We start from the raw sequence: 72089 nt of genomic DNA, 5'->3' as shown, positions 1-72089 counted from the left end.
TTATTCATCCATATTCATATCTATTTAATATGATTTTCATCAGTCCATATCTATATCCAACAGGGCTAATCGATATCCATTGGATATTTTAAAAATGCTATAATATTTCTTAATACGCGATGAAAACAAAAATGTATTATAGCAAAACCAAATATAACATGAAAATATTAAAATATATCCATTTAATTTTTATTCATCCATATTCATGTCTATTTAGATTGACGTGTTTTATTGTAATATATCGTAGTTATATCATTATAAGAAATCAATCTTTCCAATTTTAAAGGAATTGTAGGAGAAAAAATTAGCCATAATTTTCTTTTCAATTCTTTCATTTTTCCTCCTTAAAAAACTCAAGAACACCAATTTTAAAATTTTCTTTTCAATTCCTTTCTTTTTCTTGTAAATAAAAACTCTAGAACATGTTGAGGATTCAAATCCTTATTCAAATAGGGGTTTTTTTTTAGAACGATAATTTTGGCATTGAATCCTCTCATTTGCCACTCACACACCCGTTAGGAAGAAACTCTCCGCATCCATCACGCAAAGCGTACCCGGTATGCTTTAGATTACCTGTTTGACCCGCACAGAATGAAGGATACCAGAGGCACAACCTTGGAGAAAACTCCCATCCCCATGATTTGAACTGTAACTACCCAACCCGTTATCCAACCGAAAACTTATTTTTTTTTTTATAACCAGTCCATCTGGACGGCGTCCAGTTGTGAAGGCCAGGACAGCGTCCAAGCAATCTGGACGGCGTCCAAATGGTCTTCCAGCTGCTGTCCAAAATGCCCATTTTACGCGAACGGAAAACACGTTTCCCGACACTTTTAAACGAAATGAAATATCACAACACTTCATATTAAGTAAAACTAAGAAGTTTTCACTATTAAGCAAGTTTTACGACATCGGGCCCACATCGGCCGCTTTACGAAATACATACAAAAATACGAGTTTCGACCATACGAGTTTAATTTCCAAACAAATTACGAGCATGATGTTTGGGGATAAACTACCCAATTCTAGGCCGAATCCAAAAGTAATCCAAGCAAGCACAACAAGGATAACCATCAAAATCCCTAGCATACTCTTGCCAAATCCGCTTCCGAACCTAAAAATGTAAACAACGAGAGGGTAAGTTAATTGCTTAGTGAGTAAAACATTTATACACGTACATATATGTAACAGACTGAAACCCGGGCTAATTGTAAGTTGTCTATTTTGCCCTAAGAGTTTGTGCTTAGTCTTAAGTGCTTTTATTTTAATTATTTAATTAGTGTTTTATTATATTTGTGTTGTGTCCAGTTTGTGATAAGGGTCCCAGAACATGTTTGTTTATTTTAATTGGACCTCGTTTGGGTTACCTAATCTTGTGCGAAAGATATCAGATAAGTGGTAAATACCCGTGTGTGATGGGGTATTGTGTTTTAACACAAATATAAGCTAGTGACCAGCTCTTTTCTTGAGGTTTCCTGAACTTTCCTCTCACTCACACATTCACCTAACCTAAACTTCACCATCTTCATCTCAACCCTAAATCATTTGATCTCGAATTGAAGCTTGATTTTAGTGTCAAATCATTCCTTGTGTTGTTGTGATTCTAACAAGGTAAAGTTTGTTTAATTTCGTGATCAAATCAGTGTCAAAATGGGTGTTTTAAGTTAGTTTTTGTTAAAATGGGGTTTTGTGTAAAATTGGTTCAATTTGTTGTTGTTTGTGCATAAAAGTTGTGGGTTTATGTTTCTAAATGTCTAGTGTAAAAGATGTAACCAGTTTTGAGGTCAAAAACGTGTCCAAAGTCGAGATTTGGTGATTTTGGGTTGAAACCCGTCACTTTGCTGCTGTTGCAGCTGATGAACTACCTTCGGCCGATGGTCGTTGACCATCGACCGATGGTGAGGACGATCGGCCGATGGACGAGACCATCGACTGATGGTGTATGATTTCTGACCAGCGGATGTAATTTTGACGATCGACCGATTGGGGGAGACCATCAACCGATGGTGTGTTGACGATCGGCCGATGGATGGGACCATCGACCGATGGTCTTAGGCAGTGAAATTCTTACTAAGTGTGGAATTCTAGCAGTTATGCTGCCCGTTTGTATTTTAGTGTTCATGATGTAAATTTTGAAAGTGCATAAGTGTTAAGCATGAAAATTTTAGCGGACGCAAATTTTTACTAATTTGCTATAATTCGCTGTCAGTGTGTCTAATCTTGATGGGAACACTATTCTAACTTGGTTGTTGCTGTTCTCAGGAGAAAAGGACAAGGAGGAAGCTCAGAAATAATAACTGAGCAGTTGCTGGTAATTGGTGAGTGGGTCTATCTACGGATAGAGTTTAAGTAGCATATCATGCTACTGTGGTTGACTCTTTTACCATGCATAGTGTAGGAATTGCCATGATAGAATAATATCGTTTGCCTGATGTTGTATGTGAATTATGTGTACACTGTGTGAATGGCACCAGTCGGGCCTAGGGAGACTGGGACTCGAGACCGTGCCTAGGAGAGGTTAGAGTCCGTATGAGGTCAACCGTGCCTAGGGGAGGTTGGGTCCATAGGCTACTGATTGTAGAGTATAGTGTGAATGATGCATCCCCTGCATCTGGATAACTATACTGTGAATTGAGTAGCAGGGACTATCGGTAGACTCAGGCCCGATCAGCTGGGAGTCGTGTGCTCGTACAAGCCGCCGATCCTCGTATTGTCTTTTGTATGCTAGTTGGTAGTTAGCAGGTATTGTTGATGTATATAGCTTGTGTGTGACTTAAGCTATATCTGTTAGATAGATTCCATTCACTTAGCGGTGCGCTAATCCTCCACATGTTTCCCCCCTTGCAGGTTTAGGTACTGCTAGTCGGGATGGGTGATACAGCAGATGACATGTTTGACAACCCAACTCTGATGAGGACTTTTGTATAAATAATGTTTTGTGATAACGTAACACCGTTGTGTAAACTTAAACGTAATGACGTGACTTATATTGTGTTTGTTAATAAAGTCTTCCGCTGTGTATATATAAAAAAAAAAAAATTGGCCGGTGTTACAATATATTATTTACCTACACGCATACCCCAACACATAACACGTATAGGAGCGTATAAGCAATCTAGCAATACCACATACAACTATCAACAACGTTAGTATATAACTCAACACAATGATATACTAAATCAATACAATGCATAAACATACCAGCCATTCCCGCTATAGCACTACCGCCTTGTAGTCGGCCAATAATGTCGAGTCACACTCGTGTGATGTCACCGACTTGTGAATCATCATAAGGTGTCACCGACTTGTGAATCACCAAAGGGTGTCACCGACTTATGAACTACCCACCAATACCTATGGGTCACCGACTTGTGAACGCCATGTGGTGTCACCGACTTGTGAAGCACCACTAAGTGTCATCGACTTGTGAAACACTATGAAGTGTCACCGACTTGTGAATCACTTCCCGACATATGGTGTTACCGACTAGTGAATCACCATTAGGTGTCACCGACTTGTGAATAACCAATCGAGACACTAACGACTTGTAGTTCTCATCCCATCATACCAACAAATAAGTCACCGTCTCGTGACACATACCAACATGATACTCACGATGTGGCACCAAAGACCCACATCGCACACGAGTAGATAAACTACATACATACATGTATAAAATATTCCACTCACCTCGATTACAAGAAAGGCAACTCCCGCTTGAGCTCCTAATCGTCCAAATGTGAATCACCTAGATAATTCACAAACAAATAAGCTAAACACTCTAGCTTATGCCCAAAACACCATAAGTGCAATTTCGACCCATTTGCACATACTTCACTTTGACCAAGTCAAAACTAGCCCAAATCACTCATAATCACAATTAACTAGCGATTATGTTCTAACACCATATTTTACTCAATCTCAAGTGTTAAACATTTATCCTACCCAAATTGACACCAAACCCTAATTTCGACCCATTTCAAAATTAGTCAACCAAAATACACCCAAATGTGTTTCAACACATCCAAAGTCACTAAACCAAGTGATTAGCCCGTTTATAAGTCTTGAACTTGACCAAAACATCAACCAACCCAAAAACCCGATTACTAACATCACTAAACTCACTTCATGAGTTTAAATGGGTTTATCAACAATTTAAGTTCAAACCCTAACTTTGAATATCAAATCAAACAATGAAATTCGGAGTTAGAACTTACCACAACAACCAAAACGTAGCTAGGAGCGAGATGAACAACTTTAAAATCCGAGCTTTGGTGAGAATCCAACTCCTTCTTCTCCAAATCAATCTCTCTCTCTCTCTCTCTCTCTCTCTCAATTCTCTCTCTCTCTAGAATTGGATGAGAGTGTTTGTGTGGATGAAATGTGTTTCACAAATGGGATGTAGATCAGTTTTGAGGGCTCCAAATCGACACCCAAGTGAATTTACCAAAATTTCCCTTTTTAAAACAAAATAAAACAGCTGGCCCGTCAGCACATTTGGACGGCGTCCAGTTTCAAAGGGTATGACGTCGTCCGGATTGTGGGACGGCGTCCCATTGCACTGGAACAGAAACAGGGTCTTACATGAACATGCGCCTATTATTTCAAGGATACATGTTCAAAACTAACTGAAGCTTTTTACCATTTAACTAATAGTTCGGTTGTAATTCAAATAGGGTTTGAAGTATCATAATTTGGTAGCATGTAAAATCCAATTTCATGATTTTCGACATGTTTTATAAATTACTTACAATAGTAGTTTTTGATATCGCAAAACTGATCTTCTAGCTGATCGGTCTAACCGGTTAACATAACAAAAAAAAAATCGTGTAATTCATTGTTATCGGAACATGCATAGTCACATAGAGCTCTGTAATTTAATCCATAACCACACTTTTTCATTACAAACAGGCACAGACACATTATATAAGCCCATAATTTATATTGTAGCATGTGAAATGTAATTATCACAAAAATGACTAATATTGTTTATAACAGGACCAACAATGTTGCTTTATGAAGAATTAAAATCAGAACTTGAACTAGACTACACAATGATATAAACATGCATTAAACTACCGGTCGTAATTATGGTACTATGAAACTTAGTTTTATTGACAAAAACTGTGCGTAATACGGAGTAGTAATTATCAACATTTAATCACTTTTATACTTTGTGACGTGTTAATTTTCGTAGATTAGAACATGCATTTGCAACTTCTTTAAAAATAAAGATCGTTAGTGCAATAATAGAATAATTAGTTAAAAGATAACGATCATTATCTCGTGTGTCGGTTTATCAATACGATTGATAATTTGGTTTTCGTTAATTTTCAAAGAGTACTCGTAAGCGAGTAAACCTTATGTATAGAGTTGTCCAGTAGTGCATATGTCACTCTTATAACACTGTTTTGGTTCACGATAGATAAAATATAAAATGTGAATATAGAGGTCCCGTTACGTGTGTCGATTATATTATTAGATTCTGTTGCAAAATTAAATTAAATGATTAGGAAGGTCAGATTATAATTTCGTTTCAGCGTATCTTTTTGTACTTTAGAGTAAAAAATTGATCAATATTAATAGGAAAGGCAAGAATGTCGTTTTACCATTTGAGAATTGAAGAATGTCGTTTTTCATTGTTTACTCGGATGCAATTATGTAATTATGATTTTATTTTATTATTATTATTATTATTTTTTGTAACAAGTATTTTAAATTAACTTGAGACATCACATAATGAATATTAGACAATATGACGAAACTATAAAAGAAAATTATTTTTTAAAAAGTAACGGATAAAGTTTTCAATGCTACAAAGTAATGGGGATGATAGTATTTTTATTCTGATGTACACGACCTAACTAAACCATCGTGCTACTGGCATTAGCTTTTTTTTTACCACCTCAAAATATGTTGCTAGTAAAATTTGTATATGTGATTATTATTGGATATGTAATAACCTACGGGAAAAGTGGAATTATATTTTTCACAAATCATCCAGATTACTCATTTCAAAGGACGGTACTTTTACAAGTTGATATACGGGAAAAACAATTTCACAACTTATCCTTAACTCATTAGAAAAGCCTTAATGTACAACTGAGCACATTATGAACACCAAAGATGTCTATGTTGTGACTTTTAAGATACCACCAAAATTTACAAAATGTTTCACTTTAATGTAAAATCATTAAATTGCTCGAAATTTTTTTTATATTATAAAAATGATATAGAACATAGGTACATGAATTGAGCTATTTGGTGTTTTTTATATCATAAGAAAAGAACTATCGCAAGACAACTTAGTTGTTTGCATCATGATATTCTCATAAAAAGTCTCAAATTTAATCATCACTGCTGGTACATATTGGAGTGACAAAGGAAGGGTAGAAGTGAATATGAGATAACTCGGTTAGGGACTTAGGGCCAGGGGCGGACTTAAGTGAGGGCAGGGTGGAGCGTCCGCCCCTAGTCGATTTTGAAATTTTAGTGGAAAATTTTTGTACTTTTCGACTTTGCCCCGTGTGAATATTTTTTTTGGACCCAAAATCTATATATTTTGCCTCAAAATCTTCAAATTTTGCTCAAAAATCTTTAAATTATACCTCAAAACATTCAAATTTTGCCCAAAAACCTCCATATTTTGCCTAAAAACCTCGATTTTTTCTCCCAAACCTCCATATTTTGCCCAAAAAAATTGCTACAGTTCTAAATATTTTTTCGCCCCAGTGAAAACGAATCCTTGTTCCGCCACTGCTTAGGGCGCACACATCTAAATAAAAAATAATCGTCATTCCCTAATAACTGAGCAAAAGAAAAACTTCATATGTTTATACGTTAATATTATTATATAAAAAGGGAAAATAGAAAATGATATGGATAATATTAAGGTGGAGCTGAAAACGGTCCAGTGGACAAGAAAAATCAAATAACGACATATTGTGGGGGAAACAAGAAACAATAGCCATCAAGGGGTAGTTATTAACATGGTGTGTATATTTGCAACTAACCAGAGACACATACAGCCCCACTTGAAGTTTTAATAAAGGTGCAACCTTCACATCAATGTTAGAGATGCTAGTGCTACTACTGTGTCATGTGCATTTATAATGGTTCAGTCTCAATGGACCATATCATGTGACTGAGCTAACATAGTCAATTAGGCCACCCTCTAGGTCCAGGTACATTGCCATATTATCTCTTATTTTTCTAAAACTTTTTTTTTATTAAACAGCAGTTTGGGATCACCCTGGACGACTAAATCACTCACGCGATCATCTTTCGCAGTTGCATAACCTGTCCCCAACTGCTGCCCTAGAGGAAACCCGTATCACTCCGAGCGCATGGCCGGTAAAACCCTCCTCCCCCGCATGCGAATGCGAAAGGCGATCTTGAGTATATTTCAAGGTCGGGGATAACCTTGTGTGCAATGTTGTTATGTTGTTTTCTAAAACTTATAGTTGGATCGCAACTGAACCCGCACATAACAGAAAACAAACAAAAAAATAACATAACAAACGATATGGAATTACAAACTGTATTGCAATTACCAGATATCTTTGTGATTAGTTGAAAAGATGAAATAATACACCATCAAGACAATAAAGAACAATCTTGGATTCCACAGAGGAAATTGTTAAAAATAAATAATTAAAAATAAAATGGTGTTTTAAGCACTAACAAGGTGTTGGTCTATGAACAATTAAAAGAATTTAAAGGAAAACAAATGTAGAAAACAATGGGAATCAAAATGTGCTGCTGCTTTCACTGGCTGAGATTGAAGGGCCTTCAGATTTAACAAGATGAGGATTAACTCTGTTACTTATATCAAGCCCCTGAAATCGGCCAAGTGGGTCCTGTTGTAGTGTTTCAAATTGATGGTGTTGGTGGTGGTTGTTTGACATATTGGACAGGTGCGTGTTTTGGTATTGCTGTTGCTCAGACTGTTGATGGTTCGCAAAGAAGTTTGATTGGTTGTAGGGAACTTGGTGCATCCCAAAATTGTAACCATCTGAACACCTTGCTATTTCTCCTGTTGCTATTCTTAGATTTTCAACTTCTTGTTTCAGTGCTTCATTTAGAGCTGTATTTACAAAGAGTTGGATCATTTTGTTGGATCGTTATTGGGAATTCAAATCTTCAAAAGTTTTACAATCAAAATTTGAGCATGGTAGTACACAAATCAAAGAAAAATAGGAATGTTTTTAGGAACTTTACCGTCACGTAAACGAGCTTGTTGTTCCATAGCTTGTAACCGAAGCTTAAGTTCTGTTTTTTCAGAAGACAAGCCAGTCGTATCTCTCTGTATAAAGAAATAAAAACTTCAAAACTAAAGGCCATACAACTGAGCATGTTTAAACGAGTGAATACAAAGTTACACGCATACTTATCAAGTTGAAGTTCGTTTAACTTTCATTATAGAAAGGCGTAATTAATGCGATGGAGAATTGAACAAATTTACATAAATGGAAGGTTTAAATATTGACCTGGAACAATGTCAGTTGTGCTGAAAGGGTGGTTGTTTCAGTTTGCAGGGTCTGAACTTTCCTCTCAAGTTCAGACATATAACGCGCCTTCCTCTCTTTCGAACGCGCGGCGGATTGTCGATTTGCCAAAATCCTGTATATTATAAGGAACTAGATAATCTAAATCTCTCAATACTCAATGTTTTAAATGAACTAAATCATGAAATGCACCATTTCTCTTAGGGAAGGTTTACTGATGACCCTTCACCACTTATCCTATCAATTGGACCATTTTTTATTAAGCTACCATAAGTTCTCTGTATCAATTTATGCTTTCACAACAAAACGGACTAACTTAATGCAATAAAGCTACTAATCCGTAGATTTGGGAAGGAAAAGCACTATATAATCGTCACAAAGTCTTCTGCTACATTTAAATAGATTCATTTAAATCTTAACTACACATATGTACCTATTAACAGATAAATTCAACGAATTATGATTCACCTAGTGGCTAATACAAAATTTCAAAAACCGAAATTCAAATGTAAGCTTAAGCTATCATAATTGAAGTAAGCTCAATTATATCAAATTAAGGCATTAATTTGTGTAAAGATCCACATCAAATTACTAATATTACCTCTTAGCTCGTTTCGGATCAAGTGTCCACAATTCAGCAAGTTTTTCAGGAGCCATTGCTTTCTTAGCTTCAATACTTTCATTTAAAAAACTTGAATTATCAACCGAATTACTATGCCTATGTCTAGGTCTACTATTACTCTTATCTCCGTCAACGCCGTCTCCGTCACCTCCACCAGCATTATTATTCAAAACGGCGTCGTCGTTCAAGCTAGATCCGAGCTTCTCAATATCCATATAAGTAGAAAACAGGTCTTCTTCAGCTCCGAATTCTTCGAAGCTTCCAGAAGGTCCGTCGTACGGATCTGAAGCTAGATCTAGATCGTCCGGTAACCGGAAGTTCATCTCGGAATGTGCTCGCCGGTGATGAGACGGCCTAAACGGAAACGGTGGCGCATTTTTCGGTTTTGAAGAATCTTGCATTTTGAATACAGTTGCGTATAGTTTTCTTCTTCTTCACTTTCTTATACTCTCTATAAAATCGTGAATGTATGTGTTTTTTCAGTTTGTTTGCTTGTCTGAAGCAGAATAAGGGGGACGTCCGGAATCTGGATCTCATTTGGTAATTCGGGTTGACTCTTTTATGACCCGATGGGTACTTTAAAAAACTTTTTGGGCTTTAAATGGTTATCGATACTACTCAAAATGGGCCATTTATGGGCTTCGTAGTTACGGATTGTTAACTATTAAATATTGAGTAATTTTCCAAAAATGTAGATTCCGTTTGTTATTTGGCTTGTCAGTTTGAGGTCATTTTTCCAGTTAAATTGCCATGTTATAACAAAACGTCTAAAAAAGCATTGTTTTTATGATTCCTCTACATACAAGCAACCGAGATTAAATTTCACGATAAGCGATGGCATGTTCCGGTGATCGTTACTCACTTAGCAAGTCTACTGCCCCTGCATTCGTCGACAAAGGCGAGGATTCAATTTCAGCACTTAACCGCTTTCATTCTCTCTCAAACCTTAACCTTGATTCTAAAATCCGGTATCCAAGAATGTATGCTGCGAAAGCAGTTATATCAGATCAATTTCCGTCTTCTATATCCATGATTGTCTGCATGAAAGAATTAACAATATTTGGTATTTGTATTCAGCTAAGTTCAGGAGTAGCTAATGTAATTGTATATATTACATCAGCTTTGTCTTGTTATATTTGTGCAGGAGTGCAGGAATGGTTTCTAGATGTCGATATATTGTGTACTGGTGTATGTGTTTTAGTTAGATATAACCCTGAAATAGAACATGGCCTTCATATATAATGCAAACTTTTTAGCCATAAAACTAAGCGTGTACGTTTGGTTTGTTTACGGTCTGGGCCGGGAGGCGATACTAGTTATCAGGTCAGAGAGAGGACCGACGCATAAGATTTGGTTTATATATTCGGTTCGGATAAATCGGTTTTTAAAAATATTTTTGTACACCAATAACCAAATCAAATTTGTCAAAATCAAACCAATTCAATTAACTAAGAAATCTATTTATGGGTCGTAGTCTAGCAAACAAAATTAACAACTCATAGATAATAAAGTGAATAGTGATCGTTTTATTTATCAACTACGGAGTGTAACCATGAGGGTGGTGGTGGCATGGTAAGACCCTGATCTTCTAATGTGGAGGTCAAGGGTTCGATTCCTTGCACGCACAAAGTTATTCTCCCTCAGGGCCACGGAGGTTCGCCTGCAATGACTCCGGGCTGCTCGCAAAGCGGGTAGTCGCCCTGGAATTAGTCAGTTGAAAAATGTTGGATACTCAGGTTACCAAAAAAAAAAAAAAAAACAACTACGGAGTGTAACAAAATTCATAAACATATAATTTTGACATGTGATTATTGGATGACATATTTATAGTGAAGAAATCATCAAATTAAGGAATTAATGTAGGAGAAATAGTTGATCAAATTAGGGATTAGCCTGATTGGTAGAGATTGTGTTTATTTATGTTATGATTCCACATTGACCGTGTTAAAATGTGGGTGATGATTCACACTTCTAGATGTTTATTCCTATTTGAAGCTAGATTTTAGGAGTGAATCATACATATGAACTTATAGCTAGTTAGGGCTCCCCTTTTAGTACGTCTCATGGTTAGTTTCGGATCTTCCTCCAGTAAATCCCAGGAAGATCATGACAAATTGTATTATAGCAACCCATCTTTCATGGTCTCGACAACTCGGAGTGGTCTTTGAAATGGTGGCTTGGGCTCGAAGAAAGTGTGTCAACCGTGACCAACATAGACGTGACCAACAAGGATGTTGGCCTTTTAAAGGTGGTATTGTTATAATCCCACAACGGCCGCATTAAAATGTGGGTGATGGCTTATAAGTCTAGGCGTTTCCTTGTCCTACAAGATTTTTTTTTAACCTGGGTATCAAACTTTTTCAACTGACTAATCTCAGGGCGACTACCAGCTTTGCGAGTAGCCCGGAGTCATTGCAGGCGAACCTCTGAGGCCACGAGGGAGAATAACTTTGTAGTTCCATGGATCGAACCCTTGGCCTCCACATTGGAAGGTTAGGGTCTTACCATGTCATCACCACCCACATGGTTCTACAAGATGACTTTTGAGAGTCACTTTTACATTTGAACTTATTGCTAGTCCGGACTTCCCCTCTAGTATGTCTCAAGGTTAGTTTCGGATCATCCTTCAGTAAGTAAGTCCAAGGAAGATCATGACTAGTTAGATATACTTTGTATTGCAAAACATTGGGTCCAAGATTAAGGTATAAAAGAGAGATTTTGCAAGAAATAAATTTCACCACTATACTTTTGCAAATCGCAATAGTTTGTAACTTTCCATATTATAAGCCATAACTTAATGTGCTCACATACATTTCGGATTTCAAATGAAGATCGAATCTTGATTACTCCGTAATATAGAACCAAATTCAAGTCCAAAAACCGTGTTATTTTTTTAAGTGCCATCGAAAATTCAAGACAAAATAATTTTCTCAAATCCACTTCACCCAATATAATTTGAATTGATTGATTTTTCGGGTGAAATTGCTTAGTGAACCCTACATAAATCGGTATCAATAAATAAGTAAAACATTATGATTTACGTTTTGTTGAATTTGACTGCCACAATCATATTGTTGAAATTGAAGAAAGTCAAAACCAAGCGTACGTATGTTTACGTGGTTTTAACAATGACGTTGGTTAAGGTTGTATTCTCGAGTTTTTCTTTTAACGGAAAAGAGTGGAGAAGAAAGGGATTGAGAGTGTTTTACTATCCTTCCCAATCCGTCCAAATATGGGCGGAGAGTTTTGGTGACAAAATCTAAAGGTACTATCCTTCCTAATCATCCCCTCTCCTCTCATTTCCGCTGAAATTCAAAACTCGAGAATCGCTGTTATTTTTTAATCCATCAATCTCCTCTCCTTTCAATCATAAATAAATCTCGAGAATACAGAAATAAGTTATGAAAAAGTAAAAACTATTCGATTGTTAAATTGAAAAAAACTTGGGGACCTATTAAAAACTTAACTTGGACACTTAGATATTGTTAAGAATATATCGCTAATAATTGTAGGATGATGTTCATTTTTCTAATCTGTAATTAATTAGCGATATACACTAGTACTATTTTAGCTTTTTTAAGGGGCAACACCCTTCTATATATGGAATAGTTGAGTAGTGGAACTTTTTCCTGTTAATATCCGATAGCTCGAGTCACTCAGTTCTATATTCATAGAATAGCATAGATCCTTTCGAGTAGCTTGTTTCGAGTATGCACATGTAATGGGCTCCTAGCCCCTCCTGTTTGTAATTTATTTATCATATATTTAAAAGACAAAACTGTTACACTATTCATCAATAGTACCCAAGTACTCAAGGGTATTTTCGTCATTTCACTTTCTTTTTTTTCCTTTTTTTTTCCCTCAACAATAAAAGATACAACTTTAATAAAAGGAACAACCCTTCAACGCTACTAAAACATGTCGAAAAAAATTCTTTTTACAAAATAGATCCAACTAACTTTAAAAAAAAAAAAACTAAAAGAAGCAACTTTCACAAAAGGAACAACCCTTCAATGTTAGATGTCGAAAAAAATTATTTTTTACAAAATAGATCAAGACTTTTTTTTTTAACTCGCATTCAAAAAGGAGCCTCCGACGGAAAGCGAGGGCTCCACAACTAGTTTTTTCTATAGTGATAAAACTGTCTGGCTTTTAAAAAAAAAAAAAAAAAAAACCCCTTTCTATACGTAGTTGATTTGCCTGAGCAACACGTGTAGATTACTACGGTAGTAATTATAAAGAGGGCTCGAAAATGAGTGCAAAACAACACCGTGCTTGTGATTTAGTCATAAGGACAGATAACAAAACGAGCTAAATAAACAGCGATCTAACAAGTCATTTCAGAAGTTGAGAAAGGGAAATTTAAAATTAAATATGGATACTGAAAATGATTGATTATTAGGTATAAGTGTATAACCAACACAGCATACAGCATACAGTGGCGAATTTACAGCTTAGGGAGTGGGGTCCCATGACCCCACTAGTGGAAAAAAAATTTATACGATGTATACTTAAAATTGTACAAGACACCACTAAATTTAACTATAAGACCCCATATATTTTTAAAATTTATACTATTTTTGGAGGTAAACAACTACTAAAGTAACCTTCAAATATAATTAGTCTTGAAAAAAAAATTGGAATCCCATTGAATTTTCATCCTAAATTCGCCACTGACCACATATACACAAAAATGTGCACATGGCTTGTTACATATCATTTATTAGAAGCTTATAATCGGATGTCATACAAATACGAACCACTCATTCTGAAAAAGGAAGGTTGATTTATTAAATATTTGTGTAAGATTACAACTTGTAAAACATAAGATATATTTTTAAAAAAAAATCATTATTAAAGTATATATTGTGATTTTTTTTTTTACACACCAACTATGCTACTAACACTAACTAGCCTGCCAACCACCTACCTAGTTGGTATTAGTTTTGCATTAACTAAGTACTTCGAAGTACTCCAAGTTTATTAGTTTTTAAAGCACTATTTATTATTTGGCATGTGCCAATATTATATAACTTTTTTTTTTTTGGCAAAAATATTAATATGTATATATATATATGATAGAACCGAGGTTCCGGTGAAGCAACATTGAGTAGGTCATAACGATCTATGGGAGTACTTGGTCACAGACGACCAAAACTCATTGAGTCTCATTCTGTTCGTTCTAAATAATATTAACGACTACTACAGAATGAGCAATAATGAAATTTCATTAGAAATGACAAACAAATAATAATCACCAAACCTAAGCCTAAAACATACACATAAACTCGAACCCGTATCCAACCCCGCATCATCACTCCTCAGAAACCGCCAATCCAAACCATTCACCGGGCAACTCAAGAACACCTAACCCGAGGCCTATTTGCCGAAGTCAACTAAGTCAACAACGCCGGCAACAACATCAAACCCACTAAAGACCCAACGACGGGAAAAATGGAATGAATGAACCAAACCAGCAGCAACAAAACTGCACTAAATGCAGAATCAAACCATATAGGGACCAGTCATCTCCGCCAAATTTTCTAAGGACATTTACAAACCCTCGGACCCAAGCACCACCAAACATCGCCAGCAGCCACTCGCAACTACCAAGAAACCGGCGGCAACTGCTACCCACCACCCAAGGCCGACAGCAGCCACCGACCGCCCTCGGTAGCCGCAGGCAGCGGTCCGGTCACCAGAATCCGCCGGATTTCAACAATAAACACATACAACCGCAAACCTGCAAGGAACCCACCAACCCCACCACAAAGCCCAAATCGACCAAAGTACCTGTAGAGTTCCAATGGAACTCGCCGCCTACAACTACCCAGGAAGAAAAAAGGCACTGCGATGAACCGTCAAGTGAGAGCAACAGCAAACCTCGTCATCCCCAACGAACCTAACCCTAAACCATACTCCAAAAACTCAAACAAACCCCAGATCCCGAGCATCAAGAGCACGAAATCGCCGCCTGGATGCCGTAAAAGTGACCGGAGAAGGAATCATGTCGATTGACGCTGGAGAAACAAGAGAATGAGCAGTTGTACCTTATTACGACGGAAAGCAAGTAAAGCCGAACCACCGGCGAGATGCCGGTGGTCGGAAACGGTACCAACTATAGATCTACAAAATAGTGATATGTTTGTTGAAGAAGGAAAAAAGAAGGGAGTTAAGGTTGTGGTTAGGTTACGATTGAAGAATGAAGTTTCAACAAATTAATGGGAAAAAGATAAGGTAGATGGAACAGAAAAATTCCGATGAGAATTCAAAATGAAATGAAAAAGAAGATAGTACAGTGAAGCGTGCAGTGGTGTGAACAGAAAAAGTGTAGCATTTGATTATTTGCTGTAGTGCCAATATTTTATAACTGAGATATATGATCCGTATGTTATTAATTTTAGCTATATTATATATTATTAAATATGGCTTAAATTATATGGTGATGTAGGATTAAATATGATAATGTACAGATCAACACCTTCTAAAAAACTAAATGTATCATTTATTTATGGTATAACTATTATAAGCACGAAAATTGGTTATTATATAGAAGCTACTAGCAATAAGGGAATAATATTGAATTTTTAAATGCAATAAAATCATAATTTTACGGTACATACATACATGTAACATATATATGTATGATATAATGATAAAAGTGCAAGAAGGAATAAAAGAGAACAAAGAGCAAGTGAGCTACTAGCAAACGAATTTTGTATTTGCACCTATAATGAGACATTACAAACTTTTATGACAAATACATATAAATATACCTTTTAATCCAAATAAGGTATAAGGTATATTTCCCTTTAACAGGGGCAAAACGGTAATAACACTAAATTTCAAATACAGTTCTAAGCGGGTGCTAACTGTCAACTAGCTACCTCAGCAATAGAGCCACAGTGCTCTCAATCACACCCCAAATCTCACAATATTACACATATACAATTTTTTTTTTTTAAATGTGAGTATAATTTTTAACTTTAAAGTTCAAATCTAACCCTTTATATCTTTTGTTTCAAACAAACAAAATTTAAAATTGTCCACCTTGAAACGTCTGACCAAATTGCCAATTAAAAGGTGCCACATCATAGCTAGTGATGGTTCTTCCGTCACTAGTTGTAACTTGAAACGAAAGGGTTTGTCCATTTAAATATGAGTTGCTTTGCCAGTTTTGCCCCCAGTTTCGCGACATGGGTTGCCACCCGGTTTTTGACCCTTTGATTGAAACCGAGTGCACATCCCCTGCACCTCCAACGTTGGTGATCAAAACCAAATTAAAATACGAATGACCGTTTATTGTAAACCTCACTTCCCCTTTCTTGTTACAAGGCACCCTATAACAAAATGTACAAAATTTATTACTATTAATATCACACGTTAAAATGTCACAATGCCACATGGGTAAAAGTAATAAACATGTTGTACATTTGGCTTGTACAATACCTTTGGAAGGAAACGGGTACAATTCCTGCTCGATATTGTGCAATTTGCAAGAAAGCTGGCTCAGCCAAATCAAAATGTTGGAGGGGTGGGTTGCACCATCCGCCATTATCGTTAGACTGGCTAGGATTAGGTGGGCAAAAATTAGTCGCGGTCACAACTATGGAACCGGGTAAGCACCATCTAGGGTCGTCGTTACATCTCATTTCGTAACAAGACCCACAACTTAGCCCATTGTTAAAAAGAGCGGTACTTAATGCAGCCGTGTTTGTTCCATATCCTTGACTATACAAATTGCCATATCCACAAGCACCACCTACAACACAAATAAAATAAGTCATTACAACATTTTAATTAATTTTATTCTCTGTTAATAATTTGTTTTTTTAACGTACCCATTGTTCCTGTAGCGTCTCCGCCGCCATAAAAGGTGGCATGGGCGTTTTCCCAACCTCCATAGACAAGATTGAAGGAGAATACAAGTATAGAAACAATGGTGGGAACAGAAAGTGCCATTATTGAGATTGAAAGATTTAGTGAAGAATATTGGTGCAATATGGAGGGGATGGAACTAACTAACTTATATAGGGAAGTTAGAAGGGGCAAAAAGAGAAGGGCCCGTTCCCACTAGAAAGTGACAATTTTAGCATATGTTGAATCAACTATAATACTATAATAATCACATAACTCACTAAAAAAAAACAACCCTCACATATTTCGGTGATGATAATGTGATATATTAAAAAAAAAAAGAAAAAAAAAAGAGTTTAGGTTCAAAACTTACGACACAACTTGGGTAGTTAAGAAAATGAATATAAACAGTTACTACGTATGAGATAACCATGTTAAACGGAAACATCTTAGCTTCCCGTTTACTCATATAAACAAATGTACAACTCTTTTGCTTTCTTTTTTTCTGGACACCGATTGGGATCACCCGAGAGGACTAAACCACCCGTTGCGACCATCTCTCGTTTCAACTATGCCGATGCAGCGATAATAATCCTGAAATGTCCCGTTCTTATTGGTTAAAAACGTTCCATATTAATTGATTTCGTTGCGAGGTTTTGACCTCTATATGAGACGTTTTTCAAAGACTGCATTCATTTTTAAAACAAACCATAACCTTTATTTCATAAATAAAGGTTTAAAAAGCTTTACGTAGATTATCAAATAATGATAATCTAAAATATCTTGTTTACACACAACCATTACATAATGGTTTACAATACAAATATGTTACATCGAAATCAGTTTCTTGAATGCAGTTTTTACACAATATCATACAAACATGGACTCCAAATCTTGTCCTTATTTTAGTATGCAACAGCGGAAGCTCTTAGTATTCATCTGAGAATAAACATGCTTTAAACGTCAACAAAAATGTTGGTGAGTTATAGGTTTAACCTATTTATATCAAATCGTAACAATAGACCACAAGATTTCATATTTCAATACACATCCCATACATAGAGATAAAAATCATTCATATGGTGAACACCTGGTAACCGACATTAACAAGATGCATATATAAGAATATCCCCATCATTCCGGGACACCCTTCGGATATGATATAAATTTCGAAGTACTAAAGCATCCGGTACTTTGGATGGGGTTTGTTAGGCCCAATAGATCTATCTTTAGGATTCACGTCAATTAGGGTGTCTGTTCCCTAATTCTTAGATTACCAGACTTAATAAAAGGGGCATATTCGATTTCGCTAATTCAACCATAGAATGTAGTTTCACGTACTTGTGTCTATTTTGTAAATCATTTATAAAACCTGCATGTATTCTCATCCCAAAAATATTAGATTTTAAAAGTGGGACTATAACTCATTTTCACAGATTTTTACTTCGTCGGGAAGTAAGACTTGGCCACTGGTTGATTCACGAACCTATAACAATATATACATATATATCAAAGTATGTTCAAAATATATTTACAACACTTTTAATATATTTTGGTGTTTTAAGTTTATTAAGTCAGCTGTCCTCGTTAGTAACCTACAACTAGTTGTCCACAGTTAGATGTACAGAAATAAATCGATAAATATTATCTTGAATCAATCCACGACCCAGTGTATACGTATCTCAGTATTGATCACAACTCAAACTATATATATTTTGGAATCAACCTCAACCCTGTATAGCTAACTCCAACATTCACATATAGAGTGTCTATGGTTGTTCCGAAATATATATAGATGTGTCGATATGATAGGTCGAAACATTGTATACGTGTCTATGGTATCTCAAGATTACATAATATACAATACAAGTTGATTAAATTATGGTTGTAATAGATTTGTTACCAATTTTCACGTAGCTAAAATGAGAAAAATTATCCAATCTTGTTTTACCCATAACTTCTTCATTTTAGATCCGTTTTGAGTGAATCAAATTGCTATGATTTCATATTGAACTCTATTTTATGAATCTAAACAGAAAAAGTATAGGTTTATAGTCGTAAAAATAAGTTACAAGTCGTTTTTGTAAAGGTAGTCATTTCAGTCGAAAGAACGACGTCTAGATGACCATTTTAGAAAACATACTTCCACTTTGAGTTTAACCATAATTTTTTGATATAGTTTCATGTTCATAATAAAAATCATTTTCTCAGAATAACAACTTTTAAATCAAAGTTTATCATAGTTTTTAATTAACTAACCCAAAACAGCCCGCGGTGTTACTACGACGGCGTAAATCCGGTTTTACGATGTTTTTCGTGTTTCCAGGTTTTAAATAATTAAGTTAGCATATCATATAGATATAGAACATGTGTTTAGTTTATTTTAAAAGTCAAGTTAGAAGGATTGACTTTTGTTTGCGAACAAGTTTAGAATTAACTAAACTATGTTCTAGTGATTACAAGTTTAAACCTTCGAATAAGATAGCTTTATATGTATGAATCGAATGATGTTATGAACATCATTACTACCTTAAGTTCCTTGGATAAACCTACTGGAAAAGAGAAAAATGGATCTAGCTTCAACGGATCCTTGGATGGCTCGAAGTTCTTGGAGCAGAATCATGACACGAAAACAAGTTCAAGTAAGATCATCACTTGAAATAAGATTGTTATAGTTATAGAAATTGAACTAAAGTTTGAATATGATTATTACCTTGTATTAGAATGATAACCTACTGTAAGAAACAAAGATTTATTGAGGTTGGATGATCACCTTACAAGATTTGGAAGTGAGCTAGCAAACTTGAAAGTATTCTTGATTTTATGTAACTAGAACTTGTAGAATTTATGAAGAACACTTAGAACTTGAAGATAGAACTTGAGAGAGATCAATTAGATGAAGAAAATTGAAGAATGAAAGTGTTTGTAGGTGTTTTTGGTCGTTGGTGTATGGATTAGATATAAAGGATATGTAATTTTGTTTTCATGTAAATAAGTCATGAATGATTACTCATATTTTTGTTATTTTATGAGATATTTCATGCTAGTTGTCAAATGATGGTTCCCACATGTGTTAGGTGACTCACATGGGCTGCTAAGAGCTGATCATTGGAGTGTATATACCAATAGTACATACATCTAAAAGCTGTGTATTGTACGAGTACGAATACGGGTGCATACGAGTAGAATTGTTGATGAAACTGAACGAGGATGTAATTGTAAGCATTTTTGTTAAGTAGAAGTATTTAGATAAGTGTATTGAAGTCTTTCAAAAGTGTATAAATACATATTAAAACACTGCATGTATATACATTTTAACTGAGTCGTTAAGTCATCGTTAGTCGTTACATGTAAGTGTTGTTTTGAAACCTTTAGGTTAACGATCTTGTTAAATGTTGTTAACCCAATGTTTATAATATCAAATGAGATTTTAAATTATTATATTATCATGATATTATCATGTATGAATATCTCTTAATATGATATATATACATTAAATGTCTTTACAACGATAATCGTTACATATATGTCTCGTTTAAAAATCATTAAGTTAGTAGTCTTATTTTTACATATGTAGTTCATTGTTAATATACTTAATGATATGTTTACTTATCATAGTATCATGTTAACTATATATATATCCATATATATGTCATCATATAGTTTTTACAAGTTTTAACGTTCGTGAATCACCGGTCAATTTGGGTGGTCAATTGTCTATATGAAACATATTTCAATTAATCAAGTCTTAACAAGTTTGATTGCTTAACATGTTGGAAACATTTAATCATGTAAATATCAATCTCAATTAATATATATATACATGAAAAAGTTCGGGTCACTACAAACCCCGCCCCCATCGCTGCCTGGGAGAAAACTGTTGGGAAGTTATCCCACATCGGTAATGGACAAAAACAAATGTATCCATATAAGTCAAAGGGGAAGTCCATCTCTCACCAATTGGTTTTAGAAAAGCATGGACTCTTAGGCTTATATGTTAAACATGTTGTTTGGCTATACAATTTATTAATTCTGTCATGGTATCAGAGCTCAGGCAAACGGTTTTACAATGCGAGTCCGAGTCAGGCCTCCATGAGTGTGCCGCCGTCGCTACAAAGAGATTGAGTCAGACCTTCTTCTTGCCGCCATCTCTACAACCGTTCCACGCCTCGATGTGAGGGGGATTGTTGGGAAGTTATCCCACATCGGTAATGGACAAAAACAAATGTATGCATATAAGTCAAAGGGGAAGTCCCTCTATCACCAATTGGTTTTAGAAAAGGATGGACTCTTAAACCTTGAAACCGATCCAAGTGCACGGCCAAGTAAAACGTTTTTAGTGGGCAAAAAGTTTTGGAGATGTTAGTTGGGGGAGGTTCGGAGGGAGAACAAGGTGATCGACCGTTTGAGTACAACGTTTTTAGTGACTCAAATAATCGAAGGTATGAAAAACATGAGAACTAGAAAAACACAAATGTATCAGCGAAAGCGAAACACAATAGACAAATAAAAAACAATCAAAGACACAAATAAAATAAGAAATCAAAGTCCACTAACATTAAAAATGTTCAAAATCCTTTTTTAAAGTGTTTATATTATTATATTATTCTTTAGAGTTTAAGAATTTTTTTTTTCACCTTGTTTTAGATTTCAGTAGATTGTTAAAGGACTTTTTTTTTTCAGGACTGATTTGATTTGATGTCACAAAATTGTTAGAAATAGTAGATGCAAATATTAATAGTTATATAATTGTTACATAATTTATGATGATTTAGGTTGCATTGAACATGCGGTTGTTCCAATTGAGCTACCAAATTGATGACCCACCAGCACATGCAATTTTTTAATTGTTTCTTTCATTTCCGTTTTCTCTCATCCGTTGTTTTTTTTTGTTTTGTTTTTTTTTTTTTTTTTCCGTATTATTTATTGTTGGTTATTATTTACTTATTTCATATACAAGAGGTAGTTTGATTTGTTGATTAAAATCACACTAAGGGTGTATTTGAGAGAAAGTAATTGGAGTTGAAGATGAGATTTAAAGGGTGTATTTGAAAGAAAGTAATTGGAGTTGAAAATGAAATTTATAGGAGGAGGTGAAACTTATAATTGAAAGTGAGAGTTAAAAGTTTATTTTTAAAACTGAAACCTTAAAATTTATCATTTAGAAAGAAAAAAGAAAGTTGAAAAGACTAAAACGCTCATAGTTACCATTTATCATTTTTGTCTAATAGATAGTATAGTAATAAAGCTTATTGTTATAATTGACTAAAAATAGACAACATATTGATAAACGTAGTCGTAAGAGCTACGCTTAATTATTTCATATATACTTTAATTTCATATTTTTAACTCAAATCTTCCATTAATAATAATACTATCAAAACTATGTAAGAAAAGTCGATACCTAAAAAATGAGTATTTATACTTTGTAACTAATTAAATAAATTTTGTAAACTTAAATATGATATGCTTAAATGTAATCTTAAGGCAGAGATAACAGTGAATTGGATATGAATCGAGTGATGCCGTATTTATATCCATATTTATTTTTTCAGAAAACAAATAAACTTATATAGAACCTGGGTCTTTCACCAAAAGTGAAAGAACCCTTCGAGATGAGATACATAACCGATATTGACCATGACTCGCCCAAATTAAGCGAACCAAAACAATACTACCAACACACAAGGAACAAAGCTAACTTGGATCGAGCCAAGACCTAGCAAAACCACACATAAAGCCTAACTACGAATACAAACTACAATAACTAACAAAAAAAACCCGTAAGACTTACGCTACAAATAAAAACTAAGACAAAAAGAAAATCAAATCATAAGAGAAGAACCAACAAATCTTCAATATCTACAAAAAAAAAAAATTCAATATTCATTTAGTTTTTATTCATCCATATTCATATCTATTTAATATGATTTTCATCAGTCCATATCTATATCCAACAGGGCTAATCGATATCCATTGGATATTTTAAAAATGCTATAATATTTCTTAATACGCGATGAAAACAAAAATGTATTATAGCAAAACCAAATATAACATGAAAATATTAAAATATATCCATTTAATTTTTATTCATCCATATTCATGTCTATTTAGATTGACGTGTTTTATTGTAATATATCGTAGTTATATCATTATAAGAAATCAATCTTTCCAATTTTAAAGGAATTGTAGGAGAAAAAATTAGCCATAATTTTCTTTTCAATTCTTTCATTTTTCCTCCTTAAAAAACTCAAGAACACCAATTTTAAAATTTTCTTTTCAATTCCTTTCTTTTTCTTGTAAATAAAAACTCTAGAACATGTTGAGGATTCAAATCCTTATTCAAATAGGGGTTTTTTTTTAGAACGATAATTTTGGCATTGAATCCTCTCATTTGCCACTCACACACCCGTTAGGAAGAAACTCTCCGCATCCATCACGCAAAGCGTACCCGGTATGCTTTAGATTACCTGTTTGACCCGCACAGAATGAAGGATACCAGAGGCACAACCTTGGAGAAAACTCCCATCCCCATGATTTGAACTGTAACTACCCAACCCGTTATCCAACCGAAAACTTATTTTTTTTTTTATAACCAGTCCATCTGGACGGCGTCCAGTTGTGAAGGCCAGGACAGCGTCCAAGCAATCTGGACGGCGTCCAAATGGTCTTCCAGCTGCTGTCCAAAATGCCCATTTTACGCGAACGGAAAACACGTTTCCCGACACTTTTAAACGAAATGAAATATCACAACACTTCATATTAAGTAAAACTAAGAAGTTTTCACTATTAAGCAAGTTTTACGACATCGGGCCCACATCGGCCGCTTTACGAAATACATACAAAAATACGAGTTTCGACCATACGAGTTTAATTTCCAAACAAATTACGAGCATGATGTTTGGGGATAAACTACCCAATTCTAGGCCGAATCCAAAAGTAATCCAAGCAAGCACAACAAGGATAACCATCAAAATCCCTAGCATACTCTTGCCAAATCCGCTTCCGAACCTAAAAATGTAAACAACGAGAGGGTAAGTTAATTGCTTAGTGAGTAAAACATTTATACACGTACATATATGTAACAGACTGAAACCCGGGCTAATTGTAAGTTGTCTATTTTGCCCTAAGAGTTTGTGCTTAGTCTTAAGTGCTTTTATTTTAATTATTTAATTAGTGTTTTATTATATTTGTGTTGTGTCCAGTTTGTGATAAGGGTCCCAGAACATGTTTGTTTATTTTAATTGGACCTCGTTTGGGTTACCTAATCTTGTGCGAAAGATATCAGATAAGTGGTAAATACCCGTGTGTGATGGGGTATTGTGTTTTAACACAAATATAAGCTAGTGACCAGCTCTTTTCTTGAGGTTTCCTGAACTTTCCTCTCACTCACACATTCACCTAACCTAAACTTCACCATCTTCATCTCAACCCTAAATCATTTGATCTCGAATTGAAGCTTGATTTTAGTGTCAAATCATTCCTTGTGTTGTTGTGATTCTAACAAGGTAAAGTTTGTTTAATTTCGTGATCAAATCAGTGTCAAAATGGGTGTTTTAAGTTAGTTTTTGTTAAAATGGGGTTTTGTGTAAAATTGGTTCAATTTGTTGTTGTTTGTGCATAAAAGTTGTGGGTTTATGTTTCTAAATGTCTAGTGTAAAAGATGTAACCAGTTTTGAGGTCAAAAACGTGTCCAAAGTCGAGATTTGGTGATTTTGGGTTGAAACCCGTCACTTTGCTGCTGTTGCAGCTGATGAACTACCTTCGGCCGATGGTCGTTGACCATCGACCGATGGTGAGGACGATCGGCCGATGGACGAGACCATCGACTGATGGTGTATGATTTCTGACCAGCGGATGTAATTTTGACGATCGACCGATTGGGGGAGACCATCAACCGATGGTGTGTTGACGATCGGCCGATGGATGGGACCATCGACCGATGGTCTTAGGCAGTGAAATTCTTACTAAGTGTGGAATTCTAGCAGTTATGCTGCCCGTTTGTATTTTAGTGTTCATGATGTAAATTTTGAAAGTGCATAAGTGTTAAGCATGAAAATTTTAGCGGACGCAAATTTTTACTAATTTGCTATAATTCGCTGTCAGTGTGTCTAATCTTGATGGGAACACTATTCTAACTTGGTTGTTGCTGTTCTCAGGAGAAAAGGACAAGGAGGAAGCTCAGAAATAATAACTGAGCAGTTGCTGGTAATTGGTGAGTGGGTCTATCTACGGATAGAGTTTAAGTAGCATATCATGCTACTGTGGTTGACTCTTTTACCATGCATAGTGTAGGAATTGCCATGATAGAATAATATCGTTTGCCTGATGTTGTATGTGAATTATGTGTACACTGTGTGAATGGCACCAGTCGGGCCTAGGGAGACTGGGACTCGAGACCGTGCCTAGGAGAGGTTAGAGTCCGTATGAGGTCAACCGTGCCTAGGGGAGGTTGGGTCCATAGGCTACTGATTGTAGAGTATAGTGTGAATGATGCATCCCCTGCATCTGGATAACTATACTGTGAATTGAGTAGCAGGGACTATCGGTAGACTCAGGCCCGATCAGCTGGGAGTCGTGTGCTCGTACAAGCCGCCGATCCTCGTATTGTCTTTTGTATGCTAGTTGGTAGTTAGCAGGTATTGTTGATGTATATAGCTTGTGTGTGACTTAAGCTATATCTGTTAGATAGATTCCATTCACTTAGCGGTGCGCTAATCCTCCACATGTTTCCCCCCTTGCAGGTTTAGGTACTGCTAGTCGGGATGGGTGATACAGCAGATAACATGTTTGACAACCCAACTCTGATGAGGACTTTTGTATAAATAATGTTTTGTGATAACGTAACACCGTTGTGTAAACTTAAACGTAATGACGTGACTTATATTGTGTTTGTTAATAAAGTCTTCCGCTGTGTATATATAAAAAAAAAAAAATTGGCCGGTGTTACAATATATTATTTACCTACACGCATACCCCAACACATAACACGTATAGGAGCGTATAAGCAATCTAGCAATACCACATACAACTATCAACAACGTTAGTATATAACTCAACACAATGATATACTAAATCAATACAATGCATAAACATACCAGCCATTCCCGCTATAGCACTACCGCCTTGTAGTCGGCCAATAATGTCGAGTCACACTCGTGTGATGTCACCGACTTGTGAATCATCATAAGGTGTCACCGACTTGTGAATCACCAAAGGGTGTCACCGACTTATGAACTACCCACCAATACCTATGGGTCACCGACTTGTGAACGCCATGTGGTGTCACCGACTTGTGAAGCACCACTAAGTGTCATCGACTTGTGAAACACTATGAAGTGTCACCGACTTGTGAATCACTTCCCGACATATGGTGTTACCGACTAGTGAATCACCATTAGGTGTCACCGACTTGTGAATAACCAATCGAGACACTAACGACTTGTAGTTCTCATCCCATCATACCAACAAATAAGTCACCGTCTCGTGACACATACCAACATGATACTCACGATGTGGCACCAAAGACCCACATCGCACACGAGTAGATAAACTACATACATACATGTATAAAATATTCCACTCACCTCGATTACAAGAAAGGCAACTCCCGCTTGAGCTCCTAATCGTCCAAATGTGAATCACCTAGATAATTCACAAACAAATAAGCTAAACACTCTAGCTTATGCCCAAAACACCATAAGTGCAATTTCGACCCATTTGCACATACTTCACTTTGACCAAGTCAAAACTAGCCCAAATCACTCATAATCACAATTAACTAGCGATTATGTTCTAACACCATATTTTACTCAATCTCAAGTGTTAAACATTTATCCTACCCAAATTGACACCAAACCCTAATTTCGACCCATTTCAAAATTAGTCAACCAAAATACACCCAAATGTGTTTCAACACATCCAAAGTCACTAAACCAAGTGATTAGCCCGTTTATAAGTCTTGAACTTGACCAAAACATCAACCAACCCAAAAACCCGATTACTAACATCACTAAACTCACTTCATGAGTTTAAATGGGTTTATCAACAATTTAAGTTCAAACCCTAACTTTGAATATCAAATCAAACAATGAAATTCGGAGTTAGAACTTACCACAACAACCAAAACGTAGCTAGGAGCGAGATGAACAACTTTAAAATCCGAGCTTTGGTGAGAATCCAACTCCTTCTTCTCCAAATCAATCTCTCTCTCTCTCTCTCTCTCTCTCTCAATTCTCTCTCTCTCTAGAATTGGATGAGAGTGTTTGTGTGGATGAAATGTGTTTCACAAATGGGATGTAGATCAGTTTTGAGGGCTCCAAATCGACACCCAAGTGAATTTACCAAAATTTCCCTTTTTAAAACAAAATAAAACAGCTGGCCCGTCAGCACATTTGGACGGCGTCCAGTTTCAAAGGGTATGACGTCGTCCGGATTGTGGGACGGCGTCCCATTGCACTGGAACAGAAACAGGGTCTTACATGAACATGCGCCTATTATTTCAAGGATACATGTTCAAAACTAACTGAAGCTTTTTACCATTTAACTAATAGTTCGGTTGTAATTCAAATAGGGTTTGAAGTATCATAATTTGGTAGCATGTAAAATCCAATTTCATGATTTTCGACATGTTTTATAAATTACTTACAATAGTAGTTTTTGATATCGCAAAACTGATCTTCTAGCTGATCGGTCTAACCGGTTAACATAACAAAAAAAAAATCGTGTAATTCATTGTTATCGGAACATGCATAGTCACATAGAGCTCTGTAATTTAATCCATAACCACACTTTTTCATTACAAACAGGCACAGACACATTATATAAGCCCATAATTTATATTGTAGCATGTGAAATGTAATTATCACAAAAATGACTAATATTGTTTATAACAGGACCAACAATGTTGCTTTATGAAGAATTAAAATCAGAACTTGAACTAGACTACACAATGATATAAACATGCATTAAACTACCGGTCGTAATTATGGTACTATGAAACTTAGTTTTATTGACAAAAACTGTGCGTAATACGGAGTAGTAATTATCAACATTTAATCACTTTTATACTTTGTGACGTGTTAATTTTCGTAGATTAGAACATGCATTTGCAACTTCTTTAAAAATAAAGATCGTTAGTGCAATAATAGAATAATTAGTTAAAAGATAACGATCATTATCTCGTGTGTCGGTTTATCAATACGATTGATAATTTGGTTTTCGTTAATTTTCAAAGAGTACTCGTAAGCGAGTAAACCTTATGTATAGAGTTGTCCAGTAGTGCATATGTCACTCTTATAACACTGTTTTGGTTCACGATAGATAAAATATAAAATGTGAATATAGAGGTCCCGTTACGTGTGTCGATTATATTATTAGATTCTGTTGCAAAATTAAATTAAATGATTAGGAAGGTCAGATTATAATTTCGTTTCAGCGTATCTTTTTGTACTTTAGAGTAAAAAATTGATCAATATTAATAGGAAAGGCAAGAATGTCGTTTTACCATTTGAGAATTGAAGAATGTCGTTTTTCATTGTTTACTCGGATGCAATTATGTAATTATGATTTTATTTTATTATTATTATTATTATTTTTTGTAACAAGTATTTTAAATTAACTTGAGACATCACATAATGAATATTAGACAATATGACGAAACTATAAAAGAAAATTATTTTTTAAAAAGTAACGGATAAAGTTTTCAATGCTACAAAGTAATGGGGATGATAGTATTTTTATTCTGATGTACACGACCTAACTAAACCATCGTGCTACTGGCATTAGCTTTTTTTTTACCACCTCAAAATATGTTGCTAGTAAAATTTGTATATGTGATTATTATTGGATATGTAATAACCTACGGGAAAAGTGGAATTATATTTTTCACAAATCATCCAGATTACTCATTTCAAAGGACGGTACTTTTACAAGTTGATATACGGGAAAAACAATTTCACAACTTATCCTTAACTCATTAGAAAAGCCTTAATGTACAACTGAGCACATTATGAACACCAAAGATGTCTATGTTGTGACTTTTAAGATACCACCAAAATTTACAAAATGTTTCACTTTAATGTAAAATCATTAAATTGCTCGAAATTTTTTTTATATTATAAAAATGATATAGAACATAGGTACATGAATTGAGCTATTTGGTGTTTTTTATATCATAAGAAAAGAACTATCGCAAGACAACTTAGTTGTTTGCATCATGATATTCTCATAAAAAGTCTCAAATTTAATCATCACTGCTGGTACATATTGGAGTGACAAAGGAAGGGTAGAAGTGAATATGAGATAACTCGGTTAGGGACTTAGGGCCAGGGGCGGACTTAAGTGAGGGCAGGGTGGAGCGTCCGCCCCTAGTCGATTTTGAAATTTTAGTGGAAAATTTTTGTACTTTTCGACTTTGCCCCGTGTGAATATTTTTTTTGGACCCAAAATCTATATATTTTGCCTCAAAATCTTCAAATTTTGCTCAAAAATCTTTAAATTATACCTCAAAACATTCAAATTTTGCCCAAAAACCTCCATATTTTGCCTAAAAACCTCGATTTTTTCTCCCAAACCTCCATATTTTGCCCAAAAAAATTGCTACAGTTCTAAATATTTTTTCGCCCCAGTGAAAACGAATCCTTGTTCCGCCACTGCTTAGGGCGCACACATCTAAATAAAAAATAATCGTCATTCCCTAATAACTGAGCAAAAGAAAAACTTCATATGTTTATACGTTAATATTATTATATAAAAAGGGAAAATAGAAAATGATATGGATAATATTAAGGTGGAGCTGAAAACGGTCCAGTGGACAAGAAAAATCAAATAACGACATATTGTGGGGGAAACAAGAAACAATAGCCATCAAGGGGTAGTTATTAACATGGTGTGTATATTTGCAACTAACCAGAGACACATACAGCCCCACTTGAAGTTTTAATAAAGGTGCAACCTTCACATCAATGTTAGAGATGCTAGTGCTACTACTGTGTCATGTGCATTTATAATGGTTCAGTCTCAATGGACCATATCATGTGACTGAGCTAACATAGTCAATTAGGCCACCCTCTAGGTCCAGGTACATTGCCATATTATCTCTTATTTTTCTAAAACTTTTTTTTTATTAAACAGCAGTTTGGGATCACCCTGGACGACTAAATCACTCACGCGATCATCTTTCGCAGTTGCATAACCTGTCCCCAACTGCTGCCCTAGAGGAAACCCGTATCACTCCGAGCGCATGGCCGGTAAAACCCTCCTCCCCCGCATGCGAATGCGAAAGGCGATCTTGAGTATATTTCAAGGTCGGGGATAACCTTGTGTGCAATGTTGTTATGTTGTTTTCTAAAACTTATAGTTGGATCGCAACTGAACCCGCACATAACAGAAAACAAACAAAAAAATAACATAACAAACGATATGGAATTACAAACTGTATTGCAATTACCAGATATCTTTGTGATTAGTTGAAAAGATGAAATAATACACCATCAAGACAATAAAGAACAATCTTGGATTCCACAGAGGAAATTGTTAAAAATAAATAATTAAAAATAAAATGGTGTTTTAAGCACTAACAAGGTGTTGGTCTATGAACAATTAAAAGAATTTAAAGGAAAACAAATGTAGAAAACAATGGGAATCAAAATGTGCTGCTGCTTTCACTGGCTGAGATTGAAGGGCCTTCAGATTTAACAAGATGAGGATTAACTCTGTTACTTATATCAAGCCCCTGAAATCGGCCAAGTGGGTCCTGTTGTAGTGTTTCAAATTGATGGTGTTGGTGGTGGTTGTTTGACATATTGGACAGGTGCGTGTTTTGGTATTGCTGTTGCTCAGACTGTTGATGGTTCGCAAAGAAGTTTGATTGGTTGTAGGGAACTTGGTGCATCCCAAAATTGTAACCATCTGAACACCTTGCTATTTCTCCTGTTGCTATTCTTAGATTTTCAACTTCTTGTTTCAGTGCTTCATTTAGAGCTGTATTTACAAAGAGTTGGATCATTTTGTTGGATCGTTATTGGGAATTCAAATCTTCAAAAGTTTTACAATCAAAATTTGAGCATGGTAGTACACAAATCAAAGAAAAATAGGAATGTTTTTAGGAACTTTACCGTCACGTAAACGAGCTTGTTGTTCCATAGCTTGTAACCGAAGCTTAAGTTCTGTTTTTTCAGAAGACAAGCCAGTCGTATCTCTCTGTATAAAGAAATAAAAACTTCAAAACTAAAGGCCATACAACTGAGCATGTTTAAACGAGTGAATACAAAGTTACACGCATACTTATCAAGTTGAAGTTCGTTTAACTTTCATTATAGAAAGGCGTAATTAATGCGATGGAGAATTGAACAAATTTACATAAATGGAAGGTTTAAATATTGACCTGGAACAATGTCAGTTGTGCTGAAAGGGTGGTTGTTTCAGTTTGCAGGGTCTGAACTTTCCTCTCAAGTTCAGACATATAACGCGCCTTCCTCTCTTTCGAACGCGCGGCGGATTGTCGATTTGCCAAAATCCTGTATATTATAAGGAACTAGATAATCTAAATCTCTCAATACTCAATGTTTTAAATGAACTAAATCATGAAATGCACCATTTCTCTTAGGGAAGGTTTACTGATGACCCTTCACCACTTATCCTATCAATTGGACCATTTTTTATTAAGCTACCATAAGTTCTCTGTATCAATTTATGCTTTCACAACAAAACGGACTAACTTAATGCAATAAAGCTACTAATCCGTAGATTTGGGAAGGAAAAGCACTATATAATCGTCACAAAGTCTTCTGCTACATTTAAATAGATTCATTTAAATCTTAACTACACATATGTACCTATTAACAGATAAATTCAACGAATTATGATTCACCTAGTGGCTAATACAAAATTTCAAAAACCGAAATTCAAATGTAAGCTTAAGCTATCATAATTGAAGTAAGCTCAATTATATCAAATTAAGGCATTAATTTGTGTAAAGATCCACATCAAATTACTAATATTACCTCTTAGCTCGTTTCGGATCAAGTGTCCACAATTCAGCAAGTTTTTCAGGAGCCATTGCTTTCTTAGCTTCAATACTTTCATTTAAAAAACTTGAATTATCAACCGAATTACTATGCCTATGTCTAGGTCTACTATTACTCTTATCTCCGTCAACGCCGTCTCCGTCACCTCCACCAGCATTATTATTCAAAACGGCGTCGTCGTTCAAGCTAGATCCGAGCTTCTCAATATCCATATAAGTAGAAAACAGGTCTTCTTCAGCTCCGAATTCTTCGAAGCTTCCAGAAGGTCCGTCGTACGGATCTGAAGCTAGATCTAGATCGTCCGGTAACCGGAAGTTCATCTCGGAATGTGCTCGCCGGTGATGAGACGGCCTAAACGGAAACGGTGGCGCATTTTTCGGTTTTGAAGAATCTTGCATTTTGAATACAGTTGCGTATAGTTTTCTTCTTCTTCACTTTCTTATACTCTCTATAAAATCGTGAATGTATGTGTTTTTTCAGTTTGTTTGCTTGTCTGAAGCAGAATAAGGGGGACGTCCGGAATCTGGATCTCATTTGGTAATTCGGGTTGACTCTTTTATGACCCGATGGGTACTTTAAAAAACTTTTTGGGCTTTAAATGGTTATCGATACTACTCAAAATGGGCCATTTATGGGCTTCGTAGTTACGGATTGTTAACTATTAAATATTGAGTAATTTTCCAAAAATGTAGATTCCGTTTGTTATTTGGCTTGTCAGTTTGAGGTCATTTTTCCAGTTAAATTGCCATGTTATAACAAAACGTCTAAAAAAGCATTGTTTTTATGATTCCTCTACATACAAGCAACCGAGATTAAATTTCACGATAAGCGATGGCATGTTCCGGTGATCGTTACTCACTTAGCAAGTCTACTGCCCCTGCATTCGTCGACAAAGGCGAGGATTCAATTTCAGCACTTAACCGCTTTCATTCTCTCTCAAACCTTAACCTTGATTCTAAAATCCGGTATCCAAGAATGTATGCTGCGAAAGCAGTTATATCAGATCAATTTCCGTCTTCTATAGTTGCAGATCAAGCGCCGGTTAACAATATTGTAAATGATGAGATACATTTTAGTGATGATGGTACGGACAAATTTGAGGAGTGGGTTCGATGTTCTGTTAAGGAAATTATGAAGAATATAACACAAGCACCGTTACTAGTTTATATATATGATAATGGTGAGGTGATAACTGAGAAGGCTGTGAAAAGTGAAAGGTGGCCGACTGTGATCAAGGAGAGATCGTGTTCACCGGATGCAATTATACTTGTAGAAGAGATGAATAGAGAAGGTGGAACTAGGGCATTTGGATTGTTGGTTCAAGGTAAAGTTAACGAAAAAGATGGATGTAAATCGGCATGTTATTTGTTGAAAACGAGTAGCGTTGATGGATTAGGGTTTATTTGCAGTCATTATTGTTTGATGAAGGTGAAGAATTTAACTGAATCTGCATTCTCGCAGTTGAAAAGTGGTTGGCTGGTAGAATGAAACTTGATTGAATCTTGTACAGTTTTAGATGTAAATTACAGTATAAATAAACCAGTATTTGGATGCTTAATTGTTAAAGCATATCATATTAGTGTCAATTTTGTTTCGAACCTGAAAATGGAAAAAAAATTAACGTATAAATTTGTAATTTTAATAATTTTCACTAAAACCTAGTTGTATACACAGGGATTTAAAAGGAAGCAATGTCTTCATATAAGTAACTCTTACAATATCATATTTCATTAACTTTTGGTATCAAAAACTTTCTAAAATATCAGCACCTGTATATTACTACATTCGAACTGCACATCTAGATTTATATAAACACAGCAAAACTGAAAGGGGCGATATATATCTATATATCTATTACTATATATCATACACCCACCAAGGGTCAAGTTGTGTCCCGAATAGGAGACTTGCTAGAGCCAATTTGGTGTCGATATCTTACTTGAAGCTATGTTTGAGGACTGAGAATCTTGAACTTTCGCTAGAGACCGATATTGTAGTTTAACACTTTCCGCATTATCAAGCGTCTTCACAACACACCTGTGTGCAACAGATATAAAAGATATATCCAATTATTACCATTATCAATGGTCTCAGATTAACCGATGGCAGGTTTTTTATAAGTTTGAATAGATAATAGATATTTAAATACTGAATTTCTCATGAAACAAATATAAAACTAACAGGAACAACTATGTAAGCTATAGACAATGGAAAAGATACTAACCATCCGTTTAAGCACTGAGTCATTACAACGGCTTCACGACCAACAAAGCGGGGAGGCGTCCTTTTATTACCCTGGAACAAAATCTTAAATATCAGAAGCTATACATTAAATAAATTAAATACAATAAATGGAACTAAAAAAGCAAATTTAATAATAACCTTGATAATTACGCGTTCAGTCACACAAAATGGAAATTGAACGCCGCGGCCCCTAGATTGGTCTGCGAAAGCTATATCACCATACGTACTTCTATCCTGCATGAGCCAAGAACACTTGAATTACATCAGGAATTCATGATTGGTTTCTCGCGAATAACAATCTTTGAAATATATCGATATAAACCTTGTCTGATATGTTTCTTCTTTTAGAGACACGGTAAATTTGCAACTCTTCTTCCCTACGGAATGCTTGAACGGCGGTTTGCAGAGCTACACAAACAAACAGACTTGAAGAAAAATATATATGGATATACTGCCGAATTTGACAGATTCAGATTCTTTATACTCAATATTTTAGTGCATGTTAATCACTATATGTATAGATATTCAAATAAACCCTGTATAGCAGAAAAGTAGATAAATTTAAGCATTTATGGAGTAATTAAAAATGAAGTAGTAGATTTAATACATTATAAACATAATAGATAAATTCCTTACATAGATTTGGAGCAACTGATCCTTCCGATACAGGCTGTGAACATGTGTAGCATGCTCTCTGGAAATGTATTGAACAAATAATAAAGTAAGTACATAATTTAGAAAGTATTTATTTCAGCGATTAATGACTGATATATGTAATAATGAAACCTCCTAACATAACCATAGCCTATTCAATGATATTTGTACATGTCAAAAATGTATGCTAGAGAAACAAAAAGTAAAGAAAGCCAATGAAGCATAATAACAGGATTCAAGGACCAATAACTAAAATCATAATATCAAGGTTTGCACCACTCACCACCCTCATAACATATTGCATTCCACTGCTACCAAAAGAATGGCCGCAAGGTAATATCATAGCATCATCCATAAGAACACCTCTGCACAAACATAAAACCATAATGATGCATCACCAAATATACTGAATACTGATACAATGACCACAAAAACAGAAAAGAACTTGCTTGAACTTACGTCAACGGATCCGAGAGTATCGTCCTCAAGGAATCCCCTGATCCACTAGAACTCGAAACATCTTTTCGTCCACTAAATCCACAACCATTATCAATCAACACATCTTTAATACCACTTCCTGAACCCTCCACCCCATTAATATGCTGAGAGTAGTACAATTCACCGCCTGGGTCTGCAACTGTTATAGCATTCTGGTACTGACATAACTGTGTTTGCAACTGACTCTCAGTCGAACTCGATCTCACATCAATACCTGGCACCATAACAGTTATCTTCAATGTCACAATATCAGATAATTTAATTTCAGGACTTCAAATTTGGAAAAGCAATTAATATGATCTTTTGAATTTGAATAAGCTATAAGCTGAACCTAATAAGCTCGTTTGTAGTTAAACCTAGAAATACTGGTCTCTCCAGATTATAAATGATCCAGTAAACTGTGAAAATGAACTTAACCGAACACAGCGTCTAAATTCAAACTTACCGGTTGAAGAAATATTATTCCTTTTTCCATTACCATTTTTTTCATGAATGCTATTTTTACTAACGTTACTTTTTTCATCTTCATCATTATCATTATCATTATCATCGCTATCGGATCCATCAGAACTTGAATGCGGCCCATTTCTGGGCTCCCAGCCATGGCTACCACGGTCATAAACCGGGCCGGTTTCGGAGCGGAATTCAGTAGTGGATTGTGGTTGATAGTGTCGGTTTTGATGCTCGATAAAACCAGTTAGCTCACGCGTGGTTCTATCATTGTTACTGTTGTTGTTAATTGTGTTTACGGTGAGATGGTGGGGGTGTTGCGGTGGATTGCGGCGGAATGGTGAGATGGAATCGTCTTGGAAGAGGAGCTGCGGGTGGTTATTTGGACAGTGTGAGAGGACTAAAGAGATCTCTTCAGAAGCCATGTTAGTAGAATGTGATGAAGGACAGAGACAAGACTACTGTAAAACCCTAACCCTAATTTTGACTAATTGTGATTGGGGAATTGGGATGAAAATCATAATTGACTTTTTATCTTTTGTTTTGAAAAGGGGTTGACCTGGTGAATACGTAACTTTTTTTAAGTTAAATGATACAATATTTGTTTATAAATCCATTTCAAATTGAAAATTTTAAGTTTCAATATATAAGTTTGATTGTGTTAGTTTCATAACTTTTTACATCAGATCAACTAGATACCAGAGGACTAAACCACCTGTTGGAGTCCGAAAAGAGTTAAACAAAAATTTGCGAAACGTGAAAAGGAAGAAAAAAAAATTCTGTTTCGGATTTTGCCTTGGAGGCGCGGCGCGGCTTGGGACTGACGGGGAAGTTTCCAAAAAAACGTGTTTTCTTGTTCCCAAAGCTATTTCCTTGTTGAGTTTTGCCTATTAAAGTATTTTATTGTAACTAATACATGTATCCACAAAATTTATCAATAAAAGAACTCTCTTTGGTGGCTGGGGATTAGAGTAATCATTCGTGATTACATATAACCTCATTAAATTCACTTGTCTTTATCATTTTTGCTAGTTTCTTCATATACATCAATTATTTTCGTTTATTGTAAGTGGGTTTGTGTAACATCCCGTTTTTCCCGTACATATCTAAAGGTACATACTTAATCATTAGTACGTTTGTAACCCGTTAGTTTATGTGTAAATGTATAGATGTATGTGTAGATATATATATATTTGAGAATGTGTGCATGTACAAGTATATACATGGGTTTTGATAGCGTTAAGTCTTGTGAGACTATTGTTGAAGGCTAGGTGGATATAGGAACCGGGAATGGAATGTACAAATTAATTAAATCGGAAATTTGTTTAAGGTTGTCGAGCTGGTCAGGTGCAGCCTTAAGCTGCGCCGCGATGACCATAGTCGCGCCGCGACAATAAACGCAAACCAGAGTCAGGAAGGGGTTTAAATAGATCACTTGTGCACGTTGTTCGCCGCGCCGCGGCATCTCAAGCAAAACTGAAGTCAGGAGGCCTGCTAAGAAGGGTCGGATTTCCCTTTATACGTCGCGCCGCGACAAATAGAGCCGCGCCGCGACAATCCTGCTGGACAGATTTCGGACTTAGCCCATTTTAAGTAATTTTAAGGGGCAATTTGGTAATTTGACGTGTAGATCTGATGGGAGCATTAAATCTCCACCACTTATCCATTTAATTCATTTTCTTTTCTCTTTTCTTTCCATTTTCTCTTCCAAAACATAAAACCCATTTGGATTAAAAGTGAGATTTGAGAGTGAAAGATTGAGAGTTGATCTTTGGAGCAAGAATTAAAGTTGTTCTCCTTGTCCTTAGCTACAAGTGGATAGTGTTGGTAAGTTTTAACTCTATGTTTTGAGTTTTAATTGGTTTATGCTAGGGTTTGTTCATTTGGAATTTGTGTGACCCATTTGAGGGTTAAATGGGTGGATTTTGGGTTAGATTGTTGAAAGTAAACCCTAATAGCCATAACCTAGGGTTTGGTCTTATGATTTGAGGTTGTAAGTGTTAAATGGTGTTGTTAGTCACTAATACACTTTCAAATTGATGAAAGAATTGTTAATGGGTAAGTTTGACTCGATTGTGAGTCTAAGTATTTAAAATGGGTCAAATGAGTACTAGTTGACCTAATTGGGTATGAATTACCCTAAGTTATGTTAGATGATCTTAGTAGAATTTAAATCACTAGCCTTAGTGATTTAATATGAGTCTTGGTCATTTATGGGCGGTTGTGGTGTAGTTGAGTCATTTAATGCAAATTGGGTCATTAAATGCTCAAGTGTAAGTATTGTGGTTAATTTCATTAGTTGTGTGATTGAATGTGTACTTAATGAATTAGGTACATTGCCTTGAAGTTCGGACGTGCTTAATCATCATCCTTGTGTCAAGGTGAGTGGAATAAGTATACTTTTACGTATATGATGTGTTTATTTGTACGTAAGGATATGTGTTGTCCTAGTTAGTGATATATGTGTTGTACACTAACGATTTATGAACGGATATGTGTTGTCCAAGTTAGTAATATATGTGTTGTACGCTAACGGTGTTATAAATGGATATGTGTTGTCCAAGTTGGTGATATATGTGTTATACACTAACAATCTTATGAACGGATATGTGTTGTCCAAGGGTTGGTGATATATGTTTTGTAAACTAACGGTTGTTATGAACACCGATGAGAAATTCGAGTACCATTCCTTTTACTATTGGTTAACCATGGTTGTGTGAATTTGGTATTAGCATATTTAATATTGAACTATATATTGGTGTTGCTAGCTTCTTGTGAATTGTGGATAGTAGTTTATGCATGATGTTTGCATGGTTGTCGTATTGCTAGCTTGTATGCGGGGTTGCGTAAGTGGTTGCAAATAAGTAGGTTATATATGAACATGTATAATTATTGCATTCACTAAGCATTAGCTTACCCCTCTCGTTGTATATCTTTTTAGATGCAGGTGTGGATAAGGGCAAAGGGGTTATCGGGCATTAGGTGTCCCTTGATGATGTTTTGTTGGAGCTTTGAAGTTGGCCTAACGTTTTGGGTAGTTTAGTCCCAAACCATGCTCGAAGTGTCGTTTGGATTATAAACTATCATTTGTAGTGGGTCGAACTTGTATTAAACTTAATTAATGGCCTTCGTGCCTTTTGTAAACATTTAAATTGTTGTACGTTTAAATGGAACTTGTGGAATGGCTTACATATTTAATTGGCGCGTAAATGTGTATTATTTAAAAAAAAAAAATTATCGTATGGAATTCGGGTTGGGTTGTTTCAAGTGGTATCAGAGCATGGTCTAAGGGATTTAGGCGACTTTAGATAGGTGCCTAGACTTAGACTTTATTGTGTGTGCGCTTTATGCGGAACTTGTAGGACTTCGGGTCGGATCGGGAATTGTTAATGCTTAGGTTTATGTGATTTAACCTTGCACTAATTGTTTTGTGTTGTAGTTGTAATCATCGAGCGAGATAGACGTTGTACTAATGAGTTAATGCGACGTGCTCGCGTAGCAATGACTAGCTACCATTATTACGGGTGCAAATCGTGTCAAACGAGCGATGTACGACGATTGTGGAGCAAGATGGGGTGGTAAAGTGTATATGTATATATATGCGTGTCATGTCTTTCATTCGTTGTTTAACCTCTTTCGTTTTATAGAATGAAGATGAGAAATGGACACGACACTGATAATGGGGGCACGAGCGAGGACCCCGAATTCACGGCCAAAGTTGAGGCCATCTTTAAACGTCAAAAAGCAGAGTTTCTCGAAGACGTTAAGAAGATGTTTCTAGATACGATTGACGAGCAACTAGTTAATGTGGTTATGGAACAAGTTAAGCTTGTTCTACAAGGGGATAATGTGGGGAGACGGGACTTCTTTTATAAGAATTTCAAGGACACTCAACCTCCCACCTTCGATGGTGAACGAGACCCACTTAAGAGTGCCCGTTGGATCTCCGATATGGAGGGGGCTTTTCGAACTTGTGAATGCCCTCTTGATAAAAAGGCGAGGTATGGTAGTAGCATGTTAAGAGGTGATGCTAAGTTATGGTGGGACGCGAAAATCCAAGTCTATGGTGAAGAACAATGCATGGATTTTACTTGGGACGAGTTCAAGGCGGAGTTTTTCGATGAATACCGAACTTCGGCCGATCTTACTAGGCTTAAGGACGAGTTACGTTCCTTGAGGCAAGGGTCGATGGATTTGAACACTCTCAAATCCGTGTATTTGTCCAAGACCCAATTTTTCTCGGAGTATGTCGGGAATGATAAGATGTTGAAGGAAGATTTCTATAGAATCTTGAATGATAATTATCAAGAGAAGATTAGCGTGAATGTGGTGAAGAGCTTTGACGAGTTGTTCAATATGGCCAAAGGTTTTGAGGCGCTCGTGTTAAGAAAGGGTGGTTTTACTTTTGGTAAGAGGAAGTTCGAGAATCCGAGTCAATCGAATTTTTCCAACAAAAAAACAAGAAGGGCTCCGAAAGTGTTAATAGCGTAAAGAAGGGTGGTTCCGGTGGTCATGTGGTCACTTGCTATACTTGTGGGCAAAAAGGACACATGGCTCGTTATTGTCCAAATGCGCCAAACAAGGTTACATGTTACAATTGTGGTAAAGAAGGGCACAAGAGGCCCGAGTGTCCCGAGTTGCGCAATGATAATGTTAAGCGGCTAGAGAAGGCGGTGGGTACGGCTAGGGGTCGAAATTATTTGATGACCAATGACGAAGCTAAGCTATCGAACGAAGTTGTCTCAGATACTTTCATGGTTAACTCTAATCCGGCAAAGATATTATTTGATAGCGGTGCTAATTTGTCTTTTGTGTCGCCTCGATTTGTATCTAAGCTTAACAAACCGCTAGCTAAGTTAAGTCATCCGGTAGAAGTTGAAATAGCGGATGATAAGACGGTGCTAAGGGTTGATGTGTGTAAAGGTTGTAATGTTGTGTTTGGTACCGAAACGTTTAAAATTGATCTCATTCCGATGACTTTGGGTGAGTTTGATATTGTTGTTGGTATGGATTGGCTCGATCGTTATAGAGCCGATATTGCATGCCATGATAAATTCATTCGTGTGAGAACCCCAAGTGGGGGAGAGTTGATTATTCATGGTGATAAACGAAGAAGACTCGTACCATTATGCACTTATGCACGGGCGCGACGTTTTCTCAAGAGTGGTGGTGTATGTTATCTTGCTCATGTAGTTGATACTCGTGACGAGCCATCACCCATTCGTAAAATTCCGGTGGTTAATGAGTTTGAATAAGTTTTTCCGGATGAGTTACCGGGTGTTCCGGCGGAAAGACAAGTCGAATTTCGCATCGAGTTGGTTCCGGGAGCTACTCCCATTGCTAAAACTCCTTATCATTTAGTGTAACGATCGCTCCAAATCCATATGGACGAACACGTCATTCATTGATTTCATTGCGAGGTATTTGACCTCTATATGATACGTTTTGTAAATATTGCATTCTTTTGAAAAGGCATACCATAAATGAATATTTAATTCCAAGGTTTTTGACATCTGATGATTTCTACATATAGACAATCACCGTAAATAATAGTTTACAATAATACTTCCGTTGACAATGCAGTCAAAATAGATACATGATGATGGTTTTGTGAATGCAACGTTTTCTTGAATAAAGCATGCAAGACTCCGTGCACATAGCTTGTATAACATGTAAGCAAACAGCGGAAGACTTCTAGGGAACCTGAGAATAAACATGCTAACAAGTGTCAACACAAAGGTTGGTGAGTTCATAGTTTTAGTGTTTCGCATCATCTGTATATAAAAGTGGATCACAAGATTTCAATTGTTTCATCCAGAAACGTTTATTAATAGATTCTACATAACAGAGCACCCTGGTAACTAAACTTTAACGTTATAATGATAAATACCCCATTCGTTTTAATACACGCAAACCAACGTGTTCTAAACTCAAATAACACACGTCCGTTAAAAGGCCAGCGCTCTAGCTCGAACGGGGATGTCAAGCCCTTATGGATCCATATACTGTTATTCGCGCCCACCAGTCCATATCCTATGTAGTGGCAGCTACTAGTTACCAAAGCTAAGGAATTTTCTGTTCAAACTCAGTGTAGAATTAAGTATGTACTTGTATCCATTGCGTTTAAAATAAATTGCATGTATTCTCAGCCCAAAAATATATATTGCAAAAGCAATTAAAAAGGGAGCAATGAAACTCACGCATATAAATATTGTAAATCAGTTAATAAAGTATTTGCATGTATTCTCAGCCCAAAAATGTAGAGAGTAAAAGGGATCATATGAAACTCACGCATATAAATATTGTAAATCAGTTAATAAAGCATTTGTATGTATTCTCAGCCCAAAAATGTAGAGAGTAAAAGGGATCATATGAAACTCACCTTAGCAGCATATAAAGTTGTTCATCGTAATGTGACCGAAACTCGAAATATCAAATAACCGTAGATCTCAACCTAGAGAACATATGTTGGTCAATAATTGTCTATCAAGCTAGGTCAGGTCATAGTGTATCATAAACCTAATGCTCGAAATCGACATACAAAAGTTTATCCAAAGTCGTTTCAAAAAGTCAATTTTGACAATAGTTCAACAAAACGAGGTGTGCCTTATATAAGGATTCATTTACTCGGTTGGTAATATTCAAGAATCCAATTTATCAATCTTACAAACAAGTTGTTTAAATCTTAATTGCAGATTCAAAAGCAATTTCAATTAACGTCAATCATAATTCAGTTGATCATATCTTTTAATCCGTTCATCGAAACTATTCGATATCTAAATGAAAAGTTAATGATTTTTCATCAGCTTTCCAAAAACATGTATATCATATACATTTTACCATTAATATATGTATTTAATTCGTGAATCATTATAAACTGTTTAACGACGAAATTTAGCATACAAGCATGTATAAACATATATATTCGAGCACTAGACATGGATATACTATTAATATATTAAAGATAAGATATAAATACTCACGTATCAATATTGTGATTCAATATTGCAGGAAGGTACGTAGACGCAACGGAGATGATAAATACTAGGTTTGATTTGCAAACAATATCCAGAAATATTATTCATAATTTCCTTAGTTCTGTCCCGCTCAAAAACCCATTTTTGAAAGTGACACGCTCATAACCTCGTCGTAGTATTTTATGTAAAATACTAATAATAATATTAATCTTAATAATAACAATAATAATAATAATATTAATAATAATAATAATAATAATAATAATAATAATAATAATAATAATAATAATAAGAATAATAATAATAATATAAATATTAATACATACGGAGTAAGATATATGTGTGTGTTCAACAACAGAATTCGTGGCCTTTTATAGGCAGTTTCTGATTTTGACAGCTCCGCGATCGTGGAGTTTTTGTGCCTTACAGCTCCGCGACCGTGGAGCTCCCTGATCCAGCTCACACCTGATTTGTTTTCTTGTTTGTCGACGTTTTATTTTAATATATAATATAATATATTTAATTTATATAATTAATTATATATTATATTAAATTCACATGCATAGTTGATTTGTAATTTTTGTCCCGATAGGTCGTACGTCGTCACTCGACTCATGTCCAGGTTCCGGTTTTTCGAACGTCTTTTCGTACGTTGAGAAAACTTGCATTTTTCGTTTCGTGACTCGTACCTTTGTCAAAATATAAACTTAAATTATCCATAAACTATATCACTCAAAGTATATCTTAAACTTTCGAGTGTTTTGGTCATTTACTTCTATAAATCATCGTCTCGTTATTTGTTAATATATATATATATATATATATATATATATATATATATATATATATATATATATATATAATATCAAATCGTTTTATAACCAAATTAATATTATATTTTATCATATTATTAAATATATATCTTCAATATTAATAAAAAAGTTTTAAGATACACTTCGCACGTTATTCATATATCTAATTCTAATATTCTTTATTATTGTATGTGTCCAAATTACGTTATATAAACAAACAATTTACCATTTATTCCGAATACCGTTAAAAATGAATGATTACTCAAATCAACGTGGACCTCACCATAGAGACCCGTGATAATATTATAATTCTTAAGGGACTTAATAAATATCTTTTAATTCAATCGTTTGACATAATCTTTTAACTCCGTAGTTAAATACATCAATCAGATAATCAAACCAATAAGTTTAATGCACAGTATCATATACTCAACACTTTGTTACGTTTTCAAGTTATAGTATATGTATCTATTTTCATATAATTGTTCGCTAATCATTGAGAAAAATTGAAGGGTAATTGAGTAGTTCAAGAATTTTGAGATTCAACTTCATAGACTTTGCTTATCGTGTCGAAAACATTAAATCATATCGAGAATTTGGTTCAAAATAAGTCGAAATTTTCCGGGTCATTACATTTAGCGCCGACGGAAATGCAAGAGTTGTTAAATCAAACCCAGGAGTTTCTTGAAAAGGGTTTCATTCGACCGAGTTCCTCGCCATGGGGTGCTCCGGTTTTGTTCGTGAAAAAGAAAGATGGAAGTATGCGGATGTGCATCGATTATCGGGAGTTGAACAAAGTGACAATCAAGAATCGTTATCCATTGCCTCGGATTGACGATTTGTTTGACCAACTCCAAGGTGCAACGTATTTTTCTAAGATTGACTTGCGGTCCGGCTATCATCAAGTACTGGTCCGTGAGGAAGACATAGAGAAAACGGCTTTTCGAACGCGTTATGGGCATTTTGAGTTCGTAGTTATGCCTTTTGGTCTTACGAATGCACCGGCGGCATTCATGGATCTAATGAACCAAGTGTGCCAACCTATGTCGGACAAGTCGGTAATTGTGTTCATTGACGACATACTTGTTTATTCTAAGAGTATGTAGGAACATGAGCACCATTTGCGCGAAGTATTGAAGACGTTGCGGAAGGTGAAGTTGTATGAAAAATTCTCCAAATGTGAATTTTGGCTAAGGGAAGTTCAATTCCTTGGCCATATCGTGAATCAAGAAGGTATTCAAGTAGATCCGGGGAAGATAGAAACGGTGAAGAGTTGGGGACGACCGACTACGCCTACGGAAATCCGAAGTTTTCTCGGGTTAGCCGGTTATTATCGTCAGTTTATCCAAGACTTTTCTAAGATTGCTTCTGTGATGACCCGAAAAATTTCGACTAATTTAAACCAATTCTCTATACGATTTATTATTTTGACACGTTAAACAAAGTCTGTTAGATTGAGTCTCAAAAATTTTAGAACTGTTTCATATATACAATTACCTTTGACTACTCTCGACGATTCATGAACAATTATATGTATGTATATATATGTACAAGTAAAAACGACTTTCCTACAGTAAAACACTATTTGCTACAGTAAAACACTATTTGCTACAGTGAAACCGTATTTTGCTACAGTGCTACAGTGAAAACGACTTTGCTACAGTGATTTGCTACAGTAAACACTATTTGCTACAGTAAACACTATTTGCTACAGTAAAACACTATTTGCTACAGTAAATACTATTTTGATGTCGCCGAACTAGCAAACAAAACGGGAAAGGCGGCCATGCGATCGCATGGCAAAAACACTGAAAACTCATGCGATCGCATGAGCTACAGTAAATCGAAAAGTACTATAAAAAGGCCAGTTTGTTCGATGAAATACTTCACAATATATTTTCTTATGTAATATAAATTTTAATTTATAATTATAATTATAATTTTAATTTAAGTTAATAATAATAAAGTATATTCGAGGGTGTTTTTAATTCGGGTTTCAAACCGCTTTAAGCTAAGGAAATTTTGGGTATTGTTTGGGGTATTGTTCTTGAATCCAAGGCCAACCATACAGTCATCTACCGTCATTACGTCTACGCAATTTGCCTACAATATTGAGTCTTAATATTGAACTGTGAGTTTATAGTCTCCCTTTTTAAATACTTTAAATATTTTTGGGCTGAGAATGCATGCAATTTATTTTAAACGCGATAAGACACAAGTACATACTAAATTCTACACTGAGTTAAACCGAAAATCCCTTAGCTTTGGTAACTAGTAGCTGCCAGTACATAGGATATGGACTGGTGGGCGCGAATAATTGTATATGGATCCATAGGGCTTGACATCCCCGTCCGAGCTAGAGCGCTAGCCTTTTAACGGACGTATGTTATTTGAGTTTAAGACACGTTGGTTTGCGTGTATTAAAACGAATGGGGTAATTATCACTATAGCGTTAAGTTTAGTTACCAGGGTGCTCTGTTACGTAGAATCTATTGATAAACTTTTGATGAAATCTTGTGGTCTATCTTTATACATGTTTATGACTCGAGCAATTAAACCTATAACTCACCAACATTCGTGTTGACTTTTTTTAGCATGTTTTATTCTCAGGTCCTTAGAATGCTTCCGCTGTGATGTGCTTGTTGCCTGCATGGAGTCTCTCATGCTTTGTACAAAGTTTATTGCATTCAAAATAAAACTGCGTTGTGTAATAAATAATTGGACTGTGATGTCAACCTGTAAATTAAAGACTTATGTATTTCGGGGTTTTGCTTATACCTAAGCACTCGCCCACATGTTTATAACTTTCTATGTTTAGAAAGTCACTTATTCTAATGAATGCAATATTTTATCAAAACGTATCATATAGAGGTCAAAACCTCACTGTGGAATCAATGATTAATGTGCCGCGTCAATAGCGATTTTGACGGGTCGTTACAGTTGGTATCCGAGCTTGAGGTCATAGGGAACCAGAAGTTACATTAGTGTGTTTAACTGGTAATTGTTAGGATGCATTAGTGAGTCTGGACTATGACCATATCTATTTTTACTGATTTTTGCTTATTATTTGGTCAAAAACATTATATGTGATATATTTATATGCTAACGTAATTGTTGTTTCAATTATGTGATAGATGACTTCTTCTAATCCTATCATTTTGTACGACTCGGAATCGGACACTGAATCTATTCTATCCACAACTGAAAAGGGCGTTCCAATACCTATTAAAGAAGAAATTGTGTTAGCCGGGGAATCTCAACTCCCGGTAAACCCAGAGGAGGTTCCAGCTCCACCCAGCTTTAGTTTTCCGGAGCCACAGTATCGTTGGCATGGACCCATGATCCCTGGAGTAAACGAGGATCGTCCATTTCTAAACAAATATGGACATCGGTCCAGATATACCGCCGACGGGCGGGTTGTGCCGATTACGCCTGGCAGATTTCGGTTCATGACCACCGGTACATATTCTTGCAGTTCGTCATCATATTCTCCTACACATGACTCAGACAGTTTGTCATCAGACGAGATCAGTAAGGAGGAGGATTTCGCTAATGAAATAAAAGAGATCACTAAGGAGAAATTCCAACTTGCTATAGATAATAAAAACAACCACAATAATAAAATGTCCTTAATTATTAAAAAAGAACAGGACCATTCGATCCGTAACCACCCTTATTGTATTAAACCCACTGAGGCAACGGGTACCTCAAAACCCCAACCAAAAATAAAATACACTGCCAGAATGTCTGTCGGACCATGTGCACACAAACAATTGGCAGAGAGAACCAAATGGGAAGAAGTTTCTGATAGTTCTGAATAAATGACCTCGCAACCATAAATCTTCCATGCGCTATTCTATTGCTTATGTGTGCTACTCTATCTTGTTATGTAAAATAAGCATATGTAAAATATCAGTATTGTATGGTATTGTATTATTTTGGTTTATTAATAATAAATGCATGGAATGATTATTTGTATTATTACTACTTCTTATTATTATTATTACATAATAATGTAGTAACTCGCTATAATTTTTCATAGTGGAACATTATTAGGATTTTAGTAGTTAATTCCTTGTACTAGCTATTATGTATGAACTTAACGGGTAGGTAATACCCTAGAAATAATTATAAAATGCTAATAAGAAGAAAAGGCTTTTATAATAATCGGTTCATATTATTAATATGCTACGATTAACTATTGACAACTCATTTTACCTATAATATTCTATATGATTAAATTATATCTGTTGTGTTTATTGAAGAAACATGTCTCAAATGTCGGATGCTGAGTTTGAGCAACTAGTCGAGAAACGTGTGAATGAAAGAATTGCTGCAACCGAAGCAGCAAAAGCAACAGCTGAAGCAGCAGCCAAAGCAGTAGCCGTAAATACAAATTCACGAAACGGATGCTCATACAAAACTTTTCAAGGATGCAAACCACAGACGTTTAGTGGAACTGAGGGACCAGTCGGTCTAACCCGATGGTTTGAAAAGATGGAGTCCGTTTTCAAAATCAGTAATTGTGCGAACGGAGACAAGTCAAAGTATGCTTCGTGCACGTTGCAAGATGGTGCACTTACTTGGTGGAACAATTATGCTAAAGCAGAAGGAATAGATACGGCATATGATATCTCTTGGGAAGAACTGAAAAAGATGCTAATCGAGGAGTACTGTCCTCGAAACGAGATCAGAAAAATGGAATCTGAGTTACGTAATCTGAAGGTTATCGGCGCGAATCTCAATAACTATGAAAAGCGTTTCATGGAACTAGCCTTGTTGTGTCCCGAATTGGTGCCAAATGAGAAACGAAAGATAGAAATGTATATTGACGGTTTATCGATCAATATAAAAGGAAATGTTACATCGTCCAAACCAAATACGATGCAGGAAGCCATGACAATGGCACACCAACTCATGGACCAGATCACAGAGAGTTCGATTAAGGCACCAATTACCGAAGTCAAGACAACTGAAGGAAAGAGGAAATGGGAAGACTATAAGGGCAAAAGTACTCACCTGAAGAAACAAGAAACTTTTAAAGGTAAACAAGATGGGGCAACTGCAAGTCCAAACTATAAGGGACCTCATCCGTTCTGCAAAAGGTGTTACACACATCATGCAGGATATTGTCAAGTGGTCTGTGATAAGTGCAACAAGAAAGGACATGTGGCGAAAGATTGTTATGCCACCGTTTCTGAAATAAAGACAAAATTGACCGATGTCAAGAAATGTTATGGATGCGGGAAGTCTGGTCACTTTATAAATCAATGCCCTGATAAGGAGAAGAACAAAGAACCCGCACGTGGGAGGGCATTTAATGTTAGTGCCAGTAAAGCACGTGAGGATCCTAATCTTGTCACGGGTACGTTTACCGTTAATAATCAACTAGCTTCTATTATGTTTGATACGGGTGCTGATAGAAGTTATATGTGTAAAGACTTTAGTTTTAAACTAAAATGTGCATCATTACCTCTAGACGATAAATATACTATTGAATTAGCTAATGGTAAACTGATAAAAGCCGATAAAATTTGCAATGGTTGCGAAATGAATCTCGCTGGTGAAACCTTCAAAATTGATTTGATACCCGTAGAATTAGGAAGTTTTGATGTAATCGTTGGCATGGACTGGATGTCCAAAACAAGAGCGGAAGTTGTTTGCGCTGAGAAAGCAATCCGCATCCCTCGTAAGGATGAAACGTCATTAATGATTTATGGGGAGAAGAACAACTCAAAACTGAACTTTATCAGCTGTATGAAGGCCCATAAACTTATAAGAAAAGGTTGTTATGCTATTCTGGCACACGTAAAGAAGATCGATACTGAAGAAAGAAGCATTGATGACATGCCGGTTGTAAGAGAATATCCCGGAGTATTTCCAGAAGAATTACCGGGGCTACCTCCACACAGATGTGTAGAATTCCAGATTGATCTCATACCAGGAGCTGCACCTGTAGCCCGATCTCCATATAGACTTGCACCTTCAAAAATGCAAGAATTACAAGACCATTTGCAAGAATTATCGGACCGTGGATTTATTCGTCCTAGTTTTTCACCTTGGGGTGCTCCTATTCTGTTCGTCAAGAAGAAGGATGGATCTATGAGAATGTGCATATATTACCGAGAATTAAACAAATTAACGATCAAGAATCGGTACCCATTACCGAGGATTGATGATTTGTTTGATCAATTGCAAGGATCAAGTGTTTATTCTAAGATTGATCTACGCTCCGGATATCATCAGCTGAGAGTGAAGGAAGAAGATGTTCCTAAAACAGCGTTCAGAACCCGTTACGGTCACTATGAATTTTTAGTCATGCCTTTTGGATTGACTAATGCTCCAGCAGTATTCATGGATCTAATGAATCGCATCTGTAGACCGTATTTAGACAAATTTGTCATTGTTTTTATCGACGACATATTGATTTACTCGAAGAACAAGGAAGAACATGAGCAACACTTAAGACTGGTACTAGAGATACTCAAGAAAGAAGAATTGTACGCAAAATTTTCGAAGTGTGATTTCTGGTTACAAGAAGTACAATTTTTGGGCCATGTTGTCAGTAAACATGGAATTAAAGTTGACCCCGCCAAGATCGAAGCCATTAGTAAATGGGAAACACCGAAGACTCCAACACAAATCCGCCAATTCTTAGGTCTTGCTGGTTACTACCGAAGATTCATTCAAGATTTCTCTAGAATCGCCAAACCCTTAACTGCATTGACTCAAAAGGGAAAGAAGTATGATTGGTCCACAGAACAGGAATCCTCATTCCAGTTATTAAAGAAGAAGTTAACGTCTGCACCCATTTTGTCATTACCGGAAGGAAATGATGATTTCGTGATCTATTGTGATGCTTCACGCCAAGGTTTAGGATGTGTATTAATGCAATGCACAAAAGTCATCGCATACGCCTCACGACAACTAAAAATTCATGAAAAGAACTATACGACGCACGATTTGGAACTTGGAGCAGTAGTTTTTGCACTCAAAATATGGAGACACTATCTATATGGCAGCAAGTGTACAGTGTACACCGACCATAAGAGTCTTCAGCATATTTTTGATCAAAAACAACTCAATATGAGGCAACGTCGCTGGGTAGAGTTGTTAAACGATTACGATTGTGAAATCCGTTACCACCCCGGAAAGGCTAATGTTGTAGCTGATGCCCTAAGTCGAAAAGAAAGAGTAAAACCTCTTAGGGTTCGAGCTTTGAATATTACAATTCGTACTGATCTCACAAAGCAAATTCAAGCAACACAGTTAGAGGCTTTAAAAGAAGAAAATGAAAAAGGCGAAATGAGCAGAGGGTTAGAAAAACAGCTTGAAGTAAAAGTCGATGGAACCCTGTATTTTGCTGATAGGATATGGGTACCAAAACATGGTAATCTAAGGCAACTAGTACTAGATGAAGCACACAAAACGAGGTACTCAATTCACCCAGGAAACGGGAAAATGTACCACGATCTCAAGAAGTTTTATTGGTGGCCTAATATGAAGACAGAAATTGCTACTTATGTAAGCAAATGTTTGACGTGTGCAAAGGTCAAAGCTGAGCACCAAAAGCCGTCAGGATTACTGCAACAACCAGAAATTCCGCAGTGGAAATGGGAAAGAATAACTATGGATTTCATTACGAAATTGCCAAGGACTGCAAGTAGTCATGATACTATTTGGGTGATAGTTGATCGTCTAACTAAATCAGCTCACTTTCTACCAATAAAGGAGACAGACAGTATGGAGAAATTAGCACACCTATATTTGAAGGAAGTAGTTTCCAGGCATGGTGTACCCATCTCTATCATATCTGATCGCGACACCCGATTCACATCACGTTTCTGGCAGTCATTACAAAAAGCATTGGGAACTCGATTAGATATGAGCACCGCTTATCACCCACAGACAGATGGTCAAAGTGAAAGAACAATACAAACATTAGAAGACATGTTACGGGCATGCGTGATTGACTTTGGAACCAGTTGGGATCGACACTTACCATTGGCAGAATTTTCATACAATAACAGCTATCATACGAGCATCAACGCAGCGCCATTTGAAGCACTTTACGGTAGAAAGTGCAGATCTCCTATATGTTGGAGTGAAGTAGGAGAAAGACAACTTACTGGACCAGAAATTATTCACGAAACCACCGAAAAGATCATTCAAATACAACAGCGATTGAAAACGGCCATGAGTCGCCAAAAGAGTTATGCTGATGTAAGAAGAAAACCGCTAGAATTTCAAGTGGGCGAAAAAGTCATGTTGAAAGTGTCACCCTGGAAAGGCGTTGTACGATTCGGTAAACGAGGAAAGCTAAGTCCTAGGTACGTAGGACCCTTTGAAATCACCGAAAGAATTAGAGCAGTTGCTTATCGATTAAAGCTACCGCAAGAACTTAGTAGTGTTCACGACACATTTCACGTGTCAAATTTGAAGAAATGTTTAGCTGAAGAGGATGTCGTAATTCCTCTTGACGAAATACGAATCAATGATAAACTCCATTTTGTCGAAGAACCTGTTGAAATCATGGACCGTGAGCTCAAACAATTAAAACAAAGTAAAATACCGATAGTTAGGGTTCGTTGGAACGCAAGACGAGGACCCGAGTTTACTTGGGAACGTGAAGATCAAATGAAGCAAAAGTATCCACATTTGTTCACTGATATCGCTCATGAAACAGGTACTACTCAAAATTTCGGGACGAAATTTTCTTTAACGGGGAGGTACTGTGATGACCCGAAAAATTTCGACTAATTTAAACCAATTCTCTATACGATTTATTATTTTGACACGTTAAACAAAGTCTGTTAGATTGAGTCTCAAAAATTTTAGAACTGTTTCATATATACAATTACCTTTGACTACTCTCGACGATTCATGAACAATTATATGTATGTATATATATGTATAAGTAAAAACGACTTTCCTACAGTAAAACACTATTTGCTACAGTAAAACACTATTTGCTACAGTGAAACCGTATTTTGCTACAGTGCTACAGTGAAAACGACTTTGCTACAGTGATTTGCTACAGTAAACACTATTTGCTACAGTAACACTATTTGCTACAGTAACACTATTTGCTACAGTAAACCACTATTTGCTACAGTAAATACTATTTTGATGTCGACGAACTAGCAAACAAAACGGGAAAGGCGGCCATGCGATCGCATGGCAAAAACACTGAAAACTCATGCGATCGCATGAGCTACAGTAAATCGAAAAGTACTATAAAAAGGCCAGTTTGTTCGACGAAATACTTCACAATATATTTTCTTATGTAATATAAATTTTAATTTATAATTATAATTATAATTTTAATTTAAGTTAATAATAATAAAGTATATTCGAGGGTGTTTTAATTCGGGTTTCAAACCGCTTTAAGCTAAGGAAATATTGGGTATTGTTTGGGGTATTGTTCTTGAATCCAAGGCCAACCATACAGTCATCTACCGTCATTACGTCTACGCAATTTGCCTACAATATTGAGTCTCAATATTGAACTGTGAGTTTATAGTCTCCCTTTTTAAATACTTTAAATATTTTTGGGCTGAGAATGCATGCAATTTATTTTAAACGCGATAAGACACAAGTACATACTAAATTCTACACTGAGTTAAACCGAAAATCCCTTAGCTTTGGTAACTAGTAGCTGCCAGTACATAGGATATGGACTGGTGGGCGCGAATAATTGTATATGGATCTATAGGGCTTGACATCCCCGTCCGAGCTAGAGCGCTAGCCTTTTAACGGACGTATGTTATTTGAGTTTAAGACACGTTGGTTTGCGTGTATTAAAACGAATGGGGTAATTATCACTATAGCGTTAAGTTTAGTTACCAGGGTGCTCTGTTACGTAGAATCTATTGATAAACTTTTGATGAAATCTTGTGGTCTATCTTTATACATGTTTATGACTCGAGCAATTAAACCTATAACTCACCAACATTCGTGTTGACTTTTTTTAGCATGTTTTATTCTCAGGTCCTTAGAATGCTTCCGCTGTGATGTGCTTGTTGCCTGCATGGAGTCTCTCATGCTTTGTACAAAGTTTATTGCATTCAAAATAAAACTGCGTTGTGTAATAAATAATTGGACTGTGATGTCAACCTGTAAATTAAAGACTTATGTATTTCGGGGTTTTGCTTATACCTAAGCACTCGCCCACATGTTTATAACTTTCTATGTTTAGAAAGTCACTTATTCTAATGAATGCAATATTTTATCAAAACGTATCATATAGAGGTCAAAACCTCACTGTGGAATCAATGATTAATGTGCCGCGTCAATAGCGATTTTGACGGGTCGTTACAGCTTCTCCTTTGATGAAGTTGACAAGGAAGAACGTAAGGTTCAATTGGGAAAACGAGCAAGAAATTGCTTTTCAATTGTTAAAAGAGAAGTTATGTCAAGCTCCGGTGTTAGTGTTGCCAGAAGGGGTAGAAGACATGACGGTTTATTGTGATGCGTCTTTAAATGGGCTCGGGTGTGTTCTAATGCAAAGGGGTAAAGTCATCGCTTACGCTTCTCGACAATTAAAGGAACACGAAAAGAGATACCCGACTCATGATCTTGAATTGGCGGTGGTGGTTCATGCATTGAAAATTTAGGGCCACTACTTGTATGGTGTCAAGTGTACGATATATTCGGATCACAAGAGTTTGAAACATCTCTTCAATCAACGAGATTTGAATTATCGTCAACGTAGGTGGATGGATGTGGTAAAAGATTATGATTGTGAGATACTTTATCATCCGGGTAAGGCGAACGTGGTCGCGGATGCATTAAGTAGAAAGAGCCAACATTCGGCGATACGAGTAGGATCGTTACGCATGATTATTACTAACGATTTTCTTGTAAAGCTTGGTGAGATTCAAATTGAAGCTTTCGTTCACAACAAGCATGAAGAGCGGATTATGGGGCAAACGGAGTCTATTACGTTAGGCCCGCATAGCTTGTTATCTTTTCAAGGAAGAGTGTAGGTGCCTAAGATGGGTGGTTACCGACAAGTGCTCCTTGATGAAGCACATAAGTCAAAGTATTCCATTCATCTGGGTGCAACGAAAATGTACCTTGATTTAAAGAAGGAGTATTGGTGGCCGGGCATGAAACGTGATGTTGTTAAGTATGTTGAACAATGCGTCACGTGTTTGCAAGTTAAAGCCGAACACCAAAAGCCGTACGGTAAGTTACAACCATTGGAAGTCCGGAAATGGAAATGGGAACACATTACCATGGATTTCATTACCAAGTTACCAAAGACGGCGAGAACCCAATATGATACGATTTGGGTGATAGTTGATAGATTGACGAAGAGTGCTTTGTTTCTTCCCATTCGGGAAACGATATCATCGGAGACTTTGTCTAAGTTGTTTATCAAGGAGGTGATATCGAGACATGGGGTTCCTATATCTATTGTTTCGGATCGAGATACTCGTTTTACGTCTCGATTTTGGAATAAGTTTCATGAAGATATGGGTACTCAATTGAAAATGAGCACGGCGTATCATCCTCAAACGGATGGTCAAACCGAGCGTACGAACCAAACTTTGGAGGATATGTTAAGGGCGTGTATTATTGATTTTGGTGGTAGTTGGGATGAGCACTTACCATTGGTGGAATTCTCGTACAATAATAGTTACCACACTAGTATTGGAATGCCACCTTATGAGATGCTTTATGGGCGTAGGTGTCGAACTCCTATTTGTTGGGGTGAAGTAGGACAACGAGAAATCGGGAGTACCGATTTAGTCCTAGAGACGAATAGTAAAATTGAGATGATTCGGGCTCGACTTAAGGCGGCGCAAGATAGACAAAAATCTTATGCCGATAAAGGTAGACGAATGATCGAATTTCAAGAAGGTGACATGTTGATGCTTAAGGTTTCTCCATGGAAAGGTGTTATTCGGTTCCGAAAGCGAGGAAAGTTAGCTCCTCGATTTATTGGTCCTTTCAAGGTTTTGAAACGTGTTGGTGAGGTTGTTTATAGACTATAGTTGCTCGAAGAGCTTGCGGGGATTCATAATACGTTTAATGTTTCCCATCTCCGTAAGTGTCTTGCGGATGACTCGACTTGGGTGCCGTTAGAGGAGATTACCTTGAACAACAAGCTAGAGTATGTTGAAGAAATGATAGCCATTCTTGATGAGAAGGTTAAAATGTTGCGGAACAAAGAAGTTAGAACCTTCAAAGTGCAATGGCGACATCGAAAGGGTTCCGAATTTACATGGGAATCCGAAGAGTTTGTGTTGGTTTATCTTCCGGCTTGTCATGCGGCTTGGATCGCGAGGATGCGCTCCGATTCAAGTGGGGGAGAGTTGTAACATCCCGCTTTTCCCGTACATATCTAAAGGTACATAATTATTCATTAGTACGTTTGTAACCCGTTAGTTTATGTGTAAATGTATAGATGTATGTGTAGATATATATATATATATATATATATATATATATATATATATATATATATATATATATTTGAGAATGTGTGCATGTACAAGTATATACATGGGTTTTGATAGCGTTAAGTCTTGTGAGACTATTGTTGAAGGCTAGGTGGATATAGGAAGCGGGAATGGAATGTACAAATTAATTAAATCGAAAATTTGTTTAAGGTTGTCGAGCTGGTCAGGTGCAGCCTTAAGCCGCACCGCGATGACCATAGTCGCGCCGCGACAATAAACGCAAACCAGAGTCAGGAAGGGGTTTAAATAGATCACTTGTGCACGTTGTTCGCCGCACCGCGGCAAAGGGGCTAGCGCCGCGGCATCTCAAGCAAAACTGAAGTCAGGAGGCCTGCTAAGAAGGGTCGGATTTCCCTTTATACATCGTGCCACGACAAATAGGGTCGCATCGCGGCAGTCCTGCTGGACAGATTTCGGACTTAGCTCATTTTAAGGAATTTTAAGGGGCAATTTGGTAATTTGACGTGTAGATCTGATGGGAGCAATAAATCTCCACCACTTATCCATTTAATTCATTTTCTTTTCTCTTTTCTTTCCATTTTCTCTTCCAAAACATAAAACCCATTTGGATTAAAAGTGAGATTTGAGAGTGAAGGATTAAGAGTTGATCTTTGGAGCAAGAATTAAAGTTATTCTCCTTGTCCTTAGCTACAAGTGGGTAGTGTTGGTAAGTTTTAACTCTATATTTTGAGTTTTAATTGGTTTATGCTAGGGTTTGTTCATTTGGAACTTGTGTGGCCCATTTGAGGGTTAAATGGGTGGATTTGGGGTTAGATTGTTGAAAGTAAACCTTAATAGCCATAACCTAGGGTTTGGTCTTATGATTTGAGGTTGTAAGTGTTAAATGGTGTTGTTAGTCACTAATACACTTTCAAATTGATGAAAAAATTGTTAATGGGTAAGTTTGACTCGATTGTGAGTCTAAGTATTTAAAATGGGTCAAATGAGTACTAGTTGACCTAATAGGATAAAATTGGGTATGAATTACCCTAAGTTATGTTAGATGATGTTAGTAGACTTTAAATCACTAGCCTTAGTGATTTAATATGAGTCTTGGCCATTTATGGGCGGTTGTGGTGTAGTTGAGTCATTTAATGCAAATTGGGTCATTAAATTCTCAAGTGTAAGTATTGTGGTTAGTTCCACTAGTTGTGTGATTGAATGTGTACTTAATGAATTAGGTACATTGCCTTGAAGTTTGGACGTGCTTAATCATCATCCTTGTGTCAAGGTGAGTGGAATAAGTATACTTGTACGTATATGATGTGTTTATTTGTACGTAAGGATATGTGTTGTCCTAGTTAGTGATATATGTGTTGTACACTAACGATTTATGAACGGATATGTGTTGTCCAAGTTAGTAATATATGTGTTGTACGCTAACGGTGTTATAAATGGATATGTGTTGTCCAAGTTGGTGATATATGTGTTATACACTAACGATCTTATGAACGGATATGTGTTGTCCAAGGGTTGGTGATATATGTTTTGTACACTAACGGTTGTTATGAATACCGATGAGAAATTCGAGTACCATTCCTTTTACTATTGGTTAACCATGGTTGTGTGAATTTGGTATTTGCATATTTAATATTGAACTATTTGCTATTGGTGTTGCTAGCTTCTTGTGAATTGTGGATAGTAGTTTATGCATGATGTTTGCATGGTTGTCGTATTGCTAGCTTGTATGCGGGGTTGCGTAAGTGGTTGCAAATAAGTAGGTTATAAATGAACATGTATAATTATTGCATTCACTAAGCATTAGCTTACCCCTCTCGTTGTATATCTTTTTAGATGCAGGTGTGGATAAGGGCAAAGGGTTTATCGGGTATTAGGTGTCCCTTAATGATGTTTTGTTAGAGCTTTGAAGTTGGCCTAACGTTTTGGGTAGTTTAGTCCCAAACCATGCTCGAAGTGTCGTTTGGATTATAAACTATCATTTGTAGTGGGTCGAACTTGTATTAAACTTAATTAATGGCCTTCGTGCCTTTTGTAAACATTTAAATTGTTGTACGTTTTAAATGGAACTTGTGGAATGGCTTACATATTTAATTGGCGCGTAAATGTGTATTATTTAAAAAAAAAAATTTATCGTATGGAATACGGGTTGGGTTGTTTCAGTTTGATAACCTAGGGTTATCAAGTTTTGTTAGGGCTCACGTGCTTTATTCCCAATAAGTGGTATCAGAGCCAGGTTCGGTTCACGGGAACAATGGCGGAAAAGAGTGATGTGAAGATTGATAAGTTTGATGGGAATGATTTTAGCTTTTGGAAGATGCAAATTAAAGATGTGTTCTATCAAAAGAAGCTTTACCAACCGTTGAAGGGTGTTAAACCGGAAGAGATGACTCAAGGCGAGTGGGAGTTATTGGATAGGCAAGCCCTAGGAGTTGTTAGAATTTCTCTGGCTAAGAACGTTGCTTACAACATCGTGTGTAAAACCACAACGACGGGGGTACTTGCGGCTTTATCTAACATGTATGAAAAGCCATTCGCTTTGAATAAAGTTTTATTGATTCTGTAATTGGTGAATGCTAGGATGGAGGGTTTCTCGGCGGCGGATCATATTAATGAATTTAATTCGATTTTAACTCGTTTGAGGTCGGTGAATATTAAATTCGATGATGAGCTTGAGGCGTTCTTTTTGCTATCTTCATTGCCCGATAGTTGGGCCGATATGGTTACGGCGGTTAGTAGTTCATCCGGAACTACTAAGTTAACTTTTAAAGGAATCTGAGATTTGATTCTTAGCGAAGGTATTCGTATGAAAGATTCGAATGGAAGAACGGGTTAGGTTCCAAGTGTTAGTCGGGGAAGAGTTAGGTCAAGAAGTCCGTCAAAGATCAAGAACGTAGTGTGTTGGAATTGTCAACAAGTTGGTCACTATAAGTCAAAGTGCCCGGGTCTTAAGTCAGGTGGGAGCGTATCGACTATGGTGATCGAAGATGCGTTGATGTGCCAAAAAGAGGTTCTTGACGAATCTTGGGTTTTAGATTCGGGTGCCTCGTATCATGTTACCCCATACATGAACGAGATGGTGAACTTCAAAGAATACTCTGGTAAGGTTCGAATTGCGAATGAGAGTACACTTGATATTGCGGGTATTGGTGATCTCGCGGTTAGACACTTGAATTATGCTTGGATCTTGAGGAATGTGTGGTTTGTTCTAAAGCTCAAGAATCGGTTGATTTCGGTTGGGCAATTGGATGACGATAATTGTCATGTCCTATTTGGAGATCAAAAGTGGGTAGTGTTTAAGGGAGATTATGTGGTTGCTTGCGGGTTTAAAAGGGGAACCATGTATATGGTTGAAGTTCCTAAAGAGGAATGGCTAGGTGATTTTGTAGATGTCAAAAGTCCTAGCATGCTAATGCTTTCCGGAATTGTTAAGGGATCTTGTTTGAGTGGGAGCTCAAAGGAAGTTGAAGCTATTGAAAATTCGAGTCGAATTGGGTACACTAGAGCTTTCGGTACTTCGGGTAGATCTTCTCCAATGGCAACTCTGTTGTGGTCGACCGAGGAAGATGAATAAGAGGTTTTCTTAATAGTCATGGTTAATGATACATCCGTACAATGGGAGTTGGCTCGGGATGGAAAATTAGGTTTGTTAAAAGACGTGCGCACGTATGTGGTAGATGTTCTAATGGTAAAAGCAAAGGCGGTTATGAGGAAGATCAAGGGTGTGATTGCTTTCTCACACGGCTGCCTTGATGGTGTTATTTACATGTTTGATATACTGGCGGGTTTATTCTTTGTTGGAAAGTTGAATCGGGTGGATGATATTGTGTACAGGTGGATCACTTGGGCGATGGGGTTAATTGGGTCGGGTCGGACTCAAACGCCCGTTATCTCCAAAACTAAGGAGGTATGTGCCATAGCCAAAGAGATGTTCTTGTTTCTCAAGCTAGTAACAAAAGGATCGAATTATAGCTCAGCGGTATTTTTTGGTGTCGAAAGACTTAATTGCTCGAAGGTTATCGAATGAAGTGTGGCGTGATCTGGGTGCAAATCCGATGGTATCAAAAGGAGGTATAATTAGCGGGTCAAGTTGTTATTGTGGGATGATGATGATGTTGATGATGTTCGGTTAAGATGGATGTTGTTTAACGTCTCTTCGAGTGGGAGATTGTTGGAGTGCGAAGCGAGTTAAACAAAGATTTGTGAAACGTTAATGTAAGGACTTGGGTCTGACGGGGAATGTAAGGACCCGTCAAAATCGCTATTGACGCGGTACGTTATTCATTGATTTCATAGTGGGATTTTGACCTCTACATGATACGTTTTGTAAACATTGCATTCTTTTGAAAAGGCACACCATAAATGAATATTTAATTCCAAGGTTTTTGACATCTGATGATTTCTACATATAGACAATCACCGTAAATAATAGTTTACAATAATACATCTGTTGACAATGCAGTCAAAATAAGATACATGGTAATGATTTGGTGAATGCAAAGTTTTCTCGAATAAAGCATGTATGACTCCATTCACATAGCTTGTATAACGTATAAGCAAACAGCGGAAGACTTCTAGGAACCTGAGAATAAACATGCTTAAAAGTGTCAACACAAAGGTTGGTGAGTTCATAGTTTTAATGTTGCGCATAATCTGTATATAAAGGTGGACCACAAGATTTCAGTTGTTTCATCCAAAACGTTTATCAAAATATTCTACGAAATTGAGCACCTTGGTAACTAAACTTAACGTATATAAAATAAGTACCCTTGTTTTAACATACATGCAAACAACATGTACAATACACGCAAACCAACATATACTAAACTCAAATAGCATACGTCCGCTTTATAGTTCAGGCTAGGGTCTCTATACCTGGAACGGACGGGGATGTCAAGCCCTATGGATCCATATACAACTACTCGCGCCCACCAGTTCTTATAACTGGCAGTTACTAGTTACCAAAGCTAAGGGATTTTCGGTTCAAACTCAGTGTAGAATTTAGTATTACCTTATGTCCATTGCGTTTAAAATAAAGTGCATGTATTCTCAGTCCAAAAATATAGATTGCAAAAGCAATTAAAAAGGGAGCAAATGAAACTCACGTATCAATATTGTGGTTCAATATTGTAGGAAAAGTATGCAGACGCAACAGAGATGATAAATGAAAGGTTAGCCTTTGATTCACGATCAAAACCCCCGAGCAATACCCATAACCTCCTCAGCTATAACCCATAATTTCCTTAGCTTTATCCCGCTCAAAAACCAATTTTGAAAATAATTCGCTCATGACCTCGTCGTAATATTTTATGTATAAAACTAATAATAATAATAATACTAATACTACTAATAATAATATTAGGATTAATAATTGTTAGGACCCCGAATTTGTATAGTGTTAATGTGAAATAAGCTTAAATGATGGTTCCTTAGAAGAGGGCTATATAAGGAACCTAAGTAGTCCTAATTAGATAGCCATTACATGGTAACTGAGTTCTAGAAGCCGTGGAATGTAAATCTTATTGATTCTCTCTCATACCGAATCTCCTTTACACTTACCGAATCTCATTCTAACTTGTCTTTTCTTCTAATCTCAACATGATCTGACCTATCATTTGGTATCAGAGCTTCTAGGGAGTGATATTACATCACTAGATCGATCCAGAGATTGAAGATTACATAATCTGAGCACTCTCGGTATATTGAATCAGATTCGGTATAATCGAATCTGATAATCTGACATTCAGATTCTTGTGATAAGTTCAGCGAAGGTGTATTAGGTTGATTAGAAAGAGTTTCAATCATCATTACAGCTTTATAACATCAATTATGAAGAATCAAGTTAATTTTTAGAGTTTGTGGCTAAAACTCTCGGTATTCATCATTTTCAGCTTGATTCTGTAGTTTAGTAAAGGTTTGAGGTTTCAGTTGTGATCGTGAGGTGTTTAATCACATTTCTGACGGTTTAATTTCATCAATTCTTCAAGTTTTGAAGATTTGATCTACATTCGGTATCGTAACTGCCATACTGAATCTGTTTCAAAGCTATTAATTCTCAATCAGTGTTGCAGATTGTGATGTGTTTGTGATTCTATCACATTCGGTTTGGTCATGCGCAGCTAATTGGTGTGATTTGAGAAAGGATTTGTTTGAATTCTAAGTTTTCATACTTAGACTCGGTATTGTCAACTGCTACAGTCGACATTCGGTATCCTATACATTCGGTATCTTTGATATTTTGTGTGATACTAACTTGTTTCCTTGTGCAACATGGTTACAGAATCTAATTCAAAGGAATTGAATTGTGTTTGAATTCAAATTCATACAGAATCTGACTACCGAGTCAGATACAGAATCATAATCTCGGTATCACTTAATTCATCAGTTTTAAGTGTTCTCAGGCTACAAATCTTGTGGTTACCGAATCTATACTGAATCTGGGTGTGTTGCTTGTATTTCTGATCAGTTTCTGATACAGAATCTGGTTTACCAAATCTGCTACAGTACAGAATCTGTACCGAATCTACTACAGTACCGAATCAGATACCGAATCTGACATTTTAGTTAGATTGTTGTGATTTTTCATCCTAGATTTGTGTAATACTGAATCTTTACCGAATCTACCTCATTTTCAAGATGTCTACTCAAGATACTTTGATCATTGGATCAGATTCCCGTCCTCCAATGTTGTTTGATGGCAAGTACACTCAGTGGCTTCACCGAATCACTCAGTACATAGACTATAAGGGTGAGAAAGCAAAGTACATATGGGCTTCTCTGAGAGATGGTCCAGTTGTAGATTATCATCCGGATACTGGTATGCCAATTCCAGTCTATGAAATTTCTGGTGATAAACGTGAGAGAACTCAGGGTGACATAGAGGCAAAGAACATTGTTATGTAAGCTATCCCGTACGAGTTGTTTGAAAATGTTGATAGCAACACCACTGCAAAAGATATATGGGATGAGATCAAACGACAGCAAGAAGGTTATGACATGTCAGATGTTACTAAACTGAATAAGGCTCTGGGATTTTATGAAGATTTCAAGCAGGAACCTGATGAACCACTCAAGGATACCTACCGTCATTTCAATGGTGTTCTCAATGAGTTGAAAAAGTGCAAGATCATAAAAGTAAATGCTGAAGTCAACATGAAATTTCTCAAAAAGCTCAATACTGATTGGCTTCCTTATGGAACCATTGTTTGATCTACCAAAGAGATTGACAAGTTGACTATTCATGAGCTTGTTGGAGTTCTTATGCATTACCAACCTGAAGTGTCTAAACTTCAAGAAGGAAGGAAAGAGTCATCTCCAAGTGATCCTCTTGCTCTCATTGCCAAAAAGAAGAGCAAATCATTTACGACTTCCAAAAGTTTGTCCAAGAAAGTGCTTGTTTAAGAATCAACTGATTCTGAAGAGTTGAATCTTTCTGATGTTGATGATTCTCACCTTGAATTAGTCAAAATGGCAGTCATGTTCACAAAAGCCTTGAACAAACACAAGTTCAAAGGAAAATCAAGCAATCAACTCAAGAACTCATCGTCTTCCTCGTACTACAAGAAAGCTGATCACTCAAAATAATAACAACTTGCTGATGATTCCAAGAAGGATGAATCAATCTGTTTCAATTATGGCAAAGCTGGTCATTACTCTCTTGAGTGCAAGATGCCTAAGAAGAAGGATGCAGCTTACTACAAGAAGAAAATGTTGATGGCTAAGATTGTAGAAACTGTGGGAGTGCTAAAACCGGTTGATGATACTTGGTTTAACTGGACTGACGATTCAGATTCAGAGGTGGAACATGCAAATGTTTGCAAGGTGACTAAGCTCATCAAAGCTAAGGAAGCAATGGAGAATTCTGACTCAGCATCTGATGATGACGAGGTACAATCATCTGAAATTCCACCTGATTTTATAAAAGTGCAAAATGACATGATGAAGAATTTGGTCTCAATGTCAAAAGAAGTCAAAGGTTTAAAAATCTAAAAACAAGGTTTTAAAAGATAAAATTAAATTTTCTGAGACCAAACCATCTTCATCTAAATTACAATCAGAATTACAAATATTGACTATCCAACTCAGCTCCATGGAAACTGAGTTGGAAGATCTTAAAAAATCAATTCATCCGATTGAGGTCGGAAGGACAGATTATCGTCTAAAATCGGAACGACTTGCAGAAAAAGTTCAATTTCTAGAAAAAGATCTTTCTAATTTAAAAACTCAACATGAACCCACACTTTCAAAGCTAAACAAGAAAATTATTCAATTGGAAAATACCATAATTGAAAAGAACTCTGAAATCTCTTCGTTGTCAAAAGAGTCTTTTCAAATGAAAGCACAACTTGCTCGATATGAGGAAAAACTCTATCGAACAGATTAATCCAAAGCTATCATGAATATAGAACTTTCAAAACAAACGATTTTCATGAATAGACCAAAAACAACTCATGGTGACAAGTGGGGGTTGGGTTATGAAGATCCCAAGATCTTAGATAATGCTTTCAAAAAGATTCCAGGATTATATCATTCTGATTACTTTCAAGCTGGTTTACCATCTCATTTTGAGCATGCTTCTGATGCTAATTTTGATGATATTATTATTAATCGCAAATCTAGGAAATACCATCAAATTAGCTTAATGTATGAGAAAATTAATGCTAAAATGGGTAAATCAAATCCTGATTTCTTGAAGGAACTTGTTGAAACTGAAAAGAATATGCAATAGGAAAATTATGTGCCTAAGCGTAGACTGTTTACATCCCAACACTCATGCTAGAAAAATACATTTTAATGCTTGAGAATGAAGTGTTTAACAAACCTAGTTCTAGCATTACTGCCATAGATGAGGTGTTTGATGAACCAACTTTTGATGTGAAACCAATTCTACCGACCTTACCTGCGTGTTCTAATAATGGTTTCTGTGAAGACCTAGCACATAAACTAACTGTCTTCTTTGAGACAGAATCTCTAGGTCAAACTAATTTAGATGTAAAGGTAGAACCTCGAGATGAACCAACTGTTGAACACTTGATAGATTTTGACACAACAATTGATCCTTTGAATGAATTTTACGTAAACATACCTGTTGTACGAAACTTGAAACGTATATTAGGTATAGTTGAATAGAAAAATGTTGATTTGCAACTTAAGTGTCAATCATTAGAACAAATGCTTGCTTTGTGTGATAAGTTGCCTCCACTTCCTAAGAAAGAATGTACTTATGATTTTACAGAAGGTGAAGTGCTAGTGTCTGTAGAGGAATTATGTCTTGAGATTAAGAGCTTAAAACAAAAAATAATTCAACTGAAACAGGCTAACACACTTAAGCAATCATCTACTGTTAAAACCAATGTGCCTGAATGTGTTGGTGGGATTACTAAGAAAGGGAAGAGAAAAACAACATCTACGAATGCAAAACCCATTACTATTCTTCAAAACCTACTACGTTATCAATTTGGCAAATGTGTTTCAAAAGTTGCACCTTCAACCCAATTTGTTGTCAAGAGAGTTCATTCTCAAAATGGTTCTGTGTTAACTGAAAAGATTCCTATGATTCCAATGTCAAATCAATCAAAGGAAATTCTTTCAACGAAATCAGTCAAGTCAACACAACACACGAGTCCAAAACCTGTTTTGAGCGAGTATGATACAAAGGAACGTACAATCAAATTTGAAATTTTGCAAAATCAATCATCTCATGTGTCAACTGAGAAGTTTGGACGTCTAACTAACAGAGGTGTTTTTCGTGTCACAGATCATAATCCAAATTTAACTTACAAGTCTGTATGGGTTCCTAAGTCCACGAATAAGAAAGTAGCAACCAAACCAAAACAATCTGCTAGTCGACCTAGGAAATCATCTCATGTATTTCAATTTTTGTCTGTGAACAAAACATCTACTTGGAATAAGTTGTGTGTTAAGACTTCTGATAATGATGTAAAACTTGATACTGCGTACAATGCTTCATGTAATGTGGTTTTAAATGATGCTTTATTGTCTAAATTGCATGATGCTTTACGTGATTATCTCATTGTTGATCCAAAGTTTATTGTTGGTACTAACCGTAGAGGACCCAAGAACCTTTGGGTACCTAAACTCTAGGAAATTAACATTTTCAGGGTTTCGACATCTGTGTTTGGTATATCGATTCCGGTTGCTCTCGACACATGACGGGCGATAAATCCTTGCTTGTCAATTTCGTTGAAAAATTCCTAGGAACGGTTACTTTTGGAAACGATGAGATTGCAGCAATAACGGGTTATGGAGATTTTGTGAAAAATGGCATAACGATCAAACGGGTCTCATATGTTGAGGGTTTGGGATGTAGTTTATTTAGTGTCAGCCAATTTTGTAACAGAGATCTTAAGGTTTTGTTTGAACGTCGTCAATGCTCGGTGCAATCCACCGATGGAAACGATCTCCTTGTTGGTAAACGGTGTGCTTCACTTTATACTATTGACCTCAATGATGCACCCTCACATGCAACCATGTGTTTGGTTACTCGTTCAACAAAGGAAAATTCATGGTTATGGCATCATCGGATGTCACACCTGAATTACAAGGGTATCAATCGATTGGTCTCTAAAGACCTAGTTGATGGTATTCCATGCTTTCAATATGATAAGCATCATGTGTGTCCATCATGTGCGATGGGTAAGCTGAAACGGACTAATCATCCGCTTAAGCAAAACCCCAGTACTTCATCGTCCTTGCAATTATTACATATGGACTTATGTGGACCCATGCGTATTTCTAGCCTTGGTGGCCGGAAACATGTGCTTGTCATTGTAGATGACTATACCCAATTTACGTAGATTTTCCTTCTAAGGACTAAGTCAGAAACCCCCACCATTATCATTGAGTTCATCAAAAAGATTCAACGCTCTTTTAACAAACATGTTAAGAGTATTCGAACTGATAATGGGATGGAATTTAAGAATGACCTGCTTGATAGTTATTTAATAGACCAAGGAATTGAACATCAGTTCTCTACTGCACGAACCCCTCAACAGAATAGAGTAGTCGAAATACGTAATCGTACATTGTGCGAAGCAGCTCGAACGATGCTTGCTTACTCCAAACTACCTCCGAAAATGTGGGGGGAGGCCATTTCCACTGCATGTTATACCCAAAATCATTGTATCATTAATAAACGTTTTGATAAAACTCCTTATGAGTTACTATATGGTATACGCCCGAATGTCAAATATTTCCGTGTCTTTGGTTGTATATGCTATTTGCTTAACGATTTTGACAGCCTCGAAAAGTTTGATCCTCATGGCGATCAGGCCATATTTCTCGGTTATTCTTCGAACAAAGTTGCCTATCATGTATATCATAAATGGACAAAGACGATCAAGGAAAGCATTAATGTAAGGTTCGATGAGTTATCGGGAATGGCTTTTGAACAACTCAGTTCAAAACCCGATCCTAACCTGACTACTTTTTCTTCCACGCAAAATTCAATTTTCTTGAAGAAGGGTGTTCCTACGGTGACAACAGAGGAACTAGATATCTTGTTTGATAGTCTTTATGCTCCTCAACGGAATTCAAATGTTCAAACCGTACCGGTTACACCATCATAGTCAACTATTGTGGAGACTCAACAAAGTCTTTTTGATGAAGATACAACACCAACTGATTCACCTATTGCTTCTTCATCCTCCCTCCCACCTCCTGATGCTAATCTTGAAACAATTCAAGATACATCTGTTAATACAACTCCAGTTGTTTCTCCAGATACTCAACTAAATCCATTGGAAAGTGTTACATCAGATCAAGCGGATCAAGGCTCAACGTCAACAACGATTGATGTTTTAATGGATACCACTGATGTACAACCTCTTCCACATAACAATCGATGGACTAAAAGTCATCCAATTGATCTTATCATTGGAGATGCATCTGCACCAGTCTCAACTCGAAGAGCAACTCGGAATATGTGTCTATACACTGCCTTTCTAGTAAGATTGAACCAACAACGGTTGCTCAAGCTTTACTAGATCTGAACTGGGTGGTAGCAATGCAAGAAGAGATCAATAAATTTAATCGTTTGAAAGTATGGCGATTAGTTCCAAGACCAACGGGTCAACGACCAATAGGGGTTAAGTGGATTTTTAAGAACAAGAAGGATTCTGATGGAATTGTGGTTCGAAATAAGGCACGTTTTATGACCAAGGGATATCGACAACAAGAGGGTATTGATTATGACGAAACGTTTGCTCCGGTTGCTAGGATTGAGGCTATTCATCTTTTCCTTGCATTTGTTTCTCATATGAAGTTCACGATGTTTCAAATGGATGTCAAAACTGCTTTTCTGAATGGTCATCTTCAAGAGAAAGTTTATGTTGATCAACCAGAAGGCTTTGTCGATCCCATTCATCCAAACCACGTCTACTACTTGGAGAAAGCTTTGTATGGTCTGAAGCAAGCACCGCGTGCATGGTACGAGACCTTAACAAAGTATTTGCTGGACAATGGCTTCTCTCGTGGAACGATTGATACAACACTATTCATCCTTAAAAACCACGGTCACATTCTCTTGGTTCAAATTTACGTTGATGACATTATTTTTGGTACTACGTCCCCGGCCTTATGCAAAGAATTTGGTGACCTTATGGGAAACAAATTTGAAATGAGCATGCTTGACCAGTTAAATTTCTTCTTGGGGTTACAAGTAAAACAATTACCAAATGGGATTTTTATCAGTCAAACAAAGTATATCAATGATATGCTAAAACGTTTTAAAATTACTGCTTTAAAATCAATGACAACCCCAATGAGGACTTTAGTGGATACTGATGCTAATGGGGAACCCTTTGACATTATGCTTTATCGAAGCATGGTTGGTTCTTTAATGTATCTGACTGCAAGTAGGCCTGACATTACACTTCCTGTAACTGTCTGTGCCCGCTTTCAGTTAAACCCTAAGAAATCCCACTCCAAAGCGGTTGTTAGGATTTTTCAGTACCTTAAAGGTACACCTAACCTTGGGATCTGGTATCCTCATGGATTCGATTTCAATCTAACTGCTTATACTGATGCGGATCATGACGGTTGCCATGTTGATAGAAAGAGCACATCTGGATCAATTCAGATGTTGGGGAATAGGCTAGTTGGTTGGTCATCCAAAAAGCAGAACTGTGTGTCTTTATCAACTGCTGAGTCTGAATACATTGCTGCAGCTCACTGTTGTTCACAAGTTTTGTGGATGCAAACTCAACTTTTGGACTATGGCTTTAAGATTTCTAAGACCCCAATTTACTGTGATTCACAAAGTGCTATAGTAATTACAAGCAACCCGGTCCAGCATTCTAAGACTAAACACATTGACATTTGTTATCATTTCATTAAGGACCATGTAGAAAAAGGAGATGTAGAGTTATACTTTGTGCCTACCAAAGTGCAATTAGCTGACATGTTCACTAACCCTTTAGATGAACTTAGGCTAAAGTTTTTAATCAAAGAGATTGGCATGGTAGAGTATAGTGTTTGACATTCCTTAGATCTGTTGGGACTTATACTTGAGATCTTGTGTTTAGGGGGAGTAGATACTTTCTAGGGGGAGCAACTGCTTTCTTATGCTTTTGTTAACATCTTTCAAGGGGGAGCCTTTTTAGATATGTGTTGACTGTAGTGACCCGAACTTTTCCATGTTTATATATATTAATTGAGATTGATATTTACATGATTAAATGTTTCCAACATGTTAAGCAATCAAACTTTTTAAGACTTGATTAATTGAAATGTGTTTCATATAGACAATTGACCACCCAAGTTGACCGGTGATTCACGAACGTTAAAACTTGTAAAAACTATACGATGACATATATATGGTTATATATATAGTTAACATGTTTTTATTATAAGTATGTATCTCATTAGGTATTTTAACAATGAGTTGTATACATAAAAATGAGACTATTAATTTAAGAAACTCGAAAACGATATATATAACGATTATCGTTATAACAACGTCTTACTAGGTACATATGAATCATATTAAGATATTGATACACTTGGTTAATTATGTTAAATGATAAGTAAATATATTAGTAAGTGTATTAACAATGAAATACATATGTAAAAATAAGACTACTAACTTAATGATTTCGAAACGAGACATATATGTAACGATTATCGTTGTAACGACATTTAACTGTATATACATCATACTGAGATATATTATATATCATAATATCATGATAATATAACAATTTAACATCTCATTTGTTATAATAAACAATGGGTTAACAACATTCAACAAGATCATTAACCTAAAGGTTTCAAAACAACATTTACATGTAACGACTAACGATGACTTAACGACTCAGTTAAAATGTATATACATGTAGTGTTTTAATATGTATTCATACACTTTTGAAAGACTTCAAGACACTTATCAAAATACTTCTACTTAACAAAAATGCTTACAATTACATCCTCGTTCAGTTTCATCAACAATTCTACTCGTATGCACCCGTATTCGTACTCGTACAATACACAGCTTTTAGATGTATGTACTATTGGTATATACACTCCAATGATCAGCTCTTAGCAGCCCATGTGAGTCACCTAACACATGTGGGAACCATCATTTGGCAACTAGCATGGAATATCTCATAAAATTACAAAATTATGAGTAATCATTCATGACTTATTTACATGAAAATAAAATTACATATCCTTTATATCTAATCCATACACCAACGACCAAAAACACCTACAAACACTTTCATTCTTCAATTTTCTTCATCTAATTGATCTCTCTCAAGTTCTATCTTCAAGTTCTAAGTGTTCTTCATAAATTCCAAAAGTTCTAGTTTCATAAAATCAAGAATACTTTCAAGTTTGTTAGCTCACTTCCAATCTTGTAAGGTGATCATCCAACCTCAAGAAATCTTTGTTTCTTACAGTAGGTTATCATTCTAATACAAGGTAATAATCATATTCAAACTTTGGTTCAATTTCTATAACTATAACAATCTTATTTCAAGTGATGATCTTACTTGAACTTGTTTTCGTGTCATGATTCTGCTTCAAGAACTTCGAGCCATCCAAGGATCCATTGAAGCTAGATCCATTTTTCTCTTTTCCAGTAGGTTTATCCAAGGAACTTAAGGTAGTAATGATGTTCATAACATCATTCGATTCATACATATAAAGCTATCTTATTCGAAGGTTTAAACTTGTAATCACTAGAACATAGTTTAGTTAATTCTAAACTTGTTCGCAAACAAAAGTTAATCCTTCTAACTTGACTTTTAAAATCAACTAAACACATGTTCTATATCTATATGATATGCTAACTTAATGATTTAAAACCTGGAAACACGAAAAACACTGTAAAACCGGATTTACGCCGTCGTAGTAACACCGCGGGCTGTTTTGGGTTAGTTAATTAAAAACTATGATAAACTTTGATTTTAAAGTTGTTATTCTGAGAAAATGATTTTTATTATGAACATGAAACTATATCCATAAATTATGATTAAACTCAAAGTGGAAGTATGTTTTCTAAAATGGTCATCTAGACGTCGTTCTTTCGACTGAAATGACTACCTTTACAAAAACGACTTGTTACTTATTTTTCCGACTATAAACCTATACTTTTCTGTTTAGATTCATAAAATAGAGTTCAATATGAAACCATAGCAATTTGATTCACTCAAAACGGATTTAAAATGAAGAAGTTATGGGTAAAACAAGATTGGATAATTTTTCTCATTTTAGCTACGTGAAAATTGGTAACAAATCTATTCCAACCATAACTTAATCAACTTGTATTGTATATTATGTAATCTTGAGATACCATAGACACGTATACAATGTTTCGACCTATCATGTCGACACATCTATATAAATTTCGGAACAACCATAGACACTCTATATGTGAATGTTGGAGTTAGCTATACATGGTTGAGGTTGATTCCAAAATATATATAGTTTGAGTTGTGATCAATACTGAGATACGTATACACTGGGTCGTGGATTGATTCAAGATAATAT

General features: G+C 36.2%; 4 protein-coding genes across 4 annotated transcripts; all 4 read right to left on the bottom strand.

Moving 5' to 3' along the window:
- Positions 1 to 7561: 7561 nt before the first annotated feature.
- LOC139862497 (transcription factor RF2b-like) lies at positions 7562 to 9635 on the bottom strand. The gene is made up of 4 exons (XM_071851110.1): positions 9109 to 9635; positions 8490 to 8622; positions 8221 to 8305; positions 7562 to 8086 (listed from the first exon to the last, which is right to left on the bottom strand). The coding sequence occupies exons 1-4, from the start codon at positions 9528 to 9530 to the stop codon at positions 7749 to 7751; spliced, it is 978 nt and encodes a 325-aa protein (XP_071707211.1). The 5' UTR covers positions 9531 to 9635; the 3' UTR covers positions 7562 to 7748.
- Positions 9636 to 15829: 6194 nt separating this feature from the next.
- On the bottom strand, positions 15830 to 17117 carry LOC139861898 (expansin-A8-like). The gene is made up of 3 exons (XM_071850426.1): positions 16971 to 17117; positions 16579 to 16891; positions 15830 to 16469 (listed from the first exon to the last, which is right to left on the bottom strand). Exons 1-3 carry the CDS (start codon positions 17089 to 17091, stop codon positions 16166 to 16168), a joined length of 738 nt encoding a protein of 245 aa, XP_071706527.1. The 5' UTR covers positions 17092 to 17117; the 3' UTR covers positions 15830 to 16165.
- A 13327-nt stretch (positions 17118 to 30444) lies between these two features.
- Positions 30445 to 32518, bottom strand: LOC139862459 (transcription factor RF2b-like). Its single transcript, XM_071851064.1, has 4 exons — positions 31992 to 32518; positions 31373 to 31505; positions 31104 to 31188; positions 30445 to 30969 (listed from the first exon to the last, which is right to left on the bottom strand). The coding sequence occupies exons 1-4, from the start codon at positions 32411 to 32413 to the stop codon at positions 30632 to 30634; spliced, it is 978 nt and encodes a 325-aa protein (XP_071707165.1). The 5' UTR covers positions 32414 to 32518; the 3' UTR covers positions 30445 to 30631.
- Positions 32519 to 33745: 1227 nt separating this feature from the next.
- Positions 33746 to 36366, bottom strand: LOC139862694 (U-box domain-containing protein 62-like). The gene is made up of 8 exons (XM_071851318.1): positions 35857 to 36366; positions 35373 to 35625; positions 35197 to 35278; positions 34896 to 34953; positions 34582 to 34667; positions 34398 to 34493; positions 34240 to 34310; positions 33746 to 34052 (listed from the first exon to the last, which is right to left on the bottom strand). The coding sequence occupies exons 1-8, from the start codon at positions 36284 to 36286 to the stop codon at positions 33926 to 33928; spliced, it is 1203 nt and encodes a 400-aa protein (XP_071707419.1). The 5' UTR covers positions 36287 to 36366; the 3' UTR covers positions 33746 to 33925.
- Between the last annotated feature and the right edge of the window lie 35723 nt (positions 36367 to 72089).

The sequence above is a fragment of the Rutidosis leptorrhynchoides genome, chromosome 8, assembly GCF_046630445.1.
Source record: "Rutidosis leptorrhynchoides isolate AG116_Rl617_1_P2 chromosome 8, CSIRO_AGI_Rlap_v1, whole genome shotgun sequence".
NCBI lineage: Eukaryota > Viridiplantae > Streptophyta > Magnoliopsida > Asterales > Asteraceae > Rutidosis > Rutidosis leptorrhynchoides.
This window is presented reverse-complemented; position numbering and strand designations above follow the sequence as displayed.

What these genes read in the sequence shown, in the direction of transcription:
- LOC139862497 (XM_071851110.1), bottom strand. Translation starts at nt 9,530, where the DNA reads ATGCAAGATTCTTCAAAACCGAAAAATGCGCCACCGTTTCCGTTTAGG. An exon ending in GATCCGAAACGAGCTAAGAG is followed by an intron (nt 8,623 to 9,108) that starts GTAATATTAGTA and finishes TATAATATACAG; the next exon opens with GATTTTGGCAAATCGACAAT. An exon ending in CACAACTGACATTGTTCCAG is followed by an intron (nt 8,306 to 8,489) that starts GTCAATATTTAA and finishes TTCTTTATACAG; the next exon opens with AGAGATACGACTGGCTTGTC.
- LOC139861898 (XM_071850426.1), bottom strand. Translation starts at nt 17,091, where the DNA reads ATGGCACTTTCTGTTCCCACCATTGTTTCTATACTTGTATTCTCCTTC. An exon ending in AGACGCTACAGGAACAATGG is followed by an intron (nt 16,892 to 16,970) that starts GTACGTTAAAAA and finishes TTTGTGTTGTAG; the next exon opens with GTGGTGCTTGTGGATATGGC. An exon ending in GTACCCGTTTCCTTCCAAAG is followed by an intron (nt 16,470 to 16,578) that starts GTATTGTACAAG and finishes ATTTTGTTATAG; the next exon opens with GGTGCCTTGTAACAAGAAAG.
- LOC139862459 (XM_071851064.1), bottom strand. Translation starts at nt 32,413, where the DNA reads ATGCAAGATTCTTCAAAACCGAAAAATGCGCCACCGTTTCCGTTTAGG. An exon ending in CACAACTGACATTGTTCCAG is followed by an intron (nt 31,189 to 31,372) that starts GTCAATATTTAA and finishes TTCTTTATACAG; the next exon opens with AGAGATACGACTGGCTTGTC. An exon ending in ACAAGCTCGTTTACGTGACG is followed by an intron (nt 30,970 to 31,103) that starts GTAAAGTTCCTA and finishes TTGTAAATACAG; the next exon opens with CTCTAAATGAAGCACTGAAA.
- LOC139862694 (XM_071851318.1), bottom strand. Translation starts at nt 36,286, where the DNA reads ATGGCTTCTGAAGAGATCTCTTTAGTCCTCTCACACTGTCCAAATAAC. An exon ending in GAATAATATTTCTTCAACCG is followed by an intron (nt 35,626 to 35,856) that starts GTAAGTTTGAAT and finishes TTATGGTGCCAG; the next exon opens with GTATTGATGTGAGATCGAGT. An exon ending in GAAGAAACATATCAGACAAG is followed by an intron (nt 34,494 to 34,581) that starts GTTTATATCGAT and finishes TGGCTCATGCAG; the next exon opens with GATAGAAGTACGTATGGTGA.